This window comes from Diadema antillarum, unplaced genomic scaffold (assembly GCF_040938485.1).
Source record: "Diadema antillarum isolate AM-2024a unplaced genomic scaffold, OU_Dant_1.0 seq00000029_RagTag, whole genome shotgun sequence".
Lineage (NCBI taxonomy): Eukaryota > Metazoa > Echinodermata > Echinoidea > Diadematoida > Diadematidae > Diadema > Diadema antillarum.
This window is the reverse complement of record NW_027271145.1, coordinates 438941-511029: the sequence shown is the minus strand read 5'-3', so window position 1 is coordinate 511029 and position 72089 is coordinate 438941. Positions and strand designations below refer to the sequence as shown.

General features: G+C 38.7%; 3 protein-coding genes across 3 annotated transcripts in view; 1 reads left to right on the top strand and 2 right to left on the bottom strand.

Moving 5' to 3' along the window:
* Positions 1–13552, top strand: part of LOC139725242 (mitotic checkpoint protein BUB3-like) — a 17550-nt gene extending 3998 nt beyond the window's left edge. Inside the window, exons 3-7 of the mRNA XM_071636336.1 lie at positions 3536–3605; positions 5138–5289; positions 5991–6254; positions 10267–10439; positions 11954–13552. Coding sequence (XP_071492437.1) covers positions 3536–3605; positions 5138–5289; positions 5991–6254; positions 10267–10439; positions 11954–12077 — 783 coding nt within the window. The 3' untranslated portion in view covers positions 12078–13552. The remainder of the gene's footprint in view (positions 1–3535; positions 3606–5137; positions 5290–5990; positions 6255–10266; positions 10440–11953) is intronic.
* A 7252-nt stretch (positions 13553–20804) lies between these two features.
* Positions 20805–26194, bottom strand: LOC139725250 (uncharacterized). Its single transcript, XM_071636343.1, has 5 exons — positions 26045–26194; positions 25204–25372; positions 24037–24357; positions 23166–23504; positions 20805–21599 (listed from the first exon to the last, which is right to left on the bottom strand). Exons 1-5 carry the CDS (start codon positions 26060–26062, stop codon positions 20851–20853), a joined length of 1596 nt encoding a protein of 531 aa, XP_071492444.1. The 5' UTR covers positions 26063–26194; the 3' UTR covers positions 20805–20850.
* A 21865-nt stretch (positions 26195–48059) lies between these two features.
* LOC139725241 (synaptobrevin homolog YKT6-like) lies at positions 48060–66744 on the bottom strand. The gene is made up of 8 exons (XM_071636335.1): positions 66496–66744; positions 55526–55710; positions 53868–53950; positions 52719–52819; positions 51870–51974; positions 50901–50966; positions 50395–50496; positions 48060–48610 (listed from the first exon to the last, which is right to left on the bottom strand). Exons 2-8 carry the CDS (start codon positions 55627–55629, stop codon positions 48575–48577), a joined length of 597 nt encoding a protein of 198 aa, XP_071492436.1. The 5' UTR covers positions 55630–55710; positions 66496–66744; the 3' UTR covers positions 48060–48574.
* Between the last annotated feature and the right edge of the window lie 5345 nt (positions 66745–72089).

Sequence of the window (72089 nt, the reverse complement as noted above, 5' to 3'; positions counted from 1 at the left end):
ATAGAATATTCAGTTTTCATGAAGAAAGGGGTCAATCCACGTCAAATCATCCAATTTTCAGAAAAGTTGTCACCCGACCCCCTCCGATTTTCTTTAAAATCGCACCAAATGTTCCCCAAAGTGTCTGACGGAAAATCCCAAAATATTTTGCCCCAAGGTCAATTGGTTGCTAAGATACAGCCTCACATAGCAACCGGTGCGCATTCAGAAAAATTAGTTAAAAGAAAATTAGGCATTTTTGATTGATTGTGGTGGCATCGATATTTATGCAAAAGTGTTCATTTTCAGGAAATTGAGAGAACTTTATAGTCTTTGCAAGAAAAACTGACTGTGACGCAAAATTGACTTTTCGTTAACGTGCACGAGGTCACCGAAAATGGTGTTAAATGTTAATTTCCCAAATTTTGATGCATATTTAGAGGCTAATATCTTCCACATTTCATCACCTTAGGTTCTAATATATTATGCTGTTGAAGGCTTTGACTTGCTCAGTAATTTTGAAAAAAATCGGCGCATTCATGCCCACCGTTTTTACGGAGAGCGCCCTCAAAGTTGACAAAAATGAAAAATGTGCCAAATTCAAGGTCACGGATCACCCTTCGTCCCACCTAGGAATAGCACCAATTTTTGTGTATTGATAGATATTTACGTATATTATCTTGGGTTATCAAAGAAATTTTGCTCCGGAAATGTTCAATGGCAAATTTACCCTACCGAAAATGGTTGTAAATGGCCAAATTCCCATGTAATATCACATATTGGCTTTAGAGGACATTTCAGATGTCCAGGCTTTCAAGATAAAAAGGCCTAGCCCTGTGATATTTGCAGTAAGGATAGTCTGTCATACATATTTTAGTAATATACACCACAAAACACTTTCATTACATAATAATGACCTTGAAATTTAATCCAAATTTTGATAAAAACAATAAATTGCTCCATTTTCCTCATTGCACTGCATACAATAATTATGTAATACGTGTTTTGTAACACTTTTCACAGAGCAATATTTCAAGAATTATGAAAGCTGACAGCCTACCACATTAAGGTTATGAAGTATTTGTGCTATTCTTTCAGATTTTGTGTCAATTTGATCATGAATGTTATACCCTTGACCTTGAAGTGCTTCTAAAAATAGCTGTAAATTTGTTAACTACAAACCTACACACATGACAGGTGTATTCTGGCATGCTATACTTTTGATTCTTTCACAAACACAAAAGCTTTTTATGGTGTATAATGTATATGTACTGGAATTAATCTATACATGCTTGCAAGATATGTTACAATCAATTACAAAGTACTTTGTTCTGATAATGACCCTCGATTTATGACCTTCAAAATCATGAGAAATGCCTATTCCTCTCCATAAAGACCTGTATTTAAGTACGTAATAATAGTAATGTTGATAATTATGGACATTGCGCCCAACATAGTAAGACTCTTATTCTAGCCTGTGAAACGCACATTAAAAGGACTGAGAGTCTTCTTTTTCGGGGGATTTGTTCTGTACCTTATGAAAACTTCCAAAATCATGTCAATTCTTATGTATTTTCTTGTTTTTGGAATTTCTTATGTATTTCTTTGTTTTTCTAATTTCTACATCATAACCATTTTTTTTAATTGGAAATTGTCACAGCCCACTTTTCTAACATAACTACAAAAGAATTAATCAATCAAAGTGATAGATAGTAAAAATGGTCAAGTTTTTATGAGTTTCACCACAAAGCACTGTTTTCCATAGGAAATGCACACAAAATCACAAAATATTACTGTCCCCTTTTTTGACTGAAATTGAGGGTCATTGTCAGAACAAAGTAATTAATTGTAACATATCTTGCAAGCATGTATAGATTAATTCCAGTATATACATTTACACCATAAAAAGCTTTTGTGTTTGTGAAAGAATCACAAGTACAGCATGCCATAATACACCTGTCATGTGTGTAGGTTTGTAGTTAACAAATTTACAGCTATTTTTAGAAGCACTTCAAGGTCAAGGGTATAACATTCATGATCAAATTGACACAAAATCTGAAAGAAGAGCACAAATACTTTAGAACCTTAATGTGGTAGGCTGTCAGCTTTCATAATTCTTGAAATATTGCTCTGTGAAATGTGTTACAAAACACGTATTACATAATATTGTATGCAATGCAATGAGGAAAATGGAGCAATTTATTGTTTTTATCAAAATTTGGATTAAATTTCAAGGTCATTATTATGTAATGAAAGTGTTTTGTGGTGTATATTACTAAAATATGTATAACAGACTATCCCTACTGCAAATATCACAGGGCTAGGCCTTTTTATCTTGAAAGCCTGGACTTTTGAAATGTCCTCTAAAGCCAATATGTGATATTACATGGGAATTTGGCCATTTACGACCATTTTCGGTAGGGTAAATTTGCCGTTGAACATTTCGGGAGCAAAATTTCTTTGGTAGCCCAAGATAATATACGTAAATGTCTATCAATACACAAAAATTGGTGCCATTCCTAGGTGGGACGAAGGGTGATCCGTGACCTTGAATTTGGCACATTTTTCATTTTTGTCAACTTTGAGGGCGCTCTCCGTAAAAACGGTGGGCATGAATGCGCCGATTTTTTTCAAAATTACTGAGCAAGTCAAAGCCTTCAACAGCATAATATATTAGAACCTAAGGTGATGAAATGTGGAAGATATTAGCCTCTAAATATGCATCAAAATTTTGAAAATTAACATTCAACACCATTTTCGGTGACCTCGTGCACGTTAACGAAAAGTCAATTTCGTGTCACAGTCAGTTTTTCTTGCAAAGACTATAAAGTTCTCTCAATTTCCAGAAAATGAACTCTTTTGCATAAATATCGATGCCACCACAATCAATCAAAAATGCCTAATTTTCTTTTAACTAATTTTTCTGAATGCGCACCGGTTGCTATGTGAGGCTGTATCTTAGCAACCAATTGACCTTGGGGCAAAATATTTTGGGATTTTCCGTCAGACACTTTGAGGAACATTTGGTGCGATTTTAAAGAAAATCGGAGGGGGTCGGGTGACAAGCACTGGATGATTTGACATGGATTGACCCACAGAGGAAGTAAAGGGACCGTCATGGTTTCAAGATGGATGAAACCATGGCTTCCATGCTGCAGGCATGAGGTTCAAAACCCACCAGCCCGGCAGTAGTACCTTTGGGCAAGGCATGTTATCCTCATTGCCAAATCTATTGGCACACCCCCCCCCCCCCCCCCCCCCCCCAAATTAGCAGGAAGAAATCCAGGTGATGTGGTCAAGTACTAAAAACTTTTGCTGAAATACTTGGATGGTGAGGCCTGCAGATCACCGTCACTTAGTTGACTTTTCACTCTTTTGACAGACTAGTAGATTGCCAAGGAATTGATAATGATAATCATGATAAACTTAACTGAAAATTTGGGTACAGGGAGGCAGTGACACCATCACTTCATTGTACATTGTATTGGTATGTGGTTACTATCAGTGTTACCATTTGCTCTCATTTATTGATGATTGTTTCTCTTTTCTTTCAAAGGATCAAACTCACACTTACAGCGGTGGTATCGATAATACCCTGAAGATGTTTGATATCAATACCAGCTCAGGTAAGATGATCCATTCCAGTTTAATTTGACAGAATGCTTTTGTATGCACTCCCTTTGCTCTAGTTAGCCACCCTGCAGACACCCTCTCTCTGTCTGTTGGTCTCTCTCTCTCTCTCTCTCTCTCTTTCAGGGGCAACAGACAAAATAAGTTACACATTGTGTTCATCATTGAATCATCCTTGATCTTCTTCACAAGGAGGCTGTTAATTCCTTTTACTACCGTATTTTATGCCTTGTGATATTTTTTCATGTATCTGTCCTGTGTTTTGATGTGAATAGCACCCATCTTTGACATACTGTAATATGGAACGTTTGCGGTTTGTGGGAGAGGAGGGCTCAAGTGAGCTGTGGCTTTTGGGGATCACATGTGCTCTGTTACTCATGCACAAGCCATAAACTTTGATGTCTCCACCACATATTATTTCTTGGGTTTTTCAGCCCATCCATTCATCTCAGATCTCATTTTTGCATTTGAAGAAAACTGTCCATGAAGTTTCTTGGTGTAACACCACATAATCCAGAGGTCCTTCATTGGGTTCAGATTTGCAGAATAGCTTTTTGGCAAATTCCTTTATGATCAAAGCCCATTGAACTTGTCTGTAATACCATTTAGGGATGGATGTAAAGTGGTACGTGGTATGATTTGCAAGCAAGGGTAGGAAGTAAACAAAAATTCCCATGAAATGACTGTGATGAAAGGTCAATATTATCAGAGTTCACTGTACTTTTGGAATGAAAAATGGCCTTTCTAGCCAACAAATGAGTTCATGGATATGATTGATATACTGTAATTGTGGTGAATAGTGAGAGGACAAGGTTTTAGGTCACAGCATTAGAATGCCACAAAATTCTTGACACACAGTATTCCAAAATACAATTGTTTTAATTTTGCTCCCAGGTAAAGATTTATATGGCCTTGTCTAGAATGTCTGTGTACTTTCGACAGGGGACTATTTCATTGCATCTATGGATGTAAATGTTGGTTTTGCATGTAAAGCAACCCTATCACCAGCACCAAACCTGAGGCGACAAATTTGATAATCCTAGGGGCTGGTATTAGCCAATATAGAAAAACCATGTAACCACAAGGGTAGGGGAGCTTACATGTGTAGCTTCAAAGACGGCATTCATCACTGGGCCCAACACTAGCTGCCAGAACTACATGTATATCATAATTTTAGGTCACTTTACTAACACTGACCGATATCAATTTCATGATTATCCTAGTGTTGAAATAGCACTAACACCAGCGCTAGCACTGAAGTTGAACTCGTCGTCTGTAATCTTAACATTACTGTGCACTACAAGTGTGTACATGTAGGTACGAAATCAAGGATGTCATAGTGTTCGATTTGCATATAAGCATTGCACCATGAATATACAGTACATGCTTACATGTACCGGTATATGACTGCAGCATGATGTAGATAAATATTGATGATTAATTCTTATCATGATGTGTCCATGATAAATCACAAGTACATGATACTTGCCTTTTCACTCCACATTTCTCCTCGTCATGAAATTTCCAGAGTCAGTGCTCGGAACTCACGAGGATGCAGTAAAGTGTGTGGAATACTGTCCCTCTGTTAATGTCCTTGTGACGGGCAGCTGGGATCAGACCGTCAAATTGTGGGACCCTAGGTTGGGCCGGTCATCTGGGTCATTCTCTCAGCCAGACAAGGTAATACAGCCCCACCTTCATGGAGTTTTAGCTCTTTATGAGCAAAGGTAAACCCTTTCTCATATTAAGTCTCTCTAATTAGTGATACTGTGAATTATGTCATTTTGCAGTAAAGTTAGTTGTAGATTAAGTATTCATATCATTTCTCATATTGAGACTTTGATACAAGCAAGTTTTTCCCGGGCTTATTTCCTCCTGAAAGAACACACACACATACACACACAACTCACACAGCATGTGAGTATTATGGAGAGCTAATTTTGTATTAACTTAATCTAACTGAATTGATTGTTTTTCTTTAAAAATGCTTTAATTGCAATGAAATAAGGAACCATGAAAACTCTGCTTGTGGTATGAATTCAGAATGCCTGAAAAGATCTGTCAATTTCAATATCCTTTGATTAATGAACACTCAACAGAGACTGATATCATTTAGAGATGAAATTTTATAGAAGTGAAGAGAAATCAGACAAAGTTTCATGAAATATGCAGTCAGATCCTGTCATAAACATCAAGACATTATTCTCCATGGGAAATGGTGCGTTGCATACTATATGTACAGATCCATACACCCACCTAGGATTTTAGATATAATTGGCAACTGTAAAGCTGCAATATTGAGAATGTATTAATTATGTAAAAAAAGTTTAATCACACTCTATATCTGTTGTCTCCATCATAATGTTCTTAATTGGGGGAAGGTGTACACAATGGCAGTCACAGGTGACCGCTTGGTTGTAGGCACTGCTGGACGCAAGGTGCTGGTGTGGGACCTGCGCAACATGGGCTATGTACAACAGCGACGCGAGTCCAGCCTCAAATATCAGACACGATGCATTCGCTCCTTCCCCAACAAGCAGGGCTATGTGCTTAGCAGTATTGAGGGCAGAGTTGCTGTGGAATACCTAGACCCCAGCCCAGAAGTGCAGAAGAGGAAGTACGCCTTCAAGTGTCACAGGTTAAAGGTCAGGATAAAAAAAGAAAAGATGATTTGGTTCTTCCTCCCTTTGTCTCTCTCTCTCTCTCTCTCTCTCTCATGATTTCATTTTGTGCAAGTATACGTGTTATTTTGTGTGTGCTTACGTGGTATTTGTAGTCCTCATTAACTGAAATCCCAATTCATTATTGTGTTACCTAGAATAAAGAGAGAAAGACCAAACAAGACATACATGAGAAGTTTCATTAAAATCTTACATGAATTGAGACAGGTATGGCTTTTTAAAGTTCCAGAATATTTAATCACAGAGCAGGCGCATTTGGTCACAACAGTTTACAGTGTATGCTGACGTCATTGTCTCACAACTCTTGTCCTTACATAGAATATGAAATCATGTTTTTATGCCTCCGCCACGAAGTGGTGCCGGAGGCATTATGTTTTCGGGTTGTCCGTCCGTCCGTACGTACGTCCGTCCGCTTTCGTTTACGCGATAACTTGAGTAATATTTACTGGAATTTTACCAAACTTGGTCCAAGTATGAAGTATGATGGGGCAATTATTTGATTAGATTTTGGGTGAAATCAGCTAAAGGTCAAAGGTCAAGGTCAAATCATGAAGTTGTATCCGTTTACGCGATAACTCAAGACTGGATGGAGTAAATTTCACCAAACTTTGTTGGAGGATGATGTATGATGGGACAATTACTTGATTAGTTTTTCAGTGAAATCGGACAGAGGTCAAAGGTCAAAGATCAAGGTCAAATCCTAAAATTTATCTGTTTACGTGATAACTCAAAACTGGATGAAGCAGCTTTCACCAGACTTGGTCCAAGGATGATGTATGATGGGACAATTAGTTGATATGATTTTAGTGACATTGGCAAGAGGTCAAAGGTCAAAAGGTCAAAGTCAAATGCTACAAATGTTGCAATTTCCCCCATATCTATGCAATGCCCAAAGGTATTTTCTTGAAACTTGGTGTGGACATGTACTACTGCGTAAAGATTCTCCAGAGAGAGTTTCATGTCATAAGGTCAAAGGTCAAAAGGTCAAAGGTTAGGTGAAAATGTTGCAATACAGTGTATCACTTTTGTCGCAAATGGTTCAATGTATCTTCGTGGAACTTGGTACAAACGCATGTACTGACTGGCAGGGATTATCTAGGGAATTTAGGGGTTATGGGTCAATAGTCAGGGGTCAAAGGTCAAGGTCAACTCCTCAAAATTTTACTATTTCCCTCATATACTAGTATATGCAATGCTTGCATTATTAGTTTCAAAACTTATTACATGCATTACCTAATGGAGATTCTCTTGGAAATTTCCAGCCAGAAGGTCAAAGGTCAAAGGTTAAGGGTCAAAGGCTAGGTTTCAATGCCCCCCTCCCCCCCCAAAAAAAAAAAAAAAACAAAACAAAACAAAAATCCATTTTGTACCGTCATTACACTCTTTCTTCATACCTTGGAAATTACTCAATGCATAAACTTATAAAAAGGTCTGTCAGAATTCAAGTAAAAATTCTCAATTCCCCAAATATGTGTACCTGCACTCTTAGAAAATTAAAGCAAACCCAGTTCAAGACATTTCTGACAAACCTGTCATTTCAATATTTTGCCAGTTGTGTGAAACTGTCATGGATCACACATTGTGAAGACATTGTACTATACGCCTATTGGGAGAATCATGCATTATGGCGGAGGCATCAGTCGCCATAGCGACATTTCTAGTTAATTGATGATTTAGCAACTGCAGATCCATCCCCTATTAAAATTTATCATTTCTAAATGAAAATCATGGCAATTGAGCAGTTATCATCATGTTTTCACGTGCCTGGGAGAATGAGGCAAATGCACACGATTAAAGGAAGCGTGCCCGGGGGCACATTACGAAAGCTGGCAAGGCCCATAATTTAGTATAGCACGTGCCTCGCTTGCATTCATGTCACTCTCCTGGCACACTTTCCTTGAATCACTGGCATTTGCGTCATTCTTTCGGGCACACCTTTCATGAATGTTAAGCGTTCATGTCATTCTCCTGGGAACATAATGATATGAAGTATGCTTTCCTCTGTGATATGACTTAATGGCAGAAAAAAAAGGACATTTTGTGAAGGTTTGTGTGCAAGTCTATTGAAGATTTGTAACACATTCATATCAATACCTCACATGGTCCACATTTTCACTGTAACTAATATAACTCTTTTATGAAAACTCATGCAATACTGACAATAACTTGCCAGTTTAAGCCTGATTCTAATGAAACTTCTAACATCATGTTTACTGGATTTAATGGAGGTCAACAGGAACATTGTGTTGACTTCTTCTAAAATTAGAGAGTGATGTTAGGTATTGTCTCATGGGATTTTGAATTATATGTCATTTTTGTATTCATGAAGAATTGATGCTACTCTCAAAGACCTACTGGTATGTATGGCCTTCCTTGTAACCTAAATTATCATTACTCTTACTCATGTTTATTAGCTCACCTGAGCCAAAGGCTCGAGTGAGCTATTGCGATCGCCCTTCGTCCGGCGTCCGTCGTCCGTCGTCCGTCGTCCGTCGTGCGTCGTGCGTCGTGCGTAAACTTTTACATTTTCATCTTCTTCTTGAAAACCCCAAGACCGATTTTCATCAAACTTGGCAGGTAGCATCCCTAGGGGGTTAGGAACTCAATTTGTTAAAATGGGCACCATGCCCCACCCAGGGGGCCCCCAGGGGGCCCCCAGGGGGGCCCAAACCCCCCAAAATTAAGGAATCTGTAAAAATCTTCTTCTCTAGAACCAGAAGTGATAGAGCTAAGTTAATACTATGAGTTAGTACATTGATGACTGTAGTTTCAAGTTTGTTCATGGCAGAATCAGGGGTGCCTTCCTTGGGACCCAGGGGAGGGGGGTGGGGAGGGGTTCTAATGGGGCCTAAATTGTACATTTTCATCTTCTTCTTGAGAACCCCATGACCCATTTTCACCAAACTTGGCAGGTAGCATCCCTAGGGGGTTAGGAACTCAATTTGTTAAAATGGGCACCGTGCCCCACCCAGGAGGCCCCTAGGGGGCCCAGACCCCCCAAAATTAAGGAATCTGTAAAAATCTTCTTCTCTAGAACCAGAAGTGATAGAGCTAAGTTAATACTATGAGTTAGTACATTGATGACTGTAGTTTCAAGTTTGTTCATGGCAGAATCAGGGGTGCCCCCCTTGTGACCCAGGGGAGGGGGGTGAGGAGGGGTCCTAATGGGGCCTAAATTGTACATTTTCATCTTCTTCTTGAGAACCCCATTACCCATTTTCACCAAACTTGGCAGGTAGCATCCCTAAGGGGTTAGGATCTCAATTTGTTCAAATGGGCACCATGCCCCACCCAGGGGGCCCCCAGGGGGGCCCAAACCCCCAAAATGAAGGAATCTTTAAAAATCTTCTCTAGAATCAGAAGTTATAGGGCTAAGATATTACTATGAGTGAGTACATTAATGACTGTTGTTTCAAGTTTGTTCATAGGAGATCCAGGGGTGCCCCTTTTGGGGGCAGGGGGGGGGGGGGGGTGGTTGGGAAGGTCCAAATGGGGGCCTGAATTGTACATTTTCATCTTCTTCCTGAAAACCTCAGAATGGATTTTCGTCAAACTTGGCAGGTAGCATCCCTAGGGGGTCAGGATCTCAATTTATCAAAATGGGCACCATGCCCCACCCAGAGGGCCCCAGGGGGTCCCAATCCCCCCAAATTAAGGAATCTTAAAAAATTTGGGCCCTTATTGTACATTTTCATCATCTACTTGAGAATGCCTGGTCAAAAGATTTTGGTAGAGCTGTGAATAATTTAGATTAGTTACTGCGTGAAAGGTGAACTTGTGATACTCAGGTGAGCGCTAGACCCGCGGGTCTCTTGTTGCTTATCATGTTCTTAAGAATACTTTATGTTTAGTGATTGAAAAGTTCCAGTTTCATATTTGCACTCATTTTGGCAGCCTAAAAGGTGCACCGTGCTTTGTTGACAAAATTAGTTCTTTTGCCTGTTAATCTTTTCATATGGAAATATTTATTGCCTAGGTTGATGGTGTGGAACAGATATATCCTGTCAATGCTATCGCATTCCACAACATTCATAACACATTCGCTACGGGAGGCTGTGATGGCTTTGTCAACATCTGGGACGGATTTAACAAAAAGCGTTTGTGCCAGTTCCACCGGTATCCCAGCAGTATCAGCTCTCTCAGCTTCAGGTAAGATTGTTAATGATTTGTGAAATTATGATGCATGAAAACTGTACATTGGATTCTGTTCAAACAGAAGTCAATGCTGTAGAACAAACTCAGTCCCACATACTTCTTCTTGTGTCAGTGTAGTGCCTTTTTTCTTCTATATGTCCTTCATATTTTGTTTTATTTCCTTTTCATATCAGCTTACAGATCAAATGGAAAGTATCAACCTGTGCAAATTTCTTATCATGAATGCAATGTGTAATAGTTCCACAGAGTTTGCCATGAGAGAAATTGAATTCAGTGACGCACACGTACAGAATGTCTCCCTAGTTGCTCAAAATTATAAAATGTACTTCCAAAGAGCAAGCAAATATTTCAGAGGAAAAAAAAGGTAGGGCCTACATGCATTGTATGAGACTTCAAAGGACGAGAAAGAAATTTTGAAGCTGACAAGCATACTACTGACGAATTAATGTGATATTGATTTACTTTGATGATCACTTAAAGGAGGTAAACCGATATGTTCACAGATTTGGTACATTATGAGTTTGTCGACTGCACGAGTAATTGGTGTAGATTCTTTGGTAAGTGGTACTGTGATGTGAATTGTAATGTCATCTGTCAGATATCATAGGTGTTTTGCAGTGATTTGGTAAAATAGTAGTATTTATATGAGGGGATATTTAATACTTAATTATTATATCTTATAAGACAAGTCTCACTGTGTGTCTGTGTGTCTTGCTCTATTTATATTATCTGTAAATATATATATATATATATATATATATATATATATAAAAACGAAGAATAAACCGGTAATGCAATATTTCGCCAATATAGAGTTTATTGAGCAACTCAAATTTTCGGTGGCTTCCATCCACCTTCTTCAGGAGTCTCCGCGTCGAGACTCCTGAAGAAGGTGGATGGAAGCCAACGAAAATTTGAGTTGCTCAATAAACTCTATGTTGGCGAAATATTGCATTACCAGTTTATTCTTCGTTACATTGGAGCCAATACGTGAATTCGCAACATATGTATATATATATATATAGAGAGAGAGAGAGAGAGAGAGATGCACACACACACACATACATGCATTATAGTGATCTGCCATGAGAGTGAACATGTAATAACAGAATGCTGGTAATATTCAAGTAAAAATTCAGGTCAAAATATCATCATCTATATTTCTTTACGTACTATACTGTTCAACAATAACAAACTTCAATATAAAGAAAGAAAACTGTCGGTTCCCAGGATTTTTTTTTTTTTTTAAACAGGAGTGCACTGTATGTCATGATTTCTCTTTTTTTTTTTGGGGGGGGGGTGGGGGGGCTATACGTAGTCATGCATTTTTTAGTAGGTTGAAAAAGTTGTTTTTGATTGTTGATTTTCAATAGCGTTTGTTCTAATAAATGTCGTCAAATTGAGATAACAGTAATACTGAATCCTGACTAATTGACATAGTCCCTTGTATGCCCTAACCAAGTTCTAATATTACCTCTCTTTCTTTTTCTCTCTCTCTCTCTCTTCAGCAATGATGGTTCTGTACTTGCCATAGCCTCCTCCTACACCTATGAAGAGGGTGATATCGAACACCCAGATGATGCCATCTTCATCAGGAAAGTATCAGACCAGGAGACGAAGCCAAAGAGTTGAGATGCAGGACAATAACCCTTGACACATATCTTTCCTTTTTAGACATCCCCTCAAACCCCTTTAGTGAGAAGTTCCAGGAATATATTCACTACGGCTCTTTTGGTATTTCTTACTTACTAGTCTGCTTCTGTGTTAGACATCTTGATCGTAGTCCTTTTAGGGCCCATACATACAAAGTCAGAAAAGTTTAGGAAATCAGTAACTTGTAATTTCTTTCAGAGAGAGAGAGAGACTGACACAAACTTTAAAAGTGTGTAATGATTGAAGACATCACTGAGACTGGAGCATTGACTGTAATTTGAAGCGAGTGGTAATAGGGGAGAAAAACCAAGACAGAGGCAAAATCAAAGAGATGCCATTTTTCTAACATTTTGTTGGACATTCCCTCTGCTTATTATGTGGATAACTTAAATGTCAGCAAATTAGTTTTTGACTAAAATGGGTGGTTGGGAACAAGTTGAGCAATCCGTTTCTACAATATGGTTAAATACAGTGCACTCCGGTTAGAACAAAGTCCAAGAGACAGGCAATTTTCTTTTGATACGTCGAATGTGTAACCAAACAATACAGTACACTGTACAGTTGTATAATGATGTACACTGTACACAGAAACCATGGGTATATTTTGTGCTGTTTATTGAATATATTCTGCTCACTGTATGGCCCTGTACACTAAACATGTACTTTCATGCTTTGTTTGAAAACGTGTGTGAAAAATGATTATGTAAGTTTCAGTCACAGTTCGTTATTCCAATGGATAATTAATCAGGAGGTTCATGATTCCGAACTCATTATCGTGAAGGTTTTGAAAATGAAATAACGTTCACTGTTCCAAAGACCCCTTGATTCAAATATAAAATGAGGTCTGTTACTGTAGTAAGTATTGGAAAGGTTACCTGATCCAGCAGAAAAATATTCATAGTTTCGAAAGGGAAGTAAGATTCATTTTCAAGGTTCATAAATCCGCAAATGAGATAAGGTTTGTTATTTGAAAGTTTTGTTAATAAAAAAGAATAGATAAATAAGGTTTGTAATTCAGAAGTTAGTCCTTACTTTGTTTCACTTTCAGATTAATGGAGCTTATTTGAGTTAAGACTATCAAACCGTTGCAATAACGAAACTTATTGCGATTAACAAACCTTTGGAATTTGTGTGTTTCAGAATAATGAACATCATGCAAGAATTCCACATGTACTTCCTTGTCACTACCCGCTTTATTTCATATGAACAATCGTACTGTAGTTTGAAATGGATGATTTTCATTTTACCCTATTCTAACTGGACTATTTGAGACCAAGTTTTTACTGAGGGGGGTCAATGTGACTCCCCCTTCAGATCTTGGCCGCCGATGGCACAATTGCCGCAAAATTTTGCCTGCGCCGATGACGTGATTGCCGAAAAATTTTACCTGAACATAAAGCCATAAATTTTTGTGTCAGAATTCCTCATGACACATTTAACAATTTTCTTGTAAAAAAATAGCACAATCAAAGTCAATTTCATTTGTTTTTTATTGTTTTGTTAATTTCTTATGTATTTTATTGGTTTTTTCGACCTTTTGTTTTCAATTGGGTTTTTTCGAAAATTTGTTGCAGGCACTTTTTCAAGCTTATCAGAATTGATTAATTTCAATTATTCAAAGTTGAAATAATCTAATTTATGTTAATTTTTAAAAAAAAAAAATTTTCATTGGATTTGCACACGATATCATGAATTTGAGCTGTTTTCGGGTTGACATGCATATGCAAAACATTACGTAACATCAGAATGGTGTACCCGGACGTCGCAAATTTGGTCTCAAAATATGCGGGAGACTTCAATGAAAAAAATCCTTAAACGACATGGCAAAATCTTTGCGCATTGCGGAATTGTGGCGCGAAATGTCAAGGGGGGTCAATTAACAAAGATGAACTTGTGACTTTGTGCACTGAATGCCACCATTACTTTTGGGCTGTTCTCACAGTGGCAGGTGTTACACTACATGTATTCCTCTTTTCTGCTGAGGCATTATACAGTACAAGTACATACACCCCTGGCTGATGATGATAAAATGAAGAAATAAGAGTAGCTGTGACTTTGTCTCTTGTAGACCTTCCTGTTTATGATTCATGTTTTTATTGGAAAGCGTACACATTTTCTGTTGATTTGTGAATGATATATGTCGACAAATCCTAATGTGTTGTCCTGGAAAGACTGTACATAATGTAAATAAAGTTTCAGAAGGTACATTGCAAAAGATTTTGCTCTATCTGTGGTGAATATTTTACAAATTTTACTTGTGACTTCATCTGTCAAGTTAATGTGAAAAGTATCTGATCTTCAAATTCATGAATTTCTGATCTTGTTTGTTATTTGGGGAGAAAGCATTGTACAGTGGTAGAGAAATAATAGAGAATGTGCATGAGTCTATTACAGTACCGTATTTTGGGATCTTAGCTGAGTATGTGGGGATGGTGACTAGTGGTGGAAGGAACATACAACAAAGAATTCACAGAGTACACTGTACTGTATAGTAACAGAGCCAGTACAAGACAAGTAAAGAGAGACAGTGAAAGACAAGGGTAGACACAGTGGAACCTTGTTATAAAGATGTCAGATATAACAGGATATCTGATACAACAATGTGATTATGCAGATCTCATTCTTTTGTGTACAGTCAACCTTGCTTTCTAAAAGTCAACCTTGCATAAGTCAAATAATTGCCTAAGTCAAAGGCCTTTTCAAGCCCTCTTCTCTTTATATTAATTTTATCCCCTCATAAGTCAAATTTTCTCTAAGTCGAAGCTATTTCTTCAGTCCAAATAGATTCAACTTGGATGAGGTTGACTGTACAGCTGTATTTTGTTTTTATCCCTGATATAACAAAATTTAAGTAGTTGCAAGCAGCTTGTTACAGTACATGTATAACGAGGTTCTGTATAAAGTCAGGTATGTAGACTACACAGGTGTGGTGAGAGTGTGAGAATTTATATCAGCTTTTCAAACTGATGAACAAAATGTAGTCTGAATGACGAAATGAATTTCAATGTGAAGTTGTTTGAATTGAAACATATTTTGGGTGAACTTGTCCTTTATGGACAGAGAAGCTTCCTGAGATAGCAACAAAACTTGAAGCAGCAGAAGTCTCATCAATTTATTGATCATTAATGAACACAACAAAGTTATCAAACACATTTTTGCTGAAAATGACTTCAGCTAAAATGCATGTTAATGTTTCTGACAGCGTTACATGAACTGTAAAGAGTAATTTATACAATGTACAATATCCATGTACAGTATTTCAGTTTTACAGTAAAGTGACAAAAATTCTCACGACAGATGTTAGTAAAATGCTGTAATTTTGACTAATTACACTTACATAGGGTAAATTCACATTTACTTATTTCCACTAAACACGCTTTTGACTAGTGCTGGTACATGTACTTTATTACTTTGCCACAAATATTTGATTTCTTTTACATGTATTTAATGGAAAGCCATACAATGTAGTGAACACAATCTTTGATATAAAATGTTCTTCTATATCTCACAAGAATCAATGCATGGCACTCTGTAAATACAACGTCGAACATCAATTACCAATGATTAGAAAAATTATTTCGATATAGAAAAAACAGGACTGATATTCAATACATGATAGATGTTTTATAGTTTTAGGCCTCCATGGACCAACAGACTTACGCATATACATGTACATGTATATCAACACTTTTTTTTTTTACACACGTATACAACGTACATGTACATGTATTATCGAAACAATAAAATTTCCACTCTGTACAATGTTTGGTAATTTAAGTTAGTACATGCAGACCCGACTTCACGAAGGTGGTGCAATTGAAACCATGGTTTAAACAATGGACAATTTATATGGAACCAAAGTGTCGCATGGCCTATTTCGTTACGAAATAAGTCGTTTCGTCGACGAAATAATAGGCCATGCGACACTTGGCGCTCCATACAAATTATTCATGGTTTAAACCATGGTTTCAATTTACTTAGTATTGTACCATCGTCATGAATTCGGGCCGTAGTGTACAGTATGTCCCAGAAAAAATTACAACGGGGCCCTCCGCAATGATATCTTTAAAAATAGTGAATCAATCTAAATACAAATTCAGGGTATGAAACTATAACTCAATGCCCACATCTTACAGAAAACCCCACTCGATTTGCTTCAGTGGTCAAAGAGAAATACGGAATATTGTAGAGGATGTCGGGAATCTCTTCTGTCCAAGTTCTGTCTATTATTCACACACAAGATCATCGAAATGCTAAACTCGGAAGAATCCGATTCATGACATGCTTTACAACAATCCACACTTCTCTGTGACCGCTTAACCAAATCGAATGGGGATTTCTGCAAAATAGAGCTAAAATTTTATATTTTAAGACCCTGAAGTAGCATTGAAAAGAATTTAATCATATTGGGCATTATCAATGCGAGAATGTGATTGCAATTTTTTGGGGGACATACTGCAGTAAGTCGCCCTAAAAATTACAACCAGATTTTCGAATTGATTACACCTACTTCAGGGTCTTAAAATATAACATCTTAGCTCTATTTTGCAGAAAACCCCATTCAATTTGGTTAAGCTGTCACAGAGAAATGTGGATTGTTGTAAAGCATGTCATGAGTCTGATTCTTCCAATTTTAGCAATTCAATGCTCTTGTGTGTGAATAATAGACAGAATTTGGACAGAAGAGATTCCCAGCATCCTCTACAAAATTCCGTATTTCTCTTTGACCACTGAAACAAATCGAATGGGGTTTTCTGTAAGATGTGGGAAATGAGTTATAGTTTCATACCCTGAATTTGTATTTAGATTAATTCACCTATTTTTAAAGGTATCATTGCGGAGGGCTCCGTTGTAATTTTTTTTGGGACATACTGTATAATGTATACATAATCAGAATATAATACACAGCTGCACGAATGATAAAATGCATATACATGTACATTGTACATTGCCTAAACAGGTCTATGACCACACAAGCCTCAATTCAAGTCTAACTTTTCTCGCAAATTCTGTAATGTAATAACCCGTCATCTGTGAACTGGTCGATTAATCGATAAAAATCATGTAACCATTAACTTTCGTCATACTCAACGTTTCCGTCAGATGTTATGACGCAAGAATCAGACAGAAATTCAAGGCCATGAAATTTAGTGAGGTATCAGAGGAAGAAGTGTACTGTGTATATTTTAAAAGGCTAAGATTTGATAAAGATTAAAAGACAAACTAAAAGACAAAAACATCGAAGGAGAAAATGAAAAGCAAGAGGACGATGACGAAGAATAATGTATGATGAATAAAGACCGAGAGAGAGAGAGCGGGGGAGAGAGAGAATGGGGTTACAATGATTGCAGTTATACCGGCAACGACGTTTTATATATACAGTCAAATACATAATAGTTTTCGATTACAGATGCTACAGTGTTTTACGTACTACTAAAACGGTTGCTGTGGAGTGCTCACTGAAACAAGGCACATGAAAAAGAGGAGGCAGAAAGGAGAAGGTTGAGGAGAAGGAGGGAGAGGAGGGGTAGAAAGAAGAGGAAAAGGCTGTAGGTACAAGTATTTTGTATTTTAACCGATCAAATCATTACAATAGTATTTTGCGTGGGTTCCTTTTTTAGTGCTTTGTTCACAGTGAGACAAAGTAGAGAAGAACCAAAGAGATTATACTTTGAGAAGAACATATAGACTACTCAGCCACGCTTCATAATCTTCCTTGACCATCAGCTTGCTGCAGGAACTGCGGAACCGAAAGTGGGTTGCCTACAGCCCGCACGCGTTTTTTTTTTTTTTTTTTTTTTTTTTTAGACGGCACAGATTGGGGCAAGCACGTATCAAACCTATGGGAAACACGCCATTTTTGGTTCTTTGAAACAAACTACCCCCCCCCCCCAAAAAAAAAAATAATAATAATAAATGAATAAGTAAATAAATGAATAAATAACAATGAATAACAATAATTATAATAATAATAATAATAAAATAAATGAAATAAATAAATAGATAAATAAATAAATGAATTGATAAATAAATATAAAAATACAGAAGATTTAAAGAAATTGCAAATCCCAACAAGCCCTTGAATTCCCGTAAAGATTTCGTTCGAAGATTCTTCCCGTACGGAGGTAAGGGGGAAGGGTTAACCTATCCATCTTCCAAAGAGACGCGCTGTGCGTATAGGGCCTACTTGAAAGTAATATATCGACTTTAGTTTTCCGAACTTAGCCTAGCGGTTTGCCGCTTAGTCGGGCCGTAAGGGCATAATACAGGGCTTATGGGGTGTTTGGTTTATTTTTCCCCAAAGCATTAAATTTGGCCAACGTGCCACGTAAAATCACATGCGTATATCTTTTGAATTTAATCATATAATGTATCATACATCTTTGATGTTTGACGAGAGCCCAGATTGGTGCTCCTGAGCCCACCTCTCAGGTGAAATCCAGTATAAAAAATGAGTCTCATCCAGGTTAAACGTGAACTGCAGGGAACCGACCTACCCATAAACGATCATCAAACTCCTTTAATGACAATATAAAAACCACAGTTTAAGTGAAGACAAGTTAGACGCTACAATTTCGCATCGAGGACAAAATGTACTCATGACAAAGCTCCTTCATGACTTAGGGTCGGTTACAGTTCTTTCTGAGGCAGAGGTCCTGGTTCAAACACGATCAATCTGCACTCTTCGAGAGCACCCTATGAAGCATTATATTTTGCGGTACGCCCATCGAGTAATGGGCCTACCCAAAGAGGTTTTGGTGTAACCCTTCTGTCGCACTATTTTCTTTAGCAGGCTGCCTACTCAGAGTATTGCAAGCGATGTAATGGACCCACTTGAGTCGTTCCACATGTGGAATCAACGGTTTCAAAATGTACCATTATATATGGTACATTTTGAAACCTTTATGTAGCTCAAGTCCTGATCAACCGTCAATTGTTATTTGTTTTAAGTGTTTTCTGTAATAATTGATATGGGTAATTGGATCTGGGAAATTGACGTTAAGTCCAGTTAAAAATGAATGCACAGATACAATCAAAGTGTTAATAGTCAATTAGGGTTTTTTTTTTTTTTGGTTCTTTTTTTTTTACAGATGATATGCATAATATATTTATTGAATGTTTATATTGTATTGAATCAATCACAGGGAAATGTAAGTTTTATATGATATGATGTTGTGTATTTGTTATGTTAATGTAATTGGAATTTGTTATTACTAAAATGTGCATACAATGTATGCTGTTTGATGTAATTCATTCGTTTTTATGTGATGCGTTATAATTTAGTCTTCGGGCTACTACTTTGCATGTTTGTTCTAATAAACCATTATCAATTCAAAGACATAGGGCCGATCCGAATGCATAAAAAGTAGCAATTGCTTTCAAGTAATTGCTTTAAGCAAAGCGCAAGCTTGTCAAGCAAAATATAAAAGAATGAAATTAAAGATAATAAGTTTAAAGGGTCTGTACAGTACTGGTTGAGGTGGGGATTCATGTTTTGATCATTCTTAAGTGAGATAAAGAGAAACCTCTTATGAAATATGAAAGAGCATGTAATTTTAAGAAGGATTCAACGTTTATTTGATTAAAATTGGTTTTCAAATGGCTGAGATATCCAAAAAAGTGATAATAATAAAAGGCGACAGGCCACAACTTTATTAGGATCTCTTTGTTTCACCTTGTTTTTGGATATCTCAGCCATTTCAAAACCGATTTTCATCAAGTAAACTTTTGATACCCCTTAGAATTGCATGCTCTGTGACATCTCATAGAGTGATTTCTGAATATCTCGCTAAACGTTAAAAGCTAAATCTTCACCTCGACCAGAACTGTACACACCCTTGAATTAAGCAATATTGCGTAAATTCATATGCTCAACAATATCAATCCAACAAAAGGGACGACACACCTGTGCGAATAGACCAATTATTCATAATTCCACTTTGCGGATGAGCAGAAACGGTCATTTTGTACCAACGGGCATTTTGGTTTGTGGCACAGAGATTTAAGAATCTATGATGTGATGATTATTCATGTGATTCTTATCTTATTAGTGCTTGCCGGCACTTCCATCTGACAGCAAGTCTGGTTAACTCTGGTAGTTGGAAATATAAAAAGAAAAAGGTTGTTTTGCATTCAATATAAAACAATGAAATGACGAACTACTCGGGTCAGCTGGTCTAAACGCAAGTTCGCTCTTTGTTTGCAGACAAATTCTTTTTGTTACGTCGGGCTTTATGCCGCTTTGAAAACGAGTGAAGTGCCTAACCAACTGAGAGAGAGAAAAAGGTCATTGTACCAAATTAGACAAGAGCTAATTACGGAGTGGCTTATATACACAGGCAGGGAAGATGATGTATTTGAAAGGGCATGTGTGCGCGAAAAGAGACCACACGTTGGATCTCCATGATTGTTAAAAGTTTCATGGGGTTTTGAACGGTAACATTTTGAAGAGATCAAGAAACAGCAATGATTTATTCCTTTTGTTCATAAGGTACAGCTCAGAACGAAAGTTAAAACGTTGATTCAATTAAAGGAAGAACCGAGGGGGAAATCGCTGCAAGCAGGTATTATAAATGAAGACTCTGACAATTAAACAACACGTTAACGCTTTGACAAAATCGGTACGTCTTCACAGAGTAACAATCCCTGTTTGAAACCTCCCCCGTCGCAACGGAAGGGCCACACTAACCGATGTTGTCTCGGAAAAGTTCGCTCCATTGCATATGAGGTGCGATATCAATTCTTAATAGCGTTACAACTTCGGCATCGACTGTGCTTCATTGTAAGACGGGGGTGGTAAGCTGTCCCCTTGAGGGTCCATAGGAGGCGCACTTGGAATATTCTCAGGGAAGATTGGAGAAGCCGGGTTTCCTGGTGTCTGGTGTGCAGATATCTGGGGAAGTCCGCCTTCAGGGTTGGGTGATGACATGGTGGGAGGCTGCGGGGGATACGGAGCACTACCCTGCTGAGGAGGGTAGGTATGACTCGGTCCGGGAGTGGGGTAAGGTGGTGCATAACCTTGTCCTACAGGGGCAGGGTACGAGCCTGCTACAGTTGGATTTTGTTGAACGGGATCGGCGACGTAGGGCTGCGGGGGATACGGTGGATTTCCTGGCGGCATTGGAGGAGCACTTGCTCCTGGAGCCAGGCCTGGGGCGCATGGATACTGCTCTCGCTGGTACTGCGGTGTCACAGCTTGTGGGTACGTAATCGGTGGCGGCACACTTGCAGCTGGATTCCCAGGGGCTGCGCTATGGTAATACACGGTAGGTGCTGTTGTCCCTGCCGGCATCATTGGATGCTGTTCGCTAGGTTTGGCGGTCCTTGGCGACACGTTGATGTTGGCCGTCTGGGAAACAACTCTAAATGTTTGTGGAGGAGGTTGGGACCTCGATCGGCAGGCCCTATAAATGATGCAGATGACTCCAAGTACGATTACGAAAATCGGTATCGCTGCTGTCCAAAATGTTGACGACGATGCAGAAACACTGACTTCAATTACTGCAAGAATAAAACCAAATTTTACAGGAAACTGACTTTAAAAGGAAGACAAGAAGCGATAGTGAGTCGTATACCTACATCCCATGTTTTTGTAAATCAATGATCTCATCACATCTAAAGCTAATGGATAGTCATCACAAATTAAAGTCTTATTGACTATACATAATACTCGCATTTATTTGCACTATATTAGTATGCGACACACACTATTCGCACCAATAAGACGAGTTCTCGTTTCATGTGTGTCATCGAAGACAAACAGCATAAAGCTCTTAGTTATCCTCTAAAAAGGGGGGAACAATTATTACCATTTGGAAAGGGATAATGAGAGATGATACTCAAAGAAATATTAATACATACAATGTATTTACCTCCGCTAGGAGGTGAAACTACAACGGTCGGCTGAGGTTATGTTTTCGGTTCCGTAATGTACTATTTATGTCTGTTTGTCTGTCTGTCTGTCTGTTTGTGTACAAGATAACTTGAGTTCACCAAACTTGCAGGGTGTATTCACAATGAAGTATATAATAAAGAAACGATTGAATTTGGGGTTCTTAAGGTCAAAGGTCATAATATGGTCACAAAGGATATGAATACGCTTAATCTCCCAATAACTTAGGAATGGATGATTGTATTTTCACCAAACTTGCAGGAAGAAAGAAAACAGTGTAACTTGGGGTCATGATGTCAAAGGTCTTAGGGGTCATACAAAAGCAGAAAATATAGGCTTTAATCTCCCAATAACCCAAGAAAGGATGAACGAATTTTCACCGAACTTGGAAGGTGCGTTCATGATGAGATAAGAAAAAAATGGTTAAATTTTGTGCTTATGATGTCAAAGGTCATATTGAGGTCCAAAAGGACATAAGATAAGATGAATCTCAAGAACGGATGACCGGATTTCACCAAACTTGCATGGTCTGTTTAAAATGGAATAAGAAAGAAACAGTTGGGGGTCATGAGGCCAAGGTTTAAAGGCCATAGGGGTCATGAAAGTCATGATATAAGCTTAATCTCCCAATAAATATTTACTCATGATCGGATTTTCACCAAACTTGAACGATTTCTTCATAGAAGAATTAAGTAAAATAGAACAAAAAGAAATTGCGGTCATGATGTCAAGGGTCAAAGGTCATGGGATCATAAAGTACATGATATAACTTTAATCTCCTGATAACTCAAGAACGGATGATCAGATTTTCAACAGATGCATTGCATAGATGCCCACAGTAACTCTATGCTTGTATTATAAAGATACTTCCTTCGCAATGTCTATAATCACGGCTGCTTGGTGGATATTTGCTCTCTCAGTACATCTTTTAAACAGGTGTTTCTGTTTTTGTTTGTTTGTTTTGTTGGTTGGTTAGTGTTTTTTTCTTTCTTTTTCAGCAAGGGGACACGTTTGTATACTCTGTTCTAGCTGTTAGGAACAAGCCTTTGTGTGTATAGGAGTGTAGGTATGTGCCTGCCTGTGTTGTGTATATGTGCGTGTGTGTGTGTGTGTGTGTGTGTGTGTGTGTGTGTGTACGTATATAATTCGTGTGCATTCACATGCCTGATACTTACCATGGGTTGTAGTCTCCCACCCTTGCATTCCGCAAGTTATGTACACATCCTCTGAATGTGGGCAAAGAGGATACTCTTGGTAGGTGCAATTTAGCAGCGATGTCTCTCTTCCACTGCACACAACTTGGCCAATTCTAGTCCTGACACCAAACAAGTCAGCATCTACCCAACTCGCGTCACTTACTTGTACATCGCTGGTGGGGTAACCGAGCTGGTCGCACACCACAGTGGCCTCAACTGCCCCGAAAGTGTCCCTACAGACAGTGGTCCAGCGACTGTCAATAAAGACTTCAAGGCGACCACTATGTGCGCTCTGGCCATCCCGCAAACGTACTTCGACTGGAGACATAAAAAGGATTGAACATTTCTAGGCACGATGGGAAATCAGGTGGAAAGCTGAATGAATAATTATACATTTATCTTTAATCCATGCAATCAATTTAATAGTCAGCGTGTTCACATAATGCATCTGTCAAGTCACCCTTAACTAGTGCAAATAATGTATTTTGCAATATTTTTTTCATAATCTAATATCAAACCTTGTAAATGGAAAAAAAAATGGCATGGTAAATTCTGATACTACTACTATAATCAAGAACGACCTAACCAGTGGTGGATCCAGGGGAAGCACATCGGCTGCCCCCCCCCCCCCTATTTTGTTTAAACAAAAGAAATAAAAAGAAAATGGGGGAGGGGTGCTTGCCCCCTCTTTACGGAATTCCCGCATCTGCCCCTGCTTATATACGTACTTCGTTTGTACTGGCAAGTTTTGTGAAGACTTTTACGCGTGTATTGCCTCTTCTTTCATCTTTCTAATGCACATTACTTCTTATGCTTCATACATAGATGGATCAATTTGATTAGAACCTACCTCTTGGGCACCTAATACCGACGTCATTGGACCAGTCGCACGATAAGAATGATTGCCCAACACAGTCTGTCAAACGGTTTTCGTCACCGCCACATAGGGGCGCCGTTATCACCCACATCGGCCCAAAGCCCTGGCCAAAGACAGTACTGTCCCTCACTACCTCGGCTTTGTCGTAAGGCAGACCCAGCTGTCTACATGCAACCTTTGCGTCAGTGACAAAGAAGTAATCACTACACACGGTTCTCCATCGCCAGTTGTGGTAGATCTCTAATCTGCCCTCATCGGAGTGGATGCCTCCGATCAGCGTTAGATCGCCATCACCTTCATGGATAAACGCAATGTTAAGTGGGTGCAACTCAATTCCAGAATGACTCAGAGAAGGCACTCGATCATAATTATGGTACAACCTTTGTAGACCTGACGGAATCCGTACAGATTGAATCAAGTGGCCGTATAATAAGCTTAAAATGAGCTAACTGCATAGGAGAACTTAGTCCACAAATGAATTATGTAAAATAGTTGCCTTCATACATACAGAGTTTATAATAAGCCTATTATAACTATGTCCATTGAATATTGACCGATTCTCAAGAGAAGTGTTGCAGTGGATTTGTTGATTGATACGCAACGGAATGCATGAAAATCTCGATCACACCTATAAGGTGTAAGTGGTCTATGTAAAAAAAAAAGAGCAGCAACAACAACGCATGTTGGATAAATGGTAAAACATAACATAGCTCACATGTTCCAGCTTTTTAGATACCGTATTTACTTATACAACACACATCATTATTGTAGTCTTTTGTTGTAGGTCTACTCTCCAGTGTTTTTTTTTTTTTTTTGGTTTTTTTTTGCATCGTGGCTTGTTTCACCCTAAATAAAGACAGCAATCATTCATACTTTGAAAGGAAATCGTAGTTCCGAAATACGCTAGCATTTCCTGATAAGCAGCTCTCAATAGGTCCAAGACACACAAACACTAATACTATGCCCTTATTCGACGGAGGATGAATTTCAAAGGACCATCTTTATCGGTTTCACTACAACACAAGTTCTAAAATTAGACGATGTTAATCTATTGTATGTAAACTAAGTTCTATAAAAAAGAAGAAGTACATTTTCTGCTCTTCGTGTAAAACTGAAACTGTGTAGAAGTTGTGCACTTACTCTGGGAAAAGACTTCCTTGAAGCAGAAGACAAAGACCATCAACTTGAAAACCACCTGAGAGCTTGTACAATGCATGCTTTTCCCGCGTCTCGGCTTCGAGTGGACGTTTTTCGTTCTAGACGACGTATCGCAATCCACCTGTGCCATCATCGGAATTATGAATGTGAGCTGAATAATATCAAGAGATAAAGAACAAAATAAAATATTTGGTTTCCTCTCGACTGCAGTTTGTCACTGTTCTCTTCAGGGTAAGCCAACAGTGACAAATTTGGAGTTATTTGAAAAGACCTGGGCATGACATGTTATGAGCAACGTTGACTATGGGTATAGGAGGGAGGTGGGCTTCCACCTCCTTGGGTATAGGTAACGCCGTCAAGGACATGATGATAATTATACCAAAGAGCCACCAAAATAATGATACACGATATACACAATACATCAGTCTTCAACCAATCTGTATATGATTAACAAGGACTACCAGTATACAATTCCACAGACTCATGAGCTTTTTTATAGTGGCAGAAACAAGACAACATGATCTATTCGTCTACATTACCAAGTATAACTAGCTCAAGTAATAACAAATCATACCATCATAATGTATAAATGCTTTAATTTGAGCAGTAAGATTGCATATGGCTGTTACCATTATAGTTACTCCGATGATTCAAGATAACACATGCACATCGAGAATACACACACACACACACACACAACACACACACATACACACACACACTTTCTCCCTCTCTTCCCCTCTCTCTCTCTCTCTCTCTCTCTCTCCCACTCCCTTACTCTTTCTATATATTTCTCATATGCTGAGTATAACATTGTACGTACCAAGGAGGTTTTATACATGGAGTTCCAACTGGCTGTAATTTATTCAAACAGTTCCCAGATTTCTATTGATGTACAAAAGAATTCCACAGGTGCACTTGTGCCTTTGATGATCGATGTTCCAAGCCGCCGTCTTGCTGAGAAATCTGAAGATTCATTCTGAACGTTATCATAATGTTGGTTATATTTTGCTTATCTATTCATTAAATGGAATGAAATTCACTTAATAATAAAGCATGTAAAACAAAAGTCAATTCCGTTCAGAAATTTGCGCAAAAGTGTAAATCAGAGCTGTATTGTGTGAAAATGTTTAAAACTGTACCATCCTGGAAAGCTGGTTTTATCACTTTTCGACTTAATTTCCCCAAATGAAACTTACATGTAATAATCTTCAAGTATGATTCTTTATTGATAGATGATATATGGCGGGCCCGTAGCCAGGGGGGGGGGGGGGGGGGGGGGGTGCGTCGGGTGCGTACGCACCCCCCCCCCCCCCAAAAAAAAAAAAAATTCTGAAAGGTCCACTTTTTCATAATAACGGTTTTTAGCAATTCTCAAGATAACAATCCAAATAAATATAAAGACACATTATATGCTACGTAAATGTGGAAGAGTACGTTTAACAATGTTAAAAATAATTGTACGAAACCCTTTTGTTGTATGAACCATCGGATCGTCCCCATGCACACAAACACAAATGTTATGTATCAATTTGTGCGAGCTATTATTATATTGGCACTGCATGCCATGGCCCTTGGCGCGTGTGACCGGTGTTTTTTTTTTTTTTTCCACTGACCGCCCGAGTACGTGCGATTCGTGGATGACATTGAGGTTGACACTTGCATTTTGTCACAGGAACAGAGGTAAGTGGATGAAAATCTAATAGCCTCAAGTTTACATATATGATAAAAATTAAAGAAATTTCCTCGAAATTACTATAATCGAAAACCTGAGACATTTTATATCTACGTCTCACAAAGATATAGTACATGTATATATAAGTACATGTTGGCATGATAATGCCTGGGGTAGATTATTATGTCAACTATTTTCCATTATGAATGCATGCTCCAATCAAATTGTGAAAAGGTGGTCATGAATTAGCATTTCTTACGAACGATCAGGAGAGACAAAACAAAATGAAAGGCCTGTCTTACTCCAGTTCTCTTGTAACACTCATTGGGCCATTATGCATGCCTAACGAATTATAATAGCTGCTTTTTCTAGCCCTTTTGCTAGTACCAACATTCGAGAAAAGATCATCTATCAAATAACTGTACGATCTCCGTGCATAATCTAATGCTTTTAAACACACACTTATTCATATTTTTCATAAAAAACACAGGTAATGAGCCGGATTGAGTTAAAATTCTCACTTACAGCTTTGTAGAAGTCTGAGTCAACAGTATCACACAGTACTTCAAGACGTATTAGTACAAACGATTTCTTGAGCCTGCACCGTTTCAGGCTCTGTTCTGGATACGGCGGTAGAAACTCATTCTTTTTTGTTGTTTATTTTATCATTATTTACTAATCTCTTTTCTAACTTACAGGTAGCGGATTTCTTTGCAGGCCAAATTCGGAAATGTACTGTTGATTATTACTTATACATTTTCTCATGTTGTGACAGTTCTATTGGTTCTCATTTTAAAGTGAGCCAAAACCTAAGAACATTCTCACTTATAATTTCCAAAGAGTATTATGCAGGCACGCAAACTCATTTTAGTTGTATTTCATTTAAATGTAATGGGTAAGAGGGTATGAGAGAGAATGGAAAGTGCTGAGCTATGAAGTAAAATGGTAAAGTAAAAAGTTTGTCAGATAGTATCACAAAAGCCTGAATATTGCAAGAGCTCCGGAGTAAAAACAGTCAGTGAAAAACCCTATGTATGATAGCATTGTGAGAGCGTTAGACTGCATTGTGACGCATCGTTATCTAATTTACATTCTTTATTGATATATTTTCATAAATATCTCAGGTAATGAGTCGGATTGGATTACAATTCTCACTTACAGCTTTGTAGAAGTCTGAGTCAACAGTATCACACAGTACTTCAAGACGTATTATAGTACAAACGATTTCTTGAGCCTGCACCGTTTCAGGCTCTGTTCTGGATACGGCGGTAGAAACTCATTCTTTTTTGTTGTTTATTTTATCATTATTTACTAATCTCTTTTCTAACTTACAGGTAGCGGATTTCTTTGCAGGCCAAATTCGGAAATGTAGTGTTGATTATTACTTATACATTTTCTCATGTTGTGACAGTTCTATTGGTTCTCATTTTAAAGTGAGCCAAAACCTAAGAACATTTTCACTTATAATTTCCAAAGAGTATTATGCAGGCACGCAAACTCATTTTAGTTGTATTTCATTTAAATGTAATGGGTAAGAGGGTATGAGAGAGAATGGAAAGTGCTGAGCTATGAAGTAAAATGGTAAAGTAAAAAGTTTGTCAGATAGTATTACAAAAGAAACTCATTCTTTTTTGTTTGTTTATTCTATCATTATTTACTTATCTCTCTTCTAACTTAAAGGTAGTGGATCTCTTTGCAGCCCAAATTCGAAAATGCCTAGAGACAGCTAGTAACCAAATATGCTACTATAATTTAATAAATAAGAAATAACCATTCCAGTATGTATCTTAGTGTGCACACTAAGACAGATCAAATCAAATAGGAAAACATCTGAGCACTAAGCCTGAGGTCTGAATTTGCACTCAACTTCTTCCAATGGCTAACGGATGTTTAATTTTTGAATTTCACTGACCTCCAAATTTCACAAAGAAAACCTTCTTAGCATGATGGTTAATATGACATTTGACTGATATTGGAGATGTTTGCGAATCGGATCTACTACCTTTAATATTATTAAATCTAAAATGATTATTTGAAAGTTCGGAAATGCTGGAAATATCCTACCACAAGGAGGCAAAATATAAATGGTTCACATTTACAATTCGTTTTGTTTTAAAAATTTTCTTATTTATTTTCGTTTTTGACAAACTCGCATACCAACGGCTGATATACTGTATAGTAAAGTGAATGTTTCATCTTCCAAACAGCATCCAATGGGATGGAAAACTCCAACTGAAAGGTGGACACCGTGACCATACTCGCTAAAGAAAACGCGTAATAGGGGTCGTTTTTTCTCACGGATTAGATGGAAAGTGTGATGTACGAGCGTATATAATCAAAGGGTATCAAAAAGGCCGAAATTTGGGAAAATGGTATATTGTTCAATCATGATGAAGTACTTCTTTAGGGTGTAGGAAACATTTAAGGAATACTTGTTTTTAAGGCCCGAAAAAATTATATGATCATTACTCGTTTATGTAGGGGCCATTTTGAAAGTCCATGTATGAGCATGGTGTCCACCTATTATTGTCGCTACCCCTCCCGGGACAGTATCAAAGGACCGTTTTGTTAATTAACGCAATCCCCCCTTCCTTTAAAAATCCTGGCTTCAGGCCTGCTAACGCGGGTATACAATAGAAAAAAATAAAAGTTAAAACAACGCCAGGAAAATCACTATTCTCAATTTTGCGGCGCGCTACGCGCGCAGAGTCTCGAACACAATTAAACTTTGCAACTTCCTGGCAAAATGAGTTTTTACTATTTCCTAGATGAAATACCGTAACGTGATTGCATACAACAGACAAAAATACAAATTTCCTGGAGACTTTAAAACGTCATTAAAACAGTCAAAATTCACAATTTGCGGCGCGCTTCGCGCGGAAATTCTTATACAACTTTTGTAGTTCGGTCGTCCAAAGAATATTATATATATATATATATATATATATTGTGTGTGTGTGTGTGTGTCTGTGTGTGTGTCATCATTGGCATTGGTACCGAAGGTCCGTTTTTTTAGTGACCGCACCCCCCCCCCCCCCTTGAAAAATCCTGGCTACGGGCCTGTATGAGATTAGTGCCCGCGTATGCCCAGTCGAGTAATTTTCATTTTCATTTCAGCATTTTTTCCTCAATTTCTGTTCACGCATCCTCGTGTCTGTACCACCTAGCTTTTATAAGAAGGGATAGCGAAAAGTAATTACCATCACAAAGACATAATTTCCTTTGAAAGTGGCTGGTGATTTAATATGCAATGAGACACGAGTCATTAGGCGTTTTCACATCAGCCCGATGTTTCGAAATAGCGCGCTATTTTCTGACTTGGGAAATTAAAAAATATCTCGAGCTTGGAATTTTATCGGGCTGATGTGAAAACGCCTATTGTCTTAGTATCGGCGCGGCTGATCCTGTCTGGCACATGCTTCAAATATTTTTGAGCGGCGGCTTCGAACATAGATCAAAGGGAATAACTCTGTTGTTACTCCATCTCTTCAACCTCCTTGATTGTACTGAGCTTTTATATCGTTACTATCATTCTAAATAAGAAAGAGACGATTTATATCACATGCTTATCCAGCATGCATCGCTTGAGGTGACATTATCCTGTTCCGAAGGGATACCTGCCGAGTACAAAAGTGAGATGTCATACCCACATTCATCTCCATGGAAACTGGTTCTAAATAACCTCAACTATAGCCTGAAATATCAACACTATATTGTGCTATACCATGCATGGTCGCACTACCTGGTTCTAACCCAAGGTTTTATACCATTGACATCATTAATTCGGTACTGTAACTTGATAATTAAGGAATTAAAAGCAGGGGCGGATCCAGGGAGGACAGCAACCGGCGCACGCCCCCCCCCCTTTATTTTTTGTTAAAACAAAAGAAATAAAAAGAAAAAATGGGGGAGGGGTGCGTGCGCCCCCCCCCCCTTTATTTTTGTAAACACGCCCCCTGAATTCCTGGATTCGCCCCTGTAAAAGTATAACATGTATCACGGCCCGCCGGTAACATGGTAAGCATGCAAAGCCGAGGTCACTCGATGTCTCGATTCTTTTTTTAAGAAAGAGAGAGAGAGAGAGGGGGTGAGTATATCTTTTAACGTAATCATAATTCAGAACGTCTATAAGGTTTTTGTGTATGCCATGCTGAAACCATCTTGCTGTTGCGGCGGATTTCAGTGGGTATATAGAAGGCACGTACATCGCATCAAGGACCATTGTAAACATCTTGACCAGTTGTTGTTGTTGTTATACGAACTGACCTCTACTCTAGCTACATCATACCTAAATATCCTTTGGGGTCCTTTACTGCTTCATTGGAATTCACTCACTATTCATCGACGGCAAGGGCGCGCCTGACAATAAGGCACCATAGAGTGTAACTATCATATTATTACAAGACATGACACTACAATCCACTGACCATTCTCAGAGACTCCAACTCTCCCGTTTTCGACGGGAGATCTCCCGCCGAAAACCCATTTTTGCAAAATCTCCCGTTCTCCCGTTTGAGATTTAATTTCTCCCGCCCTGGCTCAATGCCTCCCGTTGGAAAGGATTTCTTACTTATTGCTATCGTATGTTGCAAAAATAAGCCTTAGATAGTACCAGAGAGCATCTATAACCCTAGGAACTTCGCGCTTCGCACACATAAACTTGGAGCCTCCCGTTTGCTAGGGGTTTCAGGCGGGAGAATCTCCAGATCAGAAGGTGCTTGGGGTTGGAGTCTCTGCATTCTCCTACTGATGATACGACGCCAGTACATGTTCGGCGCATCCATAGCATCAAGTCTGTTAGCGCAGACCTGTACACATATCATTAGTTTCATATAGATTATGGCGCGTATTATGTAGTATACCGTCGGTACATAAACATGCGGGCTCTGCGATTTATGAAGCAAGCCACGACATACATGTTTAGAAAGAAAACAAAACAAAAAACGGCACGTTTGGAAGGCCAGCTCCAGAGAGCTCGAGAGCGAGATCGCCATGAAAGACAGGATTTTAAAGACTTGGACACAATAATAACGGACGTGCTTGTCAACATTTTGTGGAATCACGCTACAGATAGATAGTCTGAAAATAATTGCAATCAATACGAGGCACAGATTGTTGCTTCACCTCCCTGATCTACCTGATCTTCACAATACCCTAAAACTATATAGTGTTATACCATAATTTATAATACTCACCGATTTACACATGTACCATGAGCAAACTGGCGATGCACGATTAACGTGAAATGATGTCTCAGTACAATGTATTGCGTGAGCTGAGCTGCCTGCACGAAGCGCTCGCCCGTCTCTTCTCCTCCCTCCTCAAAACAGCATCATAGCATAATTTCAGCCGTCTCAATACATTATTTTTCAGTTGATGTTACTAGTAGTCTTTTCAGCTGCTCAAGTGTGTCGGGGCAAACTCTTCATCACCATTATCTATGGCTCATTCATATTTTTGCCTCCCTGAACTTATAAAAGCAATTTCTCCTTCTTACTACTAGAATAACTTATTGATTACTCGGTATCGATAAAAAAGAAAGTGGTCAAATAATGCTCGGAGATAAGACTATTGCGACGCGGGAGCGAAAGGTCACGTATTCCATGGATACTCGGCCAGCCGACAGAATATATATACACGTATATATATATATATATATATATATATATATATATAGTATTTTTTTTTTCAAGGCGGAGACCAATTTTTCAACTCTTGCACTTTTCCGAAAAGGAGGAACAGTAAGGAGGAATAATGATGTCAAAGGTATACGCACTGATTTCTCCTTCCTTGTCATATCTCATATATCTTTATAGTGTGAAAGGTGTTTTCAGTTGTTAAATCCCTGGGCCGTCGCATCTTAGTAGTGTGTAAGTGAGAGAAAGGATGAGATGATAGACGTAGCTTGAATCCTCACAGTCTGTTTTTTATTCTCAAGCTTTCGGGCCCTGCCCTTTATATCCACACTGGGGATCAAAGAAATAATGATGATGGATACAGAACATGATATAGATATTGTATGCAAAAAAAAAATGATAATAATGATCAAGATAATAGTGAAAAGACTATTGTTTTATTATTCATATCATTATCGTTATTATTTTCCCAATTATCTTGGTCATTATTATCTTTTGTATACAATATCTATCATGTTCTGTATCCATATCATCAATATATATATTTTGTCCGATTTCTTTGATCCTCAGTCTTGATAAAAGGCAGGGTCCGAAAGCTTGAGAATAAAAATCAAACTGTGAGGATTTAAGCTACGTCCATCGTCTGATCCGTTCTCTCACCTATATATATATATATATATATATACTGTATAATTATATCCACAGGCATAGCCATGGACATGCTCATAGAGCACATAACATTTTAACTTTTAATTGATGCAAGCAATAATATTCTGATTTTTCATTACACAAAAAAAAAATTATACGCAAGTGTCCTCACTCTATACTTTGTTCAAGCTTAAACATAACTCACAACCATAACTACAAACATGCACACACTTGTCACACAGACACACAGACACACAAACACAAACACACGCACGCTCACACACACACTGACATACTTCAAACGCTGTATTCTTTTTCTTTAATATGTGAACAATTACAATGGTGTGCAGCGCTAAATTCAATTCGACTCAATTCAATTCAATTCAATTTATTTCACATCTTTCAAAAAAATCACAACGATAGACATACATGTATGTATAAAATGTACAGAACAGAACACAGAAATATACACAAAACAAAGCATAAGCAGTACAAGGACAGTTACAGTGAAGTATAAACACAGTAAAAACAGTAAGAACCGCAGCAGATGTGTAGGAATGACAAAAGGCCATTGGCCTGTCAAAGGTCAAACCCTTGATGGTCTGCATCTTACAAGTTTGCATTTTAAAATTTGTGTTTAAATCACAGAACATAAACGGAGACAAATAGAAAGACAGGGAACATGGTAAGAATAAGATAGAGAGAAGCGATGACAAGATTTACATGTACTAAACTCAAAAGACAAATACAAACAAGCTAATGAGCTACAACAACAATAACAAACAATATATGAACAAACAACAGGCAATCAATAAAACTTAAAGATACCTCAAAATATATTGCATATTATTTTTTCTGTAATAAATACAATTTATACTTCCTTTTAAAATCACTTAAAGTGGAACACTGTTTAAACTGACTTTGACTGACTTAAAGGCGTAGGACGGTGTGTCCCTTTGCACTCCTCCGGGTGAGCTCACTCCAACCTCTCCTGTCCTTTGCCTGGTGTTCAAGGCTCATTAGGGTTGATCCCGTATCACAGCGAAGTTGGTCTCTCCATCTGAGGGGAGGACGACCAGGTGGTCGTGCTGTGTGGAAGTCATTATAGTAAGCTTCACGTGGCAGCCGATTCTCTGGCATGCGGATGACATGCCCAAACCATTTCATTCTGCGTGAGGTGATTTCTTGGCTGATGGATCTTGTGGCGTTCAGAGACTTCCTGATGTCCTCATTCCTGATGCGGTCTAGAAGCTGAACGCCTGCAATGGTCCTGAGGCATCTCATTTCAAAGGATTCCAGTCTGCTTGTGTCTGCCTTCCTTAGGGTCCATGTTTCAGCACCATAAGTGGCGATTGGTCGGATGAGAGCTTTATATATTCTCACTTTTAAGGTTCTCGAGATGTTTTGGTTTGACCATATTGTTCCTTTGAGACGGCCGAAAGCCCAGGCTGCAAGGGTGGTCCTTCGTTTAACATCATTTGTAACTGATGGGACAGTGCTGCCAAGGAAGACAAATTTGTCTGTCTTTTTTATCGCTTCATCATCTATTATGATGTCACCTTGTTCACTTGACATTATTCGGCACTTTGAGATGTTAATTTTCATTCCCCATGCTTTACATGCTTCTTCCAGTTTTTGTGTAGAAATCTGTAGCTTATCAAATACCAGGTCTAACAGCGTGGTGTCGTCGGCATAACGTATGTTATTGATATTCATTCTGCCCATGTGGATTCCACCATCTGATGTCTTGATGCCATCCATTACAAATTCGAGAAAGAGGTTGAAAAAGCTGGGGGAGAGGAGACATCCCTGCCTTACACCTGTGAGGACATCAAACCATTCAGTGATCTTTCCATTCACAAGTACTGCACATTTCGATTGAGAGTAAATACTTTCAATCAGGTCCACCAATGCACTGTCAACTCCAATGGAACGGAGACACTTCCACAATGCATCCCTCCAGATAGTGTCGAACGCTGCCTTGAAATCTATGAAGTTCCAGTGAATCGGGATCCGCCTCTGTCTAGCTTTTTCCATGATTTGGCGTACTACAAATATGGCATCTGTCGTTCCTCTGGAAGTTCGGAAGCCGCATTGTTCTTCTGAGAGGTAACTGTCGATGGTCTGTTGTATTCTGTTCAGCACCATCTTGCATAGTACTTTCCCTGGTGTGGATAGTAGAGTGATAGCCCTGTAGTTTGCTGGGTCAAGCCTATCACCTTTCTTGTGTACTGGGGTGATGAGTCCCTTGCTCCAGTCTTCCGGTGTTTTACGTTCAGCCCACGCCGTATTGATGATCTTAAGGAGAAGTTGATTCATACAGGGTCCTCCAGACTTCAGAGTTTCTGCAGCTATCTTATCCAGACCGCAGGCTTATTGTTCTTCATTGCTTTGACGGCTTTTTCAACTTCTTCAATGGAGAATGGCTCACTAGGTGAAGCTGCAGGAGGAGGCTCCGGTATAGTCTGGAGAATGTTTTCATCTCTTGGGAACTTCACATTTAGATGAGAGCTGAAATGAGATTTCCAGCAGTCCAGGACTTCAGCAGGAGCAGTTCTTAGTTCTCCATCCTTATTCTTAGCAGCTTGGTTGAAGTCTTTCTTTTTCTCCAGCTAATCGCCTGACCCTTTTGAATAACTCATGACTGTCATTTTTTGCATATGCTAATTCCATTTCTTGAACTTCTGAATTGAGCAGATTCTTCTTCCACCGTTTCACATCCCGCTTTACTTTCTGGTTCAGACATTTATATTTCTTCTTATTTTCTGAATTTGGATGGTTTAAAACTGTGATCCTTGCCTTCCTTCTTTCTTCACAGGCGTTACGTACGTCTTCAGGCAGACCTTTTACACGTTTACCAATATTAAACCCGACAACTTTTTCAGTGATGTCATTAGTTGTGTCTTTGAACTTCGTCCATAAGGTCTCAACATCTCTGTCCTCAAGCTGAAGTAGCGGTTCAAAGGCTCCTCCAATCCTTGCTCTAAACTCTTCTGCGATGGCAGGATCCTTAAATCTGCTCACATCATACGTTTTTGGAAGGCTCTTCATTCGCTTTGACTTTGTTGGTTGCATCTTTATGTTTGCCAAGACTAGAAGGTGATCTGAACCAATTTCTGCTGATGAGAATGATCTGCAATTGTGGAAGAGTTTCAGACTTTCTTGTTTTGTAACCATGAAGTCAATCTGGTTTTTGTAGGTTCCACATGGGGAGATCCAGGTTGTCCTCCTACAGTCTTTGTGTTGGAAGTGTGTGTTGCATAGGACAAGCTTATGAAGTGTGCAGAACTCCAAGAGTTTTTCTCCCCTTGCCTAAGGTAGGTGCCCATGTGCTGACATCAGATCCTACTTTTGCGTTAAAGTCGCCCATGACTATGAGCTCCTCTTTCTTTGGGACTTTTTGGATGTGATGGAGTAGAATGTCCTAGAACAGGTCACTGTCTTGCTCACTATGGGCTGATGTGGGTGCATAGACCTGGATGATGTTCAGAGTGCCTTCCTTCATCTTAAACTTAGCTGTTATGAGTCGGGATGAGACTGCTTCATAACTAACCAGGCTTTGTGTCATTCTGTTTGATATCATTAAGGCGACTCCTTCCCTGCCGATGTTGTCTGCTCTACTGGAGAGGATGACTGTGAATTTGTCCTTGGTTATGAACGTCTCTCTGTTTGTCAGATGCGTTTCACTGAGGCCAAGGATATCTATGTCAAATCGCAGTGCTTCTTCAGTGAGAATGTCCCACTGGCCATCCGACCTCATGGTTCTCACATTCCATGTGCCTATGTTGAGTATGTCACCACTCCTGTGTTTATGGGAAGTGTTTTCATGCATATGAGTCATGCTTTGGTGGCTACGTTGGATCCTGGCACTTATTACTGGTCGCTTACTTACATTTCTTAAGTGTTCTTCTATTCCTGTGTTGTTCTTGTTGGCGCTGTTCCTTGTAGATGTCCTCTTTCTATCAATCGTAGGGGTCTTCTTCCGGGGATGGGCTGTTGTTCTTCCTGCTGTCTTCACTCTGGGTACCTGTAAGGATGGCAGCCCTGAAGTGTCGTCGACCGGCAGATTCTTAGCACCCCTGCCACCCTTCTGCCATGGGGTGGCCACCGGGACTCGGGGCCATGGTTTAGGATCAGCTTTCATATTGGATTGGATTGGATTAGGTTTCCCGAGGGAGTTGTGGCCATTGCACCGAAGTGCAGGAGGCTGGGCACGAGTCCAATGAATTCCCAGCCGGGAGCAGCGATGGTATGCTGTGTCCGAGAGAGAGCTCTTGCCCCCTCCGAGGTTTGATTCGGGTTTTCCTTCCCTATCCAGAGCCCCGTTGGTTCCCCAGGCTGTAGAGCCCAGGTATCCAGGTTAGTACCACGAGGAGGTGGGGATGGAGCACACACAGAGAGGCGATTATGAACTGGCAGGCTGACAAAAACTTATCTAACATATTATATAAACTTATCTAACATATTATTCCAAAGTACAGGACCTTTATAAGAAATCACTGTTCTTGAGAATTTATATCTATAAAAAGGGATATACATTTTATGGGAATTTCTAGTAACATACATATTCACATCAAAATTATAAATGAAATAATCATTAAAAGCATAAGGTAATAACTCTTTGGTGAAGGAATACATAAAAGAAGCAATCTGAAATTAATTAATACTATAAATATCCGATAATTGCAACTTTAAAAATAACTCTTTAGTGTGTGCCAAATAATGTGTTTTAGTTATTGCACGTATTGCACGCTTTTGGAGTTTAAAAAGTTTCTGCGTTAAATACGTTGCACAATTACCCCATACAATATTACAATCTGATAAATGTGATAAAATCATACTATTATATATATTCACTAAAATTTTCAAAGGCAATATATATGCTTCAAATTATGCAGTACTCCAATTACTCTTGATATTTTAAAAGAAATATGATTAATATGATCTTTCCAACTTAAGCATTCATCAATAATAACACCCAAAAATTTAATACTTTTAACTCTCTCAATCTCAACATTATTAATCATAATATTGATTGAATTCACATCAACATTTACATTCCGAGATTTAAAAATCATATAATTTGTCTTTGTATAATCAATCTGTAATTTGTTGGCTAAAAACCATGATTGCACTTTTTGCATTTCAGTATTGATAAGCTCATTAATCGTTACAACATCTTTTCCAGGTAAAAACAGGCTGGTGTCATCAGCAAATAAAATTACAGATAAAATATCACTTACATATCGTAAATCATTAATATACATTCGCCAAGGGGGAAAAATAGGGGCCTATGTAATTCAGGAGACTGCACCTATATAACACAGTCTAACCTACAGTACAAATCATGACTAAACTTGACAGATTCAAATTGTGTTCGGGGAAGAAATCCTAACTTTGCAGCACCCGTGGAAGAATAGAAGCCGAGATAAATCATAGCCCAAATCTGATCTCGACCATTGACAGACACTTGGGTTCGCCGTTATTTGGTGCTGTTTGCAGCAAAAATTAAGTACGGGCTTATTTTTCTTTTTCACTTTATCAGTATAGGGGAAACAGCTGGTTACCAAGAGTGCTTATTAAAACCTTTTCACACAAATCAATGAATCACTACTGATACAAATACTGATGTCTTAATTCAGAGTTTGTTTGTTCTGTTGTTTTTTTAGACTAGATTATACAATATATAAGGTGATACATGCTATTTGAACAATATAGGCCTACAGCGTAATTACCAATTGTTCATGTTTGCTGTGCATTATGAAATGCAGGTGTATACGTTGAAAATTTATCTTTTACAACATGAACTTTGAATATATGATCCATAATACATACGGATGGCAATGTAGATTTATTCTGTTGTTGAAACATAAATCAATAGTAAAGATCAATAAAACAATCTGCGTTGCAAAATTTGTGAGATTTGAGAGATTTATCAGTACATAGCGTCAACTTGCATGGCATAAAATCAATAGTAAAGATCAATAAAACAATCTGCGTTGCAAAATTTGTGAGATTTGAGAAATTTATCAGTACATAGCGTCAACTTGCATGGCATAAAATCATTTAAGTTTCAGTTTGTTTTATTTCACCAGTTGCGATTTGTTTTCCCCGACAGATCTACAACGTGCGTGCCCTCCCTTCCCTATCCCTTTCCTTTGCTCCTCGTTCGATACCATGTTGCAAAGTTATATTTTAGTTAATTACATCATCGGGGGCCCGTTTCATAAAACTTGTCATAAGTGACAAGTTGTCATAGATGTGACAAGCTACTGAAATCCTTGCATCTGATTGGCTGAGAGCAAACTTGTCATAGAAATGTGGCACTTGTCACTGATAACAAGTTTTATGAAACGGGCCCCTGGATCCTCTTAAAACGGCAAAAACGTTCTTGCCGAGAACTCGTCGAACGAGGGGACTATACACGCCCTTTTCAGGGCCACACACATCCCGGACCAAGAAAGAATACGTGGTGCACCGTTAAGCCTTCTACCACACAACTTTCTACCGCCACGGAAGCATTCCAAGATTTCAAATAGCAGGAATGTGTGTTGATTTCGTTAAAAAAATAAAATAAAAATGGATATTTGTACAATTTTCTTCAGTGTGCTTTCTTTATGTAGTTGTCCTACTGTGACATCACGAATTTTGTAGCACTCTTGTCCAGCGATGGATGAACCAAAATTTTTACAATTGCACCGATTGTCCGATATTCATCCACCTTCACTGATGTGTTCCACTAATATTTATGCATTCACTCGACCCACACAACACTTGTGTTTCATTCCAAATACAATGTATCACGAAAAAAACAAATAAGATGCTGGACAAAAATCACGATCTTGGATCATACTCTCATGCATTTTATGCTTTAATATATCAAATAATTCTCACGATGCGAATGCTTCACAAAGTTTGGTTCACATTAGACAAGTCGACAGATACTGAACTGTGACAAAAATATAGTGGCAGGTTGTACAATGGCTTTCACTACAGAGACTAAAGGTACAGGGGTTTTTCTCTTTTTTTCTTTTTTGTTTGCTTGCTTGTTATTTGACTGAATGGATCACATTCAGTTACTTTACAATAGCCTTTGACACATGTGCAAAAATCGAGCAAACATCGTCATGGGCACGGACAAGCTGAAGAACACCCATTGGCTGAAAACAGGTTCCGTGCTAAAATGAAATAAACTGAACTGAACTGAACTGGCTACATTAGTTCTTGAAATATTTACTAAAACTTTCTGAAAGTATATTTCAATCTAATCAAAATATTTTGGGGCTCTCAATTTCAGGGTGCAGAACTATGTATGACTATGGATGGGAGAAAAATGTTTCTTGTGTGCTTTCATCATTAGAAAAAGGGCAGACTCACAAAATTGATACATGTATATCCGAAACAATGTGAAAATATCTGTTATCTTAGGTTTGGAGATAATCTAACGAAGCTTCTTCGGTTTGTCATGGGAAGTGGCACTATATTGATTTCATTCATCTTGTGTACGATAATGAAAATGTGTGTAATAATATGGCATGTGATGAGCACTGTATTCTAAGCAATTATTGCATATGCGAGGAGATCATAACAAGAGACCCGGGGTCTCGCGATCACCTAAGTATCGCAAGTTCACCTTCCATGCATTCTTGCAGACTCACATTACCTGAAAACATCGGAAAGTGGGGGTAGCTTTGAGAGCTGGGGGCATGGTGTCCATTTGCATATTCCATCACACTGGTAAAAATACCTGCCAAGTACACTGTACTTAATAGAATGTTGGACTATGCAGTTTGGAAAATAAAAGACTTGAAGCCCTATCACTTCTGATTCTAGAGAAGAATATTATTGAATATTCCTTAATTTAGGAGGTTTGGGTTTGCAATGAACAAACTTGGAACTATACTCATCAATGTGCAAACCCACAGTAACTTTGCTTTCTCACTTCTGGTTCTACAGAAGAATTGTAAATATTCCTTAATGTTCGGGGGGGGGGGGGGAATTGGACCCCCTAAGGGCCTCCAAGGAGAGCATGGTGCCCTATTGAACAAATTGAGATCTTAACCCCCTGGCATGTAAAGTTTGGTGAATATTCATCAGTTAAGTTTGGTGAATATTCATTAAGTTTGGTGAATATTCATCAAGGGGTTTTCAACAATTATGAACATGTACAATTTATATCACCATTTGGACCCATCCCACCCCACTCCCTTGGGTCCCAAGGGGAGGGGGGTACCCCTGATTCTGCCATGAATAAACTTGAAACAACAGTCATCAATATACTGACTCATTGTATTTTAATAGCTTAGTTCAATCACTTCTGGTTCTAGAGAAAATCTTTAAAGATTCCTTATCACTGGGGGTGGGTACCCCCCCCCCCCCCCCAAGGTGGGACATGGTGCCCATTTGATGGAAATGAGATCTATCCCCCTAGGGATACTACCTGCGGAGGTTTGGTGAAAATTCATCATGGGGTTTCCAAGAAAAAGAGGGAAATTTACAATTTAGGCCCCTGGGGCCACCAGGTGGGGCATGGAGCCCACTTGATGGGAATGAGATTCACTCCCCCTAGGGATGCTACCTGCCAAGTTTGGTGAAAATTCATCATGGCATTTTCAAGAAAAAGATGAAAATGTACAATTTGAGCCCCATAAGGACCCCTCCCCACCCCTCCCCTGGGTCCCAAGGGGGGAACCCCTGATCCCGCCATGAACAAACTTGAAACTACAGTCATCAATGTACTAACTCATAGTATCAACTTAGCTCTATCACTTCTGGTTCTAGAGAAGAAGATTTTTTTTTAAGATTCCTTGATCTTGGGGGGTTTGGGCCCCTCTGGGAGCCCCCAGGTGGGGCATGGTGCCCATTTGAGCAAATTGAGATCCTATCCCCCTGGGGATGCCACATGCCAAGTTTGGTGAAAATCGGTCATGGGGTTCTCAAGAAGAAGATGAAAATGTAAAAAGTTTGCGTACGACGGACGACGCACACCGGACGAAGAGCGATCGCAATAGCTCACTTGAGCCTTCGGCTCAGGTGAGTTAAAAAGCTATGCATGAATTCCATCATTACATACAGCCCTTTGACAGCTAAAAAGAAAAAGAAAAACAAGAAACAGAAACCCTAAACAAAGAGAAAAAAACCACTAGAACTACCAATTCAGATATTACTCCATGATCTTTTACACTTTACAATTGCTAGGAATCGAACAAAAGTAGAACTATACCTCCTCCAAAAACTGAGGGAGTCAGCTTAATTCACAATGTTTTTGTATGTTTTTTGCATTTTTTATTGAAAGAAATATTGTTACAATGGCAATGCTTTGTCAACATTGATGACAGAAGCACTTCACTCATTTAAAAACTCATACTGGTCTCATATGCCAAATCTCAGGTCAAATACTCAAAAACTGAGAGAGTTAACCCAATTCATACTATTTTTGTACTAGTTTCATTTCAACATGCTGTTACCATGACAACACATTCCACATTCACAAAAGATGAGTCTTGCACATCTACATACTACTAACAGTAGAGCAGTCACATATGTCAAATTTCAAATCAAATGCTAAGAAACTAAGGATGAAAAATTAAATCCATAATAACTATGTATAATCTTTATTGGAGCAAAAATAGACCATCGTGCTAAACGCATTCTTCAAAATTGACAGAAGATGTGTTTTGCACAACTAAAAAACTGCAATGTTCATTTTTGCCAAATTTTAAGATAAATGCTTAAGAATTGAGGGAGTAAGCCGAAGCCACAACATTTTTGTACATCTTTTTAAATGTAACCATGGCAACAGTGTTTGACATGACAAAAGATGAAGCTTACACATCTACATCATCATGCTTACATTTCCCAAACTTCAAGCCAAATGTCCAAAAACCAAGGTATTCAGCTCAATCCACAAATTGGTGTGTGCTTTTCAAAGTAAAATGCTGCTACCATGGTAATGCATTGTTCAGCATTGACAAAAGATGTGTTTTGCATACTGTACCTCAAATTTATATTGGTCCTAAAGTCAAATGTTCAAAAACTGACGGAGTTACCTAAATCTACAATATCTGTGTAAGATTTTCATTCATAAAAATGTTGTTACCATGGCAACACATTGTTCAACAATGTGGGAAGATGTGTTTTGCACATCTCTAATTCATTAATCGGTCATATGTGCCAATCTCAAGTTAAATGCTCGTACAGTGAGGGAGTTAGCTAAATCCATTTGCAATTTGTGTAATTTTCATCAAGAAAATGCTATTACCATGACAACACACTGACAAAAACATAAAGTTTGCACATCTACAAGTACATACATAACTACAGCAGTAATATGTGCCAAATTTCAAGTCAATTCCTCAAAAACTGAGGGAGCTAGGTCAATCCACATATTTTTGGATGATTTGTATTTAAAGGACAAGTTCACCTTCATATATATGTGGATTGAGTGAAGGCAACAATGTTAGTAGAACACATCAGTGAAAGTTTGGGGAAAATCCGACAATCCGTTCAAAAGTTATGAATTTTTAAAATATCTGTACAATCACTGCTGGAGGAGAAGACTACTACAGTGTATGATGTCACATGCGTACAACGATATACGGAAAATAAAAAGAGAATTTCACAAAACTTGACTTTTTGAATAAAGTGCACATTTCCTCGACTTGTTACTGACTTATGTTAGGGGTAATATTATTCCCCCTGACTTCTGAAAGAGAGAAGTCGAGGGTTCTTTCATTATGTGAGAAAAGTGAGAATATCTTGAATTTTCTTTATACTTTCCTTATATAGTTGTACTCATATGACATCACAAGCTATAGCAGTCTTCTCATCCAGCCGTGACTGAGCAAAAACTTCAAAAATTCATAACTTTTGAACGGATTGTCCGATTTTCCTCAAACTCTCATTGATTAATTCTACTAATATTGCTGCATTCACTCAACCCTCATGTCTATGAAGGTGAACTTGTCCTTTAAAGGATGGCAACAGATATACAGCATTGACACACAAAAGTGTCTTGCATGATAACTTATCATAGCGATCATGTCTCTACTCCCAATCAAATGCTCAACAACTGAGACAGCAACTCAATCCCCAAAATTTTGTATTTTTAAACTGCTGATGCCATGGCAATAGATTTCTTAACACTAACAGTAAGGGTGTCTACATTTTGTAGCTCACTACACATTACACTGATCACATGTGCCAAATTTCAACTGAATTGCTTTAACCTGTGGAGGACGGGCTGATTTTGCTACAACACACATTTCCCATAGAAACTTGCCAGAGTATACTCAGGACTCACCGGGATAAATCTGAGTCGTTTGATCCACAACATTTTGTTTTATTTTTTTTTTAATATGTATTCTATTATCATGACCATGCATAGCTCCATACTGATGAAAAAGGGGTCTTGCACATCTACCTATAATAGTGGTCACACGTGCCAAATTTTGGGTCAATAGTTTTAAAAATGTGAGAGTAGTTCGATCCACACAATTTTTCATTAGAAAGAAAGATCGACTGTTAGACCGCTCAATCGACCGACTCCCCAAACAATGGACCAATCGACTGCTCTGCCACCCGACCTCAGAGAGATTCCTATATATCCCCATACACACTATGTCTGGGTGGGGGTATAAGAAATATAAGACTTGAAGTAAATAACTTAAAGGCTACAGAGGGTGTAAATGCAACAAAAAAGGGTGTTGTGAAAGTGGAAGGCAATATATCAAAAAATATATCCGGCATATCTATGTAATATCGTGTAGTGCAAAACTTGAAAATATATATTACTGCATTATAGAGATACACTTACATAATGAGAGATATTGGCAATTGCATTTCAAGTACAATACGTATATAAGGTCCTTTACTACACTTTATATTAAATACATTAATAAAGAGATAACATTACATTTTAGGGACTTACTATACAACCAGAACAAAACAAAACACTGCACAAAGTTGAGCTGATTTGATATCTCAGCACTGAAATTTACTTCATAAATGTCATTAGCTCTTGATTAGCCATCAATTTCTTTTATCTATCATTTGTCCAAATGAAGAAATGAAGTAGATCTCAGTATTATGCCAGTTCAACTGTAACCCAACAACATCGCATCACTGAGCCAATTACAATAAAGATTTTTCTCCTCAGTGATACAAATTTGTTCTCTCTTTCCCAATAAAATACATGTACCACAACTAGCTTTAGGTCTGTGCCGAGTTTTACCACCCACAACTTGTTTCTTGTTTCTGCAAAATAAAGCAAACATCAACATGACGAAATGACTACATAATATGTAGTGCAGTTACTTTAGTTGTCATTCAGGAGATATTATCTCCTGAATGACAACTAAAGTAACTGCACTGTTTGTTTTCATTGGTTCTTTTCCCCATTCTTATCTCATTCAACAATGAAGTTCATTATCCTCTTTGACACAAAGAATCAAATAAGCCTTACTGTAAGTCTCAGTATGCAATAGCTTTTCCATTTACTCCTAGATACTTGATAACTCTCAGTCTCGCCTGACTTGTTGCTTGAGTTATGGCTACAGAGCGACCTCCCAGCAACAGTTCAGTGTATCTTTCACAAAGAATTAATTTTTATCATTAATTGCCTAATAATTTCTATTCATCCCTTCAAACTATGCTACCACTGTACATTCCAGGTGAAGTTAAGACTAGAAAATTACTTTGACCCTAATTGACAGTGAACACTGGCCAAAAAGATTTTGTTGCAAATCTAATCTTCTATTAAATCTACATTTCATATACAGGTGTAGTATACTTTGGGCCAAGTATTACCAAAATCCAAAGAGGTCTTTTTTTTCAATTATTTTAATGATACGTTGTTTATCTAGGGTGAAAAGGAAGCCTGAAAACACACTGCCTCTCAGAACCCTTTGATGCTAGGTCATAATAGGGGTAATACACAGACATGGTGATGAGGGCAATAAAGATACACTTAGGAACTCTGCATTATCATTTCAGTTCTATTAAAGACAGCCAATCCCTTTTGCATGCAAATTTCTGAAAAGTTGGTGAGAACACTTAGGTATTGAAGAAAACACTATTTGGAAACCTCCTGTATATTTTGACCTCAGGAGGGTCTTTATTTGTTTAGTTAAATCGACCGTTAAGATTTGAATAATTTTTGCGAACTTCACAAAAAATTACAAATCAAAATACTAGTCTAGTTTTACAGACCTGTGTGAAGCACTTAGTTGTACATGTAGTTCATGTAAGTGGTGTGTTGTTATTTTCCATTGATAACAAAGTAAGAGAAGCTAGTGAATTCTTCTTTTCTGACAGCTTTAACATGCATTATCTGTTGTTCGAAGTACAGTGTATAAGTATCATATTACAACCACAGGAGTATTAATGCATGCAGCTGTGCCTAGTACACAGAATACATTACAACCACAGGAGGATTAATGCATACAGCTGTGCCTAGCACACAGAATACGTTACGGTGAGCGTTTGGTGCATTATTTGAATTCTAACGGCTAACAACCTTCAAATATCACAGAAATGTTATAGATTTACAATAGTCTTGTCATTCTGGTGGAATATATCATGTTCTGTGCTATTTGGGAAGGAATGCAAAAGGGAAGGGCCATCTTTAAGACAAGTTTTTGTAGTGTAATTCAGGTTTCCTGGTAAACTGGATCAAGAATCTATCAAGACTGTACAGAAACAAAAGTGACACACCAATTCAGAACAACACCAAGACGACATGTCTTAAACGGACTGATTTTGCTACAATACACACTTCCCACAGACACCTGCCCGAGTACACTCGGGACTCGTCCTCAACGGGTATACAAAAGTATACATGTTCTTCCGTTATCAAAACATCCTTCCGACTTAACATCCAGGCATGATTGCATGACAAATGTGCAATGCTTAATGGTGTCACAGGGATTCTTCGATAATTTTTCATTTAAGGATACGTGCAAAACACCATCCAGTGGTCTAACACTATGTGCATGTGATTAAGTATAATGTTTTAGAAACCTCTTTGTTTTTTTAACTTTCAAAAATTTTACTTAGTGTAGCACATTGATCAGTATCACACTGGAAGTACGCTACACAGAGGAATGTTTGTTATTACTTCACTTATTATTATTGATGATGATATCTATTAGACTTCTTCCTGCAGTAACAGATAAGACATGGTGCCCACTGCAACCATGGCTTGCCATATAACTTCAACACTTGTTATGGCATGTCTTTATATAGCTTTCCAAATATACCTGTCTTTATATAGCTTTCCATGTATACCCAAGTTTCTATTCCTTATCGGGGGAGAGTGGGGTGGAGGGTGGGACTTTTACCTAAAGACTGGCATCCTTGATTTTGGTTTGTCTCTGAATTGTGTCTAACAGTTTTCTTCTTTATGTCTTGAACCAGTTACCCTCTTGAGACCACCATGTCACCATATGATACAAAGGAGACTCCACTCAAATGATAGCACATTTTCATGGATAACTACCAATAACTGTCCTTTCATTTTTAAAGAATGCTGACTAATTCATCCCTAAATACTACACAGATTGAATATTGTCATCGCTAACCTTTAAAATAAGGATTTCTGATGTGCCCCAAGAAATGGGTTACTATGCCTCCAGCACATTTTGGGGCAGGGCATAGAGTAGTCCATTTTTATTATACAGTGTACACTTATTCAATCTGCCATAGATAACAAATTTGTGAAACACATGTAGTGATTTGCTATCAGGTTTTCATTGATTAGCAATTTCTAAATTTACATTACAGCCTAGAGGAAGTAATGTAAAAATAATTTACACAATATTTTCATTTTATATAATATAAAACTATAGACTCACTTTCATATTTGAATCACAGAGGATTTAACTGACTGTTCTTTTAATAGCTCCATTATATTTACCATACACACGTAGGTCAGAAATCTGTGTATCGTTGGAGAATCCATGCACATGTTGAGAAGAGTCCATTTGGTTTAACAAGCACTGTTTCTTTTCTTACAAGTTCTCTGTGTTTCCTATGCATTGGAAATGGAAGGCAAGACATCCAGGCATACCTCCCATGTCAATCAGCAACTCGCTGTGTTACGTGCAAATTTGCAACGAATAAACATAGATGCCAAAAGAATGCTTGTGGTGAAAAAGTTCTGCAGTGTCTCTTGGCAACATTGGCAGCCATAGTCTTCAGTTCTGATTCTCATTGTACGTAGCCATCACTCTCTCTAATCCCATCATATGAATTCTTCCTCAAATTGTGAAAGTCTGTGTGGTGCCCTAAGAGGCGGGTCGAGCAGTGCAAGTACTACACAAAACAACGTAACTGAAGCAAAGCAGATTGCGCCCAACTCAGCAGGTCACAGACATGGAGAAACTTGGAACATTCATCACTGTATAACACAACAGGAGTTTGTTTTTTTTGCCTGCAGGAGTATGAGAAAGGCAAAAAAAAATTGGATTAATTGGAAGAAGGAATACACACACATCAAAAACATTTGTTACAGAGCTTTACAAGAGATCTGGGGTGTATAGTGCTCACCTGTGTATCACAAGTTCACATTCCACATATCCTTGCAGACTATCACCTTAGAGAAAACAGAGCAAATTTGGGGGCCTTGAGGGCCGGCCTGCAGAGGGGGCATTGTGTCCATTTGGATATTCTATCAAACTAGCCATAATATCTGTTAAGTTTGTAGAAAATTTGACTGTGAATTACATGTATAACAGGAAAAAAAAATCATAATGTGAAGATGGCCCCCAAATTTGGTGCAGGCCCTAAGGGGGTCACCCTCAGGATCTGCCATATACTCAGAGATTTTTTTTTTTCTATAGAATATCTCTTTTTAAAGATTCTATGATTTGGGGGCGATGGGGCCCGATAGTGATGATACCTGCCAAGGTGACCACACGTTTTGTTCGTGTTTAAATGTCATCAAAAAATAATGCCCGATGTATTCAGCAACATATTCCAGATGAATTCCTCATTCCACTCACATCCCACCTGGGAACGCTACAATTTTTGTAAACTTTTCACTTCTTCAACTGTTAAGATTGATATCCATATGTTTTTAAGGTGTCAAGGAATGGAATTTTATTGATGGTGACCTTAAAATCTAGCACTACATTTTCTAGGTTTAAAGTTCTATATAAACAGACTGTATTTAGACAAATTATGCTATTCATGACTGACTAGACTTCCTTTCTTCCTCAGTCTACCTTTCTTTCTCTCATCTCTTTTTCTCTGTACACTTAGGATGGATGTGTGAGTGTGTGTGTGTGTGTGTGTGTGTCCTCCAACAAATTACGCTAAGGTATTTTTTTGTGTTTGATAACAGATGATTTAAGTACACATATGTGTTATTTCAATTTGGACTAATCTTTTGTATGTATTGGTCCATGTCACAACAAGTGTTGGTTGTTTGTATGTATTTTACTTTTTTTTTCAGGACTCCAGCCACAAGCACATAATTGCTTCTTAGGAGTCCTGGCATGTATTTGTTTCTTTGCAATGACCTGTAAGCTGAATATTGTTTTATATTTTGCCAAAATAAATGAATGAATGTATACACATGTTCATGTATGAATGTACGGGTGAATGTGTACTCTTTTCAACCGAATGAACAAGTCATTCACGCAGCACTTACATTTAAATTTCCACTTACTGCTTGACTGCTTTCAAGTGCTCTTCAATCTATGTTTTGAAAAGTCTGTAAAACTGGCTTTTTGGGCTTAAGAGTGCTTTCTCAAACAATCATTACATCCCGCCAAAAACTCTTTCACATTTTTAGATCTATTCAATAATTCCTGCTCTGTGGAACTCTAGTATTGACCTTCATTTCTTCAAAAGAACACTTACTGAAAATATCTTTCTATCCTTCATAGCACATTACATTCCCTCTACACTTTCCTAGTTAAGTTATTACTAGAAAATTATATTTGGGACAAAAGTTGAGTGACCTGTGGCATTGACCTCTGACCCCGTCATGCCATCGTTGATATATGTGATTGTTACCATACATTACATTTCCACTGAACATTTCCAACTGAAGAAAAAGGACATTATGGCAAACTTAGGGCAACCTAACCAATAGAATTTTATCACAATGAGTGAGATTATTGTGTGTACCTTGAGACAGACAACATATACCAAGTTATAATCCATGCTATTTGTATTATATACATTAAGAAGGGAAGAAGGGAAACTCACTGTCTTGTAGAATGTCTTTGACTGTGCACTTAGATCATCTGATTTGGCAACCAGGTCATCAAGCTTTTCCCCTCGTTGTAACATAGATTCTATCGTACTGTGCTGTAAATGAAAAAGTATATCAGAGCTACTTAACACTTTACCAAAAACATGTATGTCTTACAAACAAATGGAATCAAGAGCAATGTGTTGACATTGTTATTCTATTTTTCCTTGTAGCAAGACTATCATCTTGGGAAGATCACCAATATTAAAGGATACATGATTTGAAATTTGATAATGAATTATTATGTTCAAAGTTTTGTTGTCTTTTCTCATCGAAAAAAAAAAAATAGGAAGACTGATTTTAAAAATGAATCGAGGGAGAGCAAGAAAAATTGAAAGGGTTATGGATGCCACACAATGGACAACATTGATATCAGACAGCCAATGGACTCAGAGCAATAGGAAGGCTCACACAGGTCACTGGTGCAAGTGAGTTGGAGACATATCAATGAGTAGCCTACCATTATCACTTTTGTCTCATCAAGATCTTTTTGGATCTTCATCATTGGATCAGCTTCGCTTGGTGTCTGGTGGGTGGGAAATGATGAAGAAAGAAGAGATGATGCAGAAACAAGACAGCAAAACATAAATCAGGGGTCAGCAATAGCACTAAACCAAATGACAGCATGCTACACAAATGAGCTTTAAACAAAGCTTTAAATATTACTTTACGAAAATGGCCCAGAATAGTTAAAATTGCTACACCTGAGACTCTAGACCGAGTTACGAAAAACTGAGCAAAATGCACATTTATGTGTCATTTTTTATCGACTCACTTTTAATCGCACTAATTTATGACTTTCTGACTTGTTTGAGATACTAGCAGTTGCCAAATACCAGACTTCATATGCACCACAAGAATAAGCTTTGCATGTTAGTATGTCCACAATCATCTGTGGAAGCTAAAGATTTCTGACATGTGATTACATCCAAACCCAGTCATAATGCATGTGTGTATCTACTCTACCAGCAAATAAATTTTGTGTTTCCTATGACTGATTTACACTTATTGGGTACATACATAATGTGTACATACCATTTCACATAATGACTCGTTCTTCAGATAAGTACCAGAGTGTATTTTTCAAACAATGATATGAACACAATCATTTAACCATATATTGCACATTACATACCACATGCGATATTCTCCTCAGGATCCTCCCTCCCAGAAGATACCAGTTCACATATTGAGTAATTCATGAATTATACATGTGTACTTAGTTTCTTCATGAATGTACTCTAAATCATTTTGCAGGTATTTGGATATACTGTACTAGTTTAATTGTGTGAAACTGTCACAATTCGGACTTTGGCTGCCACAATATATATATATTTTTTTTTGTATAATAAACCATTTCAAATCAAATCAACACATGTATATTGAACATTAATTCCCATTCTATGCTATTGCTATTTGACTTCAATACCTGGTATCTTGAAAGATATCCTTCAAGGCCCCTGTAATCTGCACTGTTTTCCTGTAGTGTTGGCCAGGTCGATGGTGAGACAGCACTTGCAAATTCCTCCAGGATCTGGTACAAAATATACGAACATTGTTTTACCTCAATCAGTGTCTACGTGTGCCAGTGACTGAAACAAACCGCCAACTACTACAAATATATCTTCAGAATGATAAATTTACAAAATCTGTGACTCCTTTCATAACATAATTTAACTAAATTAACTTAACTTCATCATTAATCATAAAACATTCTGCCTCATACTTGATGAGCAAATCACCAATTTCATAACACTGAAAGTTTCAAATGAAATAGATATAAACATGAGACAGCTGTGTCTGTGTCTGTGTATGTGTCTGTGTCTGTGTCTGTGTCTGTGTCTGTGTCTGTGAAACAATGTGTGTATGTGTGTGAAAGAGAGAGAAAAAAAAGAGAATGAAAATATAGTCATATGACATACAAGTTACAAAATTTTCCTCTCAACATGTTCACATTTAAACACTGCCATCAGTTGCAACAGTAATATAAGAAAATCAAATGAGACGAAGAAGTCAACTGCCTTCTCACTCTCCCATACAATTCACCCTCTCAGTTTGGAGCTGAGCAACTGCAACTATCAACACTGAAAACTTAAATAATGCTTAGTTATTAACTTCAAAATAAAAGTTCTTTGATGGAGAGGATGTTCTCTCAAAATTTATGTCAAAATAAGAAGTTCAGTGAAGATTTGCATTAGTCAATGGCAGACTTGTGAGGAGATGATATCATTCTCTTTAGATATTGACTATAGAAAGAAAAGTCTGGATGCTACCTCACCTTGTTGATGATGGTAAAAGCCACCCTTGATGGGTATTCAGCATCTGAGATAATGACACATGCTAACGAGTCTTCTCTGCACATCACATGGAAGGTATATTCTGTTGGAAGATATGGAACCAAACACAAGTTCTTCACTACATTCATTCATTATTCAATTTGCTGAAAATGACTTGCCTCTGGGATATCTCAAGTTTTGAAGTAAAGCAAAATGAATAAGTGAATAAATAAATATACAGACAGATTTAAGAAAAAAAGAAATTACATTAATTTAGTACAGAATCAGCTTAACAATTATAAATCCTTGATCTTCTGCCATTAATATGCCGTTACCATGGCAACGTACTTTCGGGTACTGTCGAAAAATGCGTCTTGCACATCTACAACCAAAGGCACACATCTGTACCAAGTTTCATGGAAATTGGGCAAAAACTGAGGAAGTAGTTTGCAACACAAAATTTTCCATCATTTTGGCTCATAATATGTGAGCTGTTACCATGGCAACATACTTTTTGTCACTGTCAAGAAATGTGTCATGCTGACCTATATCCTAAGACAAACATTCAATATGAATTCCATGAGAATTGGAAGAACACTGATGAAGCAGTTTTGCCATGAAGCATTTTGCCCTATATTTTACCAATAACATGCCGTTACCATGGCAACGCACTTTTTGCCACTGCGGAAATATGTGTCTTGCACATCAACATATTCAGATGAACATCTGTACCTAATTTCATAAAAATTGATCAAAAACTGTGGGAGGAGTTCGCGACGCAAGATTTGTACCCATTTTTGCCCATAATATGCCGTTACCATGGCAACGTACTTTTGGGTACTGTCAAAAAATACGTCTTGCACATCTACAACCCAAGGCACACATCTGTGCCAAGTTTTATGGGAATCGGTTGAAAACTGAGGAAGTAGTTAGCGACGCAAGATTTGCAACGGACCGACCGCCCGACCGCCCGACCGACCGCCCGACCGCCCGCCCGACCGACCGACCGCCCGACCGCCCGACCGTCCGCTGATTCCTATATACCCCCTTCAAACTTCGTTTGGCGGGGGTATAATGAAATACAGGGTGAATCACGAATTCAATCTATGTCATGTAAGGATCAATCATATTTACCCAAGCCTTGTTCTTACCTTGTTCTTGTACTGATGCTCGTACTCTGGGTTGATTTCTTTCAACCACTATTTTGCTAGTAAATGTCATAAACTCTTGAACACTGTGAAAAGAATAAGGCAGAGAAAAAGAAGTGCTTTCATGAGAAATATTGCCTATTTTGATCTTGGACAAGGCAAAAGTAGTACATCACAAGAAATGTCCTAATGTGGACTTCACATGGCGTTTCACTGATACTGACTGACTCTTGCAGCAAGGAATCATCAATTATTCTTACTGCCAGGCTGTTGTAGAGTTGATTGACCTCCATAGTTATAGTATCTTGTACATTTGGCACCTCTGTACATTGACATGTATTATTTTTCTATTAACAAGATGGTATGTTCAAAGCATAGGAGTTCTATGATGAATTCTACACTACATGCCAACAACTAATCTTGTATCAAATTAAGCTACCCATTCAAGGATATCAAACATGAACAATATTTCATGAAATAGCAAATAGAGGTTAAGCCAACCCAGTTATTACAATTCCTGACCTCACAGAAAAGATTTGTGCAACATAAATTGAGAGGATTACCATTCTCTTTTCTATTTCGAAAACCTACCGAAACTCGCCGAACACATCTGATATTTGTGGTGTCATTGAATGGAATCAGCAAGCAAAAGCAGACTACATCCAATAGACAATGCACAAGTTCAACGGTGTTAGTGTTTTTCTTGGTGAGCATTTTATTGGTATTTAGTCAGGTAAATGCCATACCAATGCAAAGTGAATCTAATGCTTTTCCATATCATTTGAACGATCTGCTTTAAAATATGAAACAGATGACAATCTTTCAAACAGAAGGTAAAATTCCATGTCTCTCAGGTACTTGCCCACCCCAAACACTTTAGCAAAAGTCACTGTCAGCATTAGCTTGGCCTTGCTACTGTTTGAGTTAATATAACTTTCACTGGTGCTGAAAAAACAAATCATTGGTGGAAATAATACATTCTGGTTCCCATAGAAACACTCAATCATCTTTTCACCACTGCAATAAGACACATAATAATGGGCAGTGTTGAATGTACCAACAGCTTTTTGATGCCTGTTTGTGATGATCATATTACATTTACAGTATTTAACTGTAGTAACTGGAGTCAAACACTGTAAAGCAAAATGTTGTCGTGGCATGAAATTCTGCAAATTAGAGCCAACGACCTGCTTTTGCAGCATGAAATTTTTCAGGAAATGTCACTGGCATTCAATGCATAATGTTAGTGTAGACAAGAACTTTCATGTGCATTTCAATTCCTTGAATCTTGGCTCTTCCAAAATTGAAGAAATTATAATGAATGCGAAGATTCTGTGTTTTACAATATACTGAGGGTGAGGCATTTGACAATTATCTCAGAGTACTAGAAGTATAAAAAACATAAACAGTGATTTAAATACATTGTAACTGTAACATTCAAATGCATGCATTATTATCACTATACTGTAGAGTAGATACAGTCAACCTTGCCTTAGTCGAAGGTCTTTGTTTTCAAGTCCTCTTCTCTTTATATTCTATGATTTTAATCCGTCATATGTCAAATTTTCTCCAAGTCGAAGCTATTTCTTCAGTCCAAATAGATCTTACTTAGGAAATGTTGACTGTACTATGCTACTATACTTAATTTCTTAGCATCATACCTGGATCTCTGGAAGTATCCAAAGGATGACAAGTCATGGACTGCCTTGAGAACACGAACTCTTGAAATGCCTTTGTGTAGAACACTGATTGAATACAGCTTCATGATTTCTTAGTCTCAATTTGGTAGGCTGGCAGGAATCCTTGGGTGTCGTACACCTTTACACCCTGCAGAATCAGCAGATATCTGTTTTAAAAAAAAGTGTGATAATTATTTTTTTTTTATTAAGATGGCAAGTTTACATGAAAGAATGATTACTAAAGCTATTACTGACGAAATCTTTCCGCCCATCATCTTTCAAATACCATGTATGAAGCATGGTTACACAACATTTGCTCAACTGCGACAATTGCTTTGTGGCCTTTGGTCTCATTTTCTCCAAGGACGTCATCTCGTCAAAGTCCAACGTCCTGGATGCGAAATTTAAAAGTCAATTTCAATGTTATTCTTTATGAATTATAGACCTTCGGACAAGATGAATGTAACGTTGGAGTCTAGAACATCATGATATGCAATGGATGCCTTCATCTAAACATTACTTAGCAAGAGGGCGAGGGAAGGATGTGATATTACTTGTTATATAACGCCTGAAGAGATCCTTGTCATTTGATTAGTTTTTTGACTTTGATTATTTCGTCTATTTCACTATGATGTCATCAATGTGCAATTGTGGCTCCATTTACCGTGCAATTTTGGTTCCATACGATTTGCTCCATTGCACGCTCGCTGAGAACCCGGCACACTACACGTGTTAAACACTTGCGTTTCATGCAGTGTATGTATGCGACAGCGCACTAGTGTAAAGCGCTAGGTGAGCACTCTCGCGATCTCAGATTCTCTCGTTTCTAAATTTTGATTAACATCAAATGACAAGGATCTATCTTAGGCATTATGTTTTTCATTCGGGCAGTGGACAGAATATTTTATTCGGTGAACGATAAAATGCTTGCTCTATTCAACTCGGCTGCGCCTCATTGAATGGATCATTTCATCTTTCACCTTATGAAATATTCTGTCCGTTGCACTCATAAACATTCATTATTGATCATTTCATCTTTCACCTTATGAAATATTCTGTCCGTTGCACTCATAAACATTCATTATTTGTATAATCATAACGCCTGAAGAGATCCTTGTCGCTTGATTGGTCATTTTACATTAATCATTCGGCCCATTTCACTATGATGTCATCATCTGTGCAATTGTGGCTCCATTTACCGTGCAATTTTGGATCCATACAATTTGTTCCATTGCACGCTCGCTGAGAGCCCGGGACAATGCTTGTGTTAAACGCGCTTGCGTTTGCAGTGTGTGTATGCGACAGCCACTAGCGTAAAGCGCTCAGTGAGCACTCTCGCGATCTCAGATTCTCTCATGTTATTAAAACATCAAACGACAAGGATTTATTTTAGGCGTTAGGCCTATGCTATATAAAACAAATAATAAATGTTTTTCATTCGTGCGATGGATAGAAAATTTCATCCGGTGAAAGATGAAATATTTGATCCATTCAACTTAACTGCGCCTCGTTGAATGGATCATTTCATCTTTCACCTCATGAAATATTCTGTCCATTGCACTCATAACATTCATTATTTGTATAAAATTTACCGTAGGCCTACTGACTGCTGTTCGTGTATTTTTACTTTAAGTAACCCACTCATTGTAGGGCCTACTGCTGATGTAGGCCCTTGAATACTAGTCGAACTGGGCACTACAAGTGCTTGACCGAAAGATCAGTCTGTACCTGTCCATCGGGGAATGTTCCGCGGAGACTGCGTCTGGCTTCACGAATCCCCTCCGTATACAGAGGAGAGCGTTAATGGCAAAAAATAAAAGACTCCTCCGGACAGACAGATCTTTCTGTCTATGCAAGTGCAAGCTGTTTCACAAGATTCGTTCAATTGTCGGTCTATTTATGGGCAAGTCCAAGATAATGCGCGCGTTACGTATGGGACATTCAGAGACTTTTATGACCTGAAAAATAGTGTTAATGGCCTTTGATCATATTGAACTTCATCATGGTGATTGATATCTAGGAGAAGTATAAACATGTAAAAAATTGAGAAAAATGACCTTGCCAATTATATTCTAGAAGAGAAAATATGTGCCGTTACGTATGGGACCAGAAAACTTTTGTTTTTTTGAACATTTTTTTCAACCTCAAAACTCTCTGAAAGTATTTCATTCTACAACTTGTAACTCACTGTGATGAAAGTCACAACACTCAAGATTATCACAGCTAAGTTTCATGTCATTAGGCAAAAAGTTCTAATTACAGGTTCTAATTAAAGACAGACATGACGTGTTACGTATGGGACAGTTACGTATGGGACAGTTTGTCCCCCATTCATTTAGTGTGTGAAGAACCATGTTTATGGGTATTTTGCATAATTATTGTAGTAAAATCAGTTGAAACTACTCCAATACTGATCCAGATTGTCAAGGAAACATTATTCCCCAAATATTCACCATCATAATCATATTCAATCATATTTTCATATTTTTATGACCAACCTGAGTATGCATGCCCTTTGTTCCCCATTCGTTTAGTGTGTGGAGAACCAAGTTTATATGGGTATTTTGCAAAATAATTTTACAAAATACCCATAAACAAGTTTTTGCATAATCATTGAGGTAGAATCAGTTGAAATTACTCAAATGCTGTTCCAGATTGACAAGGGAACAATATTCCCCATATATTTACCATCATAATCATATTTAATCATATTCTATATTTTTTTTTATGACCAACCTGAGTATGTATGCCCTATTTTTATCAGGATAGTTACTACTGAAAAATTGAATAGTTTAAAGTGTTTACTTCCATTGATGAAGGGCAGTTTGCCATTTAGTTTCAATAAAAAATGACTTGACACAAGAAATAATAATTTTAATAAATAAGCAATACCAGCTGCGTGGAACCCCAGCGATCAAGTAGATATATGATGTCTGTCTAGCAGTCAGGTCATTGATTTGAGTCACACCTCAGTATGTATACCCATGAATTTTGTTGTGTGTACTATTGAAACTGAATAAGGACAATTTGTGTATCACTTGCAATAAAAAGGAATCATTTTACTTTATATATTTTTTTTTGTATATATCACAATCATTTCAAATTGGATCTCCGTCACATAAACTTTGAATTCCTCTAGTCTTAGGATTGTATGCTCTTTAGTAATTCATATAATTGGTTTCCAATCATCTCATTAAATGTTGAAAACTGAATCCCCATTTCTACAAAAACTATACCATCCCTTTAATGCTGATATTTCATTTTGTATTTTGCCATTTTCCCCTCCCCCTTTCTGAAAATTGTTCAGTCAAGTGCATGCATTGTTTCAAGTGTCTAAAATTCATAAAGTAGATACAATATTGGGATGCTTTCTTCAGGATGATTTACCATTTGTGTACTGAGAGCCCTTCCCAGCTAGCTACATGCATTCACATGCAATATGTATGAGGATGTCCCATACGTAACGCATTTGTCCCATACGTAACATTATTTCAATGCCTAATAGAATATATTTCTTTTACTGTTTTTTCTTTTTTCTTCGGTATTTAATTTCTCTAAACAATAAATTAGAACTTTCCAAAAGGGCATTAAAATATCCTTAGCAATTTTAGAAAAAACCTAAAAAAAAGACCTCAATTTGTTACGTATGGGACATCTCATGATAGGACACGAGCTAATTTGCATAATCATTTGCATAATCCCTAAATTTTTATACCAAGTTAAACTATTTGATGAACTTCTTATGTCCACATATTAATCAAATATAATTTGCTTTCCTTTGAATTACTATGAATTTTTATAAATGTCCCATACGTAACGCTGTGTTTCACATTTATGCAAATGAAGCCCTTGAAATTTGCATAAACTTACGTAATATCATATTTTCCTCCATGGAAATCAAAACTTCAACTCATAAGCTTCAAAATGATACCAAACATGTCAATATTGAGCAAAGATGAAATTTTGCCTTCTGAGGGGACCTTATCTTGGACTTGCCCTTATACTAATTATAGATTACACATAGAACCTACTTGGTTTAACTGTTAACCTACTACTACTATACTACTATTTGCTACATAACGTACATTTCGATTACTAATACTAGTACTTAGTACAATATACAAATATACCAGGCCTGAGAGGCTCTGGTTGAAACTATGTGCATGAGGTGACTTCAGTAGCACTATTTTCTGAGGGGCGCAGCCCCGAAGAAAATAGTGCTACTGAAGTCACCGAAGGCACATAGTTTCAACCGGTGCCTCGAAAAATTGGCCTGGTATATTTGTTTTATATCCCTCCCAATGAATTTAAAGAGTATTTGACTGCTGGTATTCTGTATTTTACCCCCTTTTTTTTAGGGCATCTTGCTCTACTCTTTTCAAGAAGATTGTACAAGTCATTCACGCTTGGGAAAGCAGCAGGAGGGCAGCGCGTACGCGTACTACGAAGAGACAACTGCGCACTCAGCCGCTAAAGTACTCGGTGCATTGCTGTACAACATACTGGTAAACATGCGCAAACTGCAAACTCACTACGCGCTTCATATGCAATATGCCTATCCGATCTGTCAACAAGTACATATACGTTGGTGCGGTGACGTGCGTGCTCGAGCTGATCAACGATGTGACTGTGAGCTGCAGTTGATTGTGTTTTCTGTCATCTTTCTAGCATTTTCTAGCTGTCTGTACATGAATATGGACTATCCTTTCCTGCTAAAAATGCAAGTATACATTGTAAATTTGGGTAGAACATTCAGTAACAGCGAGTCTAAGGTTAGATTAGGCACTGGAAAAATTCTAGCAGTTAGCATCGAGTGCTACTGTAAATTCGTGTGATTCGTGTTCTAACGTTAACACAATAACAGTTAACAAGTTAGACTCTAACTCGATAGACACTCTAAAAAATAATTATTAGGATGAGATTACAGGTAGAACTAGGCTTAACTAGCCTCTAACTTATGCTAAAAAGAATTAAGCAGGCCTACTATCTACTGCAGTTTGTCAACATCTTTTGGGTGGGTCACTCGAGTTAGTGAACTGCGAGACCAAATTTCAAGCGGCGAAGCATGAACTCCCCAAAATTAGACAGTTGTACACTGGGATATAGGCAGGGGAAATCTAGCATACCGTAGTTAGGGGATCATACTTTCTCATATATTGCACCAAAACCTTGGAATGATCTTCCATTATCTCTACGACATGCATCTTCAAAACCAGGGCCAAATGAGGCGCCCAACCAACGTTAGATTATTAGAAAATAGATCTAGGCCTACGGTATGTCGAAGAGCCCTAGCTTGCTTATTGTTGTTGTCTAATTATAGATCTACGATATCGCCTACTCTGTTGCATGGGCGTCACCAGGGGGGGTGCGTTGGGTGCGAACGCACCCCCCTTCAGACCCTTAAAAAAAAAAATAAAAAATCGTGGGCAAAAAAAATCGCACCCCTGGTTCTTGCAGCACTGATTTTATACCTACCTACTGTATAGTACAAGTGTATTCTATACAGCGTTTACTATTTAGATAGATTTTGGACATCCTTCCCATGCTTGGTCACTTCGACGCCACCTCGTTGGTCATACCTCCCCCATAAGTCATGAACATAAACCGACACCCTTGACTACCAGTGGTGGATCCAGGGGGAGGCCAGGGCGCAACGGGCGTCCCCCCCCCCCCCCCCCCCCGCCCCCTCTTAATTTCCAAAGCGAAAAAGCATAGCTACAAACGGCAGCTTTTGGACTGTAAAAATAATGTCAAAATTGTCAAGCTCGCTCGCTCCGCTCTCTGGCATAAGTAATAGTCGTAATGCCATTCTCCTGAAGTTGCTGCCAGTAATTGCCGGCAGTTCCAGCCGGTGTGCACCCCCCCCCCCCTTACTACAAAAAATATAGCTACAAACGGCAGTTTTTGGACTGTAAAATGTCACAATTTTCAAGCTCGCTCGCTCCGCTCGCTCGCATTTAAATTCTCCTGATATTGCTACCAGTAATTGCCAGCAGTTGCGCCCGGTGCGCCCCCCTTAATTTCGAAAGCAAAAAAGATATAGCTTCACACGGCAGTTTTTCTACTGTAAAATGTCAAAACTTTCAGTAATTGCCAGTAGTTGCGCCCAGTGCGCCCCCCTTGATATCGAAAGCAAAAAAGATATAGCTTCAAACGGCAGTTTTTGGACTGTAAAATGTCAAAATTTTCAAGCTCGCTCGCATTTGATCTTTACGCAGTTCCCCTGATGTTACTGCCAGTAATTGTCTGCAGTTGCGCCCGGTGCGCCCCCCCCCTTAATTTCCAAAGCGAAAAAATATAGCTACAAACGGCAGTTTTTCTACTGTAAAATGTCAAAAATTTCAAGCTCGCTCTCTTCGTTTGCTCGCATTGAATCGTTATGCAATTCACCTGATGTTGCTGCCAGTAATTGCCAGCAGTTGCGCCCGGTGGCATGCGCTCCACCCCCCCCCCCTTAATTTCCAAAGCGAAAAAATATGGCTAAGAACGGCAGTTTTTGGACTGTAAAATGTAAAATTTTCAAGCTCGCTTGCATTTAATCGTTATGCAATTCACCTGATGTTGCTGCCAGTAATTGCCAGCAGTTCCGCCCGGTGCGCCCCCCTCCCTTGATTTCCAAAGCGAAAGAATATGGCTAAGAACGGCAGCTTTTGGACTGTAAAATGTAAAATTTTCAAGCTCGTTCGCTCCGCTCGCTCGCACGTAATCGTTATGCTCTCCTGACGTTGCTGCCAGTAATTGCGAGGAGTTGCGCCCAATGCGCCCCCTTAAATTTCAAAGCGAAAAAATATAGCAACAAACGGCAGGTTTTGGGGGGTTTTTTTTACTGTAAAATGTCAAAATATTCAAGCTCGCTCGCTCCGCTCGCCCGCATTTAATTGTTATGCCTTTCTCCTGATGTTGCTGCCAGTAATTGCCGGCAGTTGCGCCCGGTGCGCCCTCCCCCCTTTATTTTCAAAGCGAAAAAATATAGCTCCAAATGGTAGTTTTTTGACTGTAAAATGTCAAAATTTTCAAGCTCGCTCTCTTCGCTTACTCGCATTTAATCGTTATGCCATTCACCTGATGTTGCTGCCAATAATTGCCAGCAGTTGCGCCCGGTGCGCCCCCCCCCCCTTAATTTCCAAAGCAAAAAAAATATGGCTACAAACGGCAGTTTGGGGACTGTAAAATGTCAAAATTTTAAAGCTCGCTCGCTCCGCTCGCTCGCATGTAATCGTTAAGCCATTCTCCCGATATTGCTGCCAGTAATTTGTCGTTTCACACCGTCATTCCATAATCCATTTATAGGGGGACAACCCCCTCCCACAACCTCCCCCCTTGCTCGTTCCGCTTGTTCGGGCTCGGTCGCGTTCATGACATCAGTGTAAGAATTATTACTAGAAGTTTATTTGAATTATACCATTTATAGGCAAATTATTCAATAATAATTTACTTCAAAGTGTACTGATACCTTAAACAAGTGGGACTGTTTCAAGTCGATAAAACACGCAAAATACCTGCATCAAATTGCACCATTTACAACATCAAAATGCAAAAAGTGCTCACCGTGGGAGGGGGACACTCTCCCCCCCCCCACATCCTCCCCCTCGCTCACTCCTCTCGCTCTTGCTTGGCCGCGTTCATGATATTCAGTGTAAATATTAAAACAGGAAGTTTATTTGGATGATACTATTCTATAGGCAAATTATTCGATAATAATCTACATCAAAATATATACTGCTTTACTTCTAAAGTGGGACTGTTTCAAGTCGATAAAACAAGCAAAACATGCATCAAATCCCCCCTCGCTCTCTCCGCTTGCTCGGGTTCGGTCGCGTTCATGACATCAGTGTAAGAATCAATACAAGAAGTTTATTGAAATGATATAGTTTATAGGCACATTGTTCAACAACAAATTATGTCAAAATGTACTGTTTCAAGTTGATAAAAACACGCAAAATGCCTGCATCAAGTTGCACCATTTACAACATCAAAATGCAAAAAGTTCTCACCGTGGGAGGGGGGGGGAACAGCAGGCACTTCCACACCCTCTCCCCCCACCCCCTTGCTCGCTCCCTAGCATACTAACACCCCCCACCCCCCCCCCCCCCCCCCCCCCCCCCCCCGATGAAATCCTAGCTATGCCGGTGCCCTTTCCCCGCTTGGTTTCCCTCAAAAACAGTAAAAGTCTAGGGATTGAGAGCTTCCTATATTCCAAATGTCTGTCAAAAAAAAAAATCTCGTTACATTAGGGTCAAAACGCACCCCCTTGAAAAAAAAGCTGGTGATGCCCCTGTGTTGTAACATAATATTCTATTCCACAATGCCATGAGCATCTTTTTAGGTAGAATGAGGGCTTTATAAGAGTCTCTCTGAGTCTCTCATTTTCTCTAACGTTAGCTACACGTATTGAGTGTATTGTCTACAGTATGCGTGCCTTGTGGTTCTCGCGAAGTGAAGGCGCCGCGATACCCATTCATTTGTACATGAAATCTCTCGCGAAGCGAAGGTGCTGCGATACCCACTCATTTACACATGAAATCTTTCGCGTCGTGACGCGCAGCAAAAAAGGCGCGAACACCAGCGTGATATAGTTTTTGTACTATTTCCCTAGGGAGATAGTGAGACGCGGATTTGTATGGTAGAATTATGTTTTGTTGTTTTCAGTGCTCTCGACCAATCAGAGGACGAGAAGCAATTTGTGAGGGATATAATACTAATTATATTCCACATACTAAGAATGTTGCAATAGGATTGGTCCAGAGCTGATCACGTGATGAAGCGTAGTTTTGCCCATCACATCACCTGAGAAGAAAAGTTCGTTACACTCTATGTTGATAGTCCCTTTTGTTTCGCTGATCTCCACACAGTCCACACAGTCCTAACGCAAGATGAGTACGTGCGAAATAAAAGTACATTGCACTGTGGACTATCATGTGACCCAGGTCACTTGTTGATAGTACACAGTGCAACGCACTTTCACTTCGGTGCCGCGCGGTGCGCGCAGCAAATTCATTATTTTGTCATCTACGCGCACACGTCGCCTAAGCCTAGGCGCACACGTAGCCTAAGCCTAAGGATACCTCAGTCCGGGAAACCCGCTCATGAGGACCGCCCCCGCGTACGAGGATGGTCCCTCCTCATGAGGACCTCCCCCCGCCTCATGAGGCCCCCCGGGGAACGCCTCATGAGGCCCCCCATTCACTTCTTATTCATCTCACATCTGACGTATAAATTGTCGCAACTTTGCACGGTGATTTTTTGTTACACACACATGTCCACTATCCATAATGAAAAGAAGAAAAAATCCTGTCTGTTTTTTTTTTTTTAAATAGAGTTTTAATCACCCGATGCAGAGCGCCCATCAAAACACGGGCGCCAGCGCGTTCGCACAATGCAAGACTGCCGCACCTAGCGGCCTGATCCGACTAAATATTTTCGATGCTTTTTTCTGCGGCTCTCACCTCTCCGCGCACGAATTAGCCTCGTGAAGCTGAAGTCTGACGTCTTTTTACACAAATTCGTAACGAGAAAAATTAAATCAGTACTAACCTGATCTTGTCCATATATTCCAAATTACTATTCCACACTGATAGAGTAGGTGGGTAGATGACATACTCCAGTTTGTTAGCAAAATAATCACTTTGTAGGTATGACGAGTTCACTTTCTTCGTCAATTCCGCTCACGATTCCGCCGCCCGCTTACCGTTTGGGCGCTTTTTCTGGAATCATCCCGCGACGCGACGTACGTCGCATCACATCACGCATCCATATCCAGCACATACCAGTCTGGTACTTAGTATGTGCTGGATGCGTGATGTAATGCGACGTACGTCGCGTCGCGGGATGATTCCAGAAAAAGCGCCCAAACGGCGGAATCGTGGGCGGAATTGACGAAGAAAGTGAACTCGTCATACCTACAAAGTGATTATTTTGCTAACAAACTGGAGTATGTCATCTACCCACCTACTCTATCAGTGTGGAATAGTAATTTGGAATATATGGACAAGATCAGGTTAGTACTGATTTAATTTTTCTCGTTACGAATTTGTGTAAAAAGATGTCAGACTTCAGCTTCACGAGGCTGATTCGTGCGCGGAGAGGTGAGAGCCGCAGAAAAAAGCATCGAAAATATTTAGTCGGATCAGGCCGCTAGGTGCGGCAGTCTTGCAGTGCGCGAACGCGCTGGCGCCCGTGTTTTGATGGGCGCTCTGCATCGGGTGATTAAAACTCGATTAAAAAAAAAAAACAGACAGGATTTTTTTCTTCTTTTCATCATGGATAGTGGACATGTGTGTGTAACAAAAAATCACCGTGCAAAGTTGCGACAATTTATACATCAGATGTGAGATGAATAAGAAGTGAATGGGGGGCCTCATGAGGCGTTCCCCGGGGGGGCCTCATGAGGCGGGGGGAGGTCCTCATGAGGAGGGACCATCCTCGTACGCGGGGGCGGTCCTCATGAGCGGGTTTCCCGGACTGACCTAAAGACAGCTAAAACGGTTTCAGATGTGGAATAAAATGGGAATTTCTAGGACCTGATGTGGAATATAAAGCAAATAGGGTCTAGAGTCTAATCAACTTTTAGTTTTAGTTTCAGGCAATGAGACAAACTACTAGTATCACTTCCTCGGCGATCTGAATGTGTACGCTATCTTTCCTCAGCTGCGCTTCGGAAATATAGCTACATCCAGATCGCCTCGGAAGGGATAGTATGTCCCATCACCTTCACCAACGTTGATTATTTGCTTAATAGACCTAGGGTGTATGGTGTTCTACTAGAACCCTTTCTATATTAGACTAGCTACTCGTACTTGTATACCCGCGCCCGCCCACCTGCGCAGTTACTAGTAGTTGGTTGAGAGGCAAAACTCTGTTAATGCCGTATTGTTTGGAGACCAGCCTCTCCCACTTCCAGGATCTAAATGCCTAAAAAAGACTCTATACGCTATATATCAGACACTTCTTACCTATAATAACACACGATGAATTCCTGTCGTTGGTCAGAGAAGCATGGGATCGCAGTTATCGCACCGTCTGTTTGCAGATCGCTCGAAACCCTTTCCTGTCGGATTTGTACTAGTACTCAGGCGATGGTAACAATGTACGGCGGTACACGTATCACGAAATACGTCGTCTTTGGTGGTTTGTGTACAACATAAACTGGAGGGCTGCTGGATCGCTCGCATGCATGGATCGCTCGCATGCATGCATCGCAGTGTTGGTTCGATCGGCGATTGCGCGACAGCTAGCTACAGGCTTTCACAGTGCGCCACCGTTCATCGGGAATCTCACTAAGCACTCATATCCACACACTTCAGGGAATCGGGACACGTTGCGGGCCGGATGGATGCGTCATCGTCACGAAAGAAATAAAACTGACAACTCAACAATGACAACGTCAAAAATATGCAAGCTCAGTATGATTTGCGGTTAATATGAACGTTTATAACACGAACAACTCAACTAATGAATTTGAAATCTAATATCAGTTTAGTAAAGATATGTTGTGAGAAAAATCTACTCCACGACATTTTTTATGTAAATTATAAGGTTCATGGTAACGACCCGCTTCATTATCTTTAGTTTACCATGGAATTATATTGCGAATGCATGGATTGTGCATGTTCACTTTTTTTGAATAATACTGTAGTCTGTACTTCGCCTCCTTTTGCTCGCTCGTAATCGTGGCGATCGTGTTACGAGCTACTTAATTACATAGTATCTTTTGTTTCATTTTAGGTAGGCCTAAAAAACAGAGAAACCGATATTGATATGGCAAGCTGTAAGAGAATAAAACAATCAGATAAGTTGTCTGGTCATCGATATGTACGGTCCATGCTCAAAGTAACTATAGGCGTGATATTGCAGGCCCGTAGCCAGGATTTTTCAAGGGGGGGGGGGGGGGGGGGGGGAGTGCGGTCAGATTCGACCACACACACACACACACACACACACAATTATATATGAGATTAAAACCTAAAATGGCATAAAACGCTTTATCCTGGCGAGGAAAGCGCATGTTTTAGAAACATGACACCAAACAGGTTAGTCATCGCATTCTTCATCAGCGACCAGGATGCGATCCGTTTCTGAAGCAGAACATACACACAAGGGTATAGACCAATTTTCTACGTCTGCTCCTGGTCGGACGGATTTCTAACCTGCTTGTGATGGAATGCGTCTAGACTGATAGTTGCTGCCACAGTGCATGGTAGCGCAGTGTGTCTGTGCGCGTTTGGCGTAGCAACGACGCATCCATGGACTGGTACATGGTTCCCTCCACGAAGAGCCAAAGATGAAAGGATGAAATCAGTGTTAAAAAACATGACCATGAATCCCTGATAGCTTTTCAATGGACTTACATTGTCATGCTCCGATTTACTATCACGAAGATTGAGACCCACCTCATCTTGTCTTGCACTGACGCAAACTCACACCTCCGGCCCCCACAGAGACATCCCAGCCAGTAGTTGTGCCTTGTCCGTGATGGAATACTGTATCAGACTTTCCTGATAGTCAACGGTCTTTCCCGTAGTCAATCAGACTTTTCCTGATAGTCAATCAGACTTTACCTGATAGTCAACCAGCCTTTCCTGGTAGTCACTGATCAATAACGAACAGAAGTGAAATGAGATTAAAACCTAAAATGGCATTAAAACGCTTTATCGGCGAGGAAAGCGCATAGAAACATGACACCAAACAGGTTAGTCATCGCATTCTTCAGCGACCAGGATAGTGATGTTAGAAAAAATCCGTCTGAAGCAGAACATACACACAAGGGTTACGTCTGCTCCTGGTCGGACGGATTTCAGTTGTGATGGAATGCGTCTAACTGATAGTTGCTGCCACAGTGCATGGTAACCGCGCAGTTGTCTGTGCGCGTTTGGCGTAGCAACGACGCATCTGGACGCGGTTCCCTCCACGAAGAGCCAAAGATGAAAGGATGAAATCAGTGTTAAAAAACATGACCATGAATCCCTGATAGCTTTTCAATGGACTTACATTGCCAACGTCATGTGATTTACTATCACGAAGATAAACGGTGAGACCCACCTCATCTTGTCTTGCAACGCAAACTCACACCTCCGGCCCCCACAGAGACATCCCAGCCAGTAGTTGTGCCTTGTCCGTGATGGAATACTGTATCAGACTTTCCTGATAGTCAACGGTCTTTCCCGTAGTCAATCAGACTTTTCCTGATAGTCAATCAGACTTTACTTTATATATATTCTTTGGACGACCGAACTACAAAAGGTATAAGAATTTGCGCGCGAAGCGCGCCGCAAATTGTGAATTTTGACTGGACGTTTTAAAGTCTCGGGGTATTTTTGTCTGTTGCATGCAATCGCGTTAAGGTTTTCATCTAGGAAATAGTAAAAACTCATTTTGCCAGGAAGTTGCGTTTAATTGTGTTCCTCTGCGCGCGTAGCGCGCCGCATACTGGTGTTTTTTTAACTTTTATTTTTTCTATTGTATACCCGCGGCAGGCCTGAAGCCAGGATAGCGAATTAACAAAACGGTCCTTTGATACTGTCCCGGGAGGGGTAGCGACAATTAAAAGGTGGACACCATGCTCATACATGGACTTTCAAAACGGCCCCTAAACGAGTAATGATCATATGATTTTTTTCGGGCCTTAAAAACAAGTATTCCTTAAATGTTTCCTGCACCCTAAAGAAGTACTTCATCATGATTGAACAATATACCATTTTCCCAAATTTCGGCCTTTTTGATACCCTTTGATTATATACGCTCGTACATCACACTTTCCATCTAATCCGTGAGAAAAAACGACCCCTATTACGCGTTTTCTTTAGCGAGTATGGTCACGGTGTCCACCTTTCAGTTGGAGTTTTCCATCCCATTGGATGCTGTTTGGAAGATGAAACATTCACTTTACTATACAGTATATCAGCCGTTGGTATGCGAGTTTGTCAAAAACGAAAATAAATAAGAAAATTTTTAAAACAAAATGAATTGTAAATGTGAACCATTTATATTTTGCCTCCTTAGGATATTTCCAGCATTTCCGAACTTTCAAATAATCATTTTAGATTTAATAATATTAAAGATAGTATATTAAAGGTAGTAGTAGAGTAGGCAAGTGTGTTTAAAAGCATTAGATTATGCACGGAGATCGTACAGTTACTTGATAGATGATCTTTTCTCGAATGTTGGTACTAGCAAAAGGGCTAGAAAAAGCAGCTATTATAATTCGTTAGGCATGCATAATGGCCCAATGAGTGTTACAAGAGAACTGGAGTAAGACAGGCCTTTCATTTTGTTTTGTCTCTCCTGATCGTTCGTAAGAAATGCTAATTCATGACCACCTTTTCACACTTTGATTGCTGGAGCATGCATTCATAATGGAAAATAGTTGACATAATAATCTATCCCCAGGCATTATCATGCCAACATGTATTTATATATACATGTACTATATCTTTGTGAGACGTAGATATAAAATGTCTCAGGTTTTCGATTATAGCAATTTCGAGGAAATTTCTTTAATTTTTATCATATATGTAAACTTGAGGCTATTAGATTTTCATCCACTTACCTCTGTTCCTGTGAAAAAAATGCAAGTGTCAACCTCAATGTCATCCACGAATCGCACGTACTCGGGCGGCCAGTGGAAAAAAAAAAAAACCACCGGTCACACGCGCCAAGGGCCATGGCATGCAGTGCCAATATAATAATAGCTCGCACAAATTGATACATAACATTTGTGTTTGTGTGCATGGGGACGATCCGATGGTTCATACAACAAAAGCGTTTCGTACAATTATTTTTAACATTGTTAAACGTACTCTTCCACATTTACGTAGCATATAATGTGTCTTTATATTTATTTGGATTGTTATCTTGAGAATTGCTAAAAACCGTTATTATGAAAAAGTGGACCTTTCAGAATTTGGGGGGGGGGGGGTGCGTACGCACCCGACGCACCCCCCCCCCCCCCCCTGGCTACGGGCCTGTATTGAATACTCAGTATTGTTTCGTAAGAAATCGGTAGGCATTTTAAGCTCACGGGTGATCACATTCCGAAGTTTCATTTGATCTAAAAATGAAGATAAATAAAATATACACCATACATATATACATACATGCATAAAAAAGGTTCGCCCGTTTTTCCAAAGCTTTTTTTTTATTTCGAAACACACAAATCCTTATACCAGAGATATTTGTTATTTTTTTGTTATATTTGTTATAGAATAAACAAGTTCAATAAGTTCATTAGATTTGTGGCGTTATTCCGAACGATCATTCCGAATATTTGTTAATCCGAAAATAGGCTTCAATGAACGTTTGAAAAAAAAAGTTTTCATGAGGTCCACTATACGTCTTACGGTCTTCGTCATTGGTTCAATCTTGATCATAAATATTCATGCCTTTTTATAAATATTCAAGTTAAACAAAAAAATCTAAAATTTGAAAAGTAGTAGAAATAGCTTAAAGATATTAACATCTATGGTATGCTGGGCTCAAACTTTCTAACTACATTGTTGTACTGTACGTTTGTACGTTGTTCTGTTATTCACAATTTCAATTTGTGCTATATGAAGAGGTATTTTCATATTTCAACAGGCTATGCATGACACTCTTTGTGTCTGTATCCGACAAGGCGATGTCATGACAACCGCATCTATTATTCTTTTTATTTTTTAATCGGTGTGGAGTAAACTTCTTCCACAATTTTGAACTTGAAATTGGGTTAGGAGAACATTGTGGCATTTAGGTATTGATATGGAGGATACGATTTATGTGGTGTAACCAGACATATAGCGTTGCCATGGTAACCACAATATTACTAAAATCCTGTGGAACGAGCTACCTCAAAACAGTACCTGAGGAATTTATTCAAGTTGGTATGATTTAATGTGGAGATATACACATGTACTCTTTGTGTTGCTATAACTGCATTATGTATATACTAATATATGAAAATAGATATATATATGGAAATATATATATGATATATACATATATATGTATATATATATATATATATATATATATATATATATATGTGTGTGTGTGTGTGTGTAGTCTTGTGGAGTGAACTATACTTCCACAATTATTATGAAGCAATTGAAATCAGATTTTGTGGATATTATGGTCCTCAGGTATAGATGTGCGGAGACTTGATTTTTATGTTTGTCATCAGACGGGACATTGCCATGGCAACCATAATTTTATTAACAGAATATAAAAAAAAATTAATTGCCCTCTCAAATCTGATCTGATTTTTTTTTTTAATGAGGTTTTTTTAATGAGTTTTGGTTTAGGGAAGGTGGGCGGTGTTCAGCGCATGTGATGTGATACAAGTATTTGGATAGGTGGTTTAATTTTTTTTGCAGTTATTCATTAGATATATTGTTTTGGTTTGTATAATGTTTATATATTACACTCAGTGAGATGCTGATTTATATGTGTCTAGATTACATTTCTTTGAGTGTTGTTTAGTTGTGTCTTCTGATATTGATGTTGATGTTGTGTTGCTCAGGTATAATTCTAGCTTGTCTATCATGTCCGTGTACATGTATCTATGTTTATTGCT

Coding starts and splice junctions, on each gene's coding strand:
- LOC139725250 (XM_071636343.1), bottom strand. Junction 24,358..25,203: donor CAAGGAAGTCTTTTCCCAGA/GTAAGTGCACAA, acceptor TTATCCATGAAG/GTGATGGCGATCTAACGCTG. Junction 21,600..23,165: donor GTGGGAGACTACAACCCATG/GTAAGTATCAGG, acceptor TTATTCTTGCAG/TAATTGAAGTCAGTGTTTCT.
- LOC139725241 (XM_071636335.1), bottom strand. CDS start 55,629: ATGAAGCTGTATTCAATCAGTGTTCTACACAAAGGCATTTCAAGAGTT. Junction 53,951..55,525: donor GGATACTTCCAGAGATCCAG/GTATGATGCTAA, acceptor TTCTTTTCACAG/TGTTCAAGAGTTTATGACAT. Junction 52,820..53,867: donor AGCATCAGTACAAGAACAAG/GTAAGAACAAGG, acceptor ATCTTCCAACAG/AATATACCTTCCATGTGATG.